This window comes from Bubalus kerabau, chromosome 9 (genome assembly GCF_029407905.1).
Source record: "Bubalus kerabau isolate K-KA32 ecotype Philippines breed swamp buffalo chromosome 9, PCC_UOA_SB_1v2, whole genome shotgun sequence".
NCBI lineage: Eukaryota > Metazoa > Chordata > Mammalia > Artiodactyla > Bovidae > Bubalus > Bubalus kerabau.
Genome location: NC_073632.1, coordinates 91,147,709 through 91,219,797, shown reverse-complemented (window position 1 = coordinate 91,219,797; position 72,089 = coordinate 91,147,709). Strand labels below are relative to the sequence as shown.

General features: G+C 39.4%; 1 protein-coding gene and 1 long non-coding RNA gene across 5 annotated transcripts; one reads left to right on the top strand and one right to left on the bottom strand.

The window, feature by feature from the left end:
- Positions 1-28,000: 28,000 nt before the first annotated feature.
- LOC129620111 (uncharacterized) lies at positions 28,001-44,018 on the bottom strand. 2 transcript variants are annotated; one of them, XR_008698385.1, is made up of 3 exons: positions 43,935-44,018; positions 29,165-29,216; positions 28,001-28,216 (listed from the first exon to the last, which is right to left on the bottom strand). It is a non-coding gene; the product is annotated as an uncharacterized LOC129620111 (long non-coding RNA). The 2 variants fall into 2 exon arrangements; XR_008698384.1 differs by lacking the exon at positions 43,935-44,018 and adding an exon at positions 33,673-33,800.
- Positions 44,019-44,170: 152 nt separating this feature from the next.
- Positions 44,171-62,658, top strand: FBXO30 (F-box protein 30). Of its 3 annotated transcripts, XM_055535879.1 has the most exons (4): positions 45,693-45,796; positions 46,184-46,266; positions 54,350-56,399; positions 59,773-62,658. In XM_055535879.1, the coding sequence occupies exons 3-4, from the start codon at positions 54,366-54,368 to the stop codon at positions 59,974-59,976; spliced, it is 2,238 nt and encodes a 745-aa protein (XP_055391854.1). In that variant the 5' UTR covers positions 45,693-45,796; positions 46,184-46,266; positions 54,350-54,365; the 3' UTR covers positions 59,977-62,658. The 3 variants fall into 3 exon arrangements, with proteins under 3 accessions (XP_055391856.1, XP_055391855.1, XP_055391854.1); XM_055535881.1 differs by lacking the exons at positions 45,693-45,796; positions 46,184-46,266 and adding an exon at positions 44,171-44,310; XM_055535880.1 differs by lacking the exon at positions 46,184-46,266 and having other exon boundaries at positions 45,664-45,796.
- Positions 62,659-72,089: the final 9,431 nt, after the last annotated feature.

Below are 72,089 nucleotides of genomic sequence, written 5' to 3'. Positions count from 1 at the left end.
CCCAGGGACAGCAGAGCCTGGTGGGCTGCCGTCGATGGGGTCGCACAGAGTCGGATACGACTGAAGCGACTTAGCAGCAGCAGCAGCAGGCTATACGTTCTTCTTCAGCTTCAGACTGAACTTACTGAACCAGACACTAGAGAGGTGAGATGTAAAAACAAGACTCTTCTAAGACAACTACATTATCTCCCTTTGAATCTTTACTTTTGTTGTTGTTGTTTTTAAGAACTGAGTAATGGAGAGCAAGTAATCCAAGCTCCTGGATTCCTCAGCTGTGTGATATTAAAGTTCTGGACTTTAACATTTCCTGAAAAATAGAAATAAAGATAATGATGTTACTTGATTTTATGCTCAGAATTGTGTCCGCATCAAAATTCATATGTTGAGAGTCCTAAGCCCCAGTATCTCAGAATGTGACTCTATTTAAAGACAGGATCCTTAGAGAGGTAATTTCGGTATAATGTCGCAAATAGTCAGACACCACTGAGCGATTGAACTGAAACTGAACTAAACTGAGGTCATATGCATTGGTCATAATTCGATATGCTCAGCATCCTTAAAAGAAGAGGGATTGGGACACAGACACAAGCTTGGCACAGAAGGAAGGCGAGGAGAAGACATGGGGGAGACGTATCTGTAAGCTAAGGAGAAAGGCCTCAGAAGAAGTCAGCCTCGCAGACATGTTTATCTTGAACTTCTAGTCTCCAAAACAGTGAGAAATAAAATCACATTGTTTAATTTACCAGTCTGACCACAAATTCGGAGGGTTAAAATGATAGAAACAGGTTCTTTCCAGGCCTGGAAGCCAGAAGTTTGAAATCTGTCTCACTGGAGTAGAATCAAGACGGTGGTGGGGCTGCAACCCCTCGGGAAGCTCTTTGGGGATGTCCCTTCCTTGTCTCTTCCAGCTTCTGGGGCTCTGACATTCCTTGGCTTATGGCTGCGTCTCTCCAAGCTCTGCCTCCATGATCATGTCCTTTTACCTCCCTCTTCTGTCTGTATCTTTCCTCTGCCTCTCATTTAAATTGACACTTGTGATTGCATTCAGGGCCCACCAGGTTAATCCAGATAATCTTCCTCGTTGAGACCCTTCAGTTCAGTTCAGTTCAGTCGCTCAGTCGTGTCCGACTCTGCAACCCCATGAATCACAGCACGCCAGGCCTCCCTGTCCATCACCATCTCCAGGAGTTCACTCAAACTCAAGTCTGTCGAGTCGGTAATGCTATCCAGCCATCTCATCCTCTGTCGTCCCCTTTTCCTCCTGCCCCCAGTCCCTCCCAGCATCAGAGTCTTTTCCAATGAGTCAACTCTTCACACGAGGTGCCCAAAGTACTGGAGTTTCAGCTTCAGCATCAGTCCTTCCAGTGAATATTCAGAACTGATTTCCTTTAGGATGGACTGATTGGATCTCCTTGCAGTCCAAGGGACTCTCAAGAGTCTTCTCCAACACCACAGTTCAAAAGCATCAAAAACTAATACAATTATGTAAAGTTTAAAAATAAAATAAAATTAAAAAAAAAAAGCATCAATTCTTCGGCGCTCAGCCTTCTTCACAGTCCAAACCTCACATCCATACATGACCACAGGAAAAACCATAGCCTTGACTAGACAGACATTTGTTGGCAAAGTATTGTCTATGCTTTTGAATATGCTATCTAGGTTGGTCATAACTCTCCTTTCAAGGAGTAAGTGTCTTTTAATTTCATGGCTGCAGTCACCATCTGCAGTGATTTTGGAGCCCAAAACAATAAAGTCTGACCCTGTTTCCACTGTTTCCCCATCTATTACCCATGAAGTGATGGGGCCAGATGCCATGATCTTCATTTTCTGAATGTTGAGCTTTAAGCCAACTTTTTCACTCTCCTCTTTCACTTTCATCAAGAGGCTTTTTAGTTCCTCTTCACTTTCTGCCATAAGGGTGATGTCATCTGCATACCTGAGGTTATTGATATTTGTCCCGGCAATCTTGATTCCAGCTTGTGCTTCTTCCAGCCCACTTAGTCAATTTTATAAAGACCCTTTCCATATAAGCTACCAGTTACGGGTTCCAGGGATTAGCACCAGACATTGTCGGAAGCTGTGATTCAGCATGATTGGGGGATGCATTCAGATCCACACTGAGAGAACACAAGCTACCTTCCTGTGATGCTGGTGTTAGCAATGCTGAATGAACAAGACGTTCAGTGTACCTGCTCATGTTGAGATCAGGGAGAGAAGAGGAGTGAAAAAGACAAGACTGAGACTGAAAATCCATCACAGAACATTTCTATAGGGACTTCCATTTTGAGCTTTAGCATCCTATTTTAAAGTTTTAGGGTTTATATTCTGGAGCGGAAATAAGTAATTTGGATGTAAAAGAAGGATATGGATCCAGCCAGTAAGTCTTGGCAATCTTTAAGTGTTGTGCCCAATTTTGCCATTCAGTATAGAACTTCACGTGCCAGAATCCTGCTTTCTGCCCTCTGTGCATCCTTCCACCTGACAGAAATGACAGATGACTGTGTGGTATAGTAGCTGATGTTTGTGTGGGAAAAGCACTTTTGACGTCTGAATCCCTGGTGGCCAAGGGCTAAGATAAGAAATGGCAACTCAGGGTCTCCTTTAACCCTTTTATGCCACTGGCGGCCTCTTCCTTTCATGGAAAATAAAAGGTGCATCTGTGTCCCCATTTTCCCAGCACATGAGCACTGCAACTTTGGCTCCTCGAATGCTACCTAAGATGAACCCTCTGCCACTTTCAAAATGAGGTCAGAAGTTGCTAACTCCTGGGGATGCTGCCAATAACGTCTGATAATAACGATGCCTCCTGGCTTCCCTGGTTGGCTCAGTGGTAAAGAATCGCCTGCTAATGCAGAAGACACAGGAGATAAGGGTTCAATCCGTAGGTCAGGAAGATCCCTGGAGAAGGGAATGGTAATCGCCTCCAGTATGCTTGTCTGGAGAACCCCATGGACAGAGGAGTCTGGTGGGCTACAGTCCATGGGGCCGCAAAGAGTCGGACATGACTGAGGGACAGCACACATGTAGACAGTACACAGGGTTTCCCAAATGGGGCCTGCAGGTGAGTCTTAAACTCCCTGGAACCAAATTTAGAGAGCCCCCTGCTCTATACAGACCTCCCTGGTGGCTCACATGGTAAAGCGTCTGTCTACAATGTGGGAGACCCAGGTTCAATCCCTGGGTCAGGAAGATCCCCCGGAGAAGGAAATAGCAATCCACTCCAGGACTATTGCCTGGAAAATCCCATGGACAGAGGAGCCTGGTAGGCTACAGTCCATGGGGTCTCAAAGAGTCGGACACAACTGAGCGACTTCACTTTCACTTTCTGCTCTATACAATCGCTCCTACTTTGTGTTGAAAAGCTCGCTGAAGCAGATGAAGCAAGATGCAGCTGAACCCAACTCTTGGAGAGACTGCCCAGACTCTCCTCCTTCAGGACGCAGCTCCCTGAGAGAAGCCAGTTCTGGAATTTACTCTGACACCCATCGCTTCTCAATGTGATTGGGATGGCAGGTTGAACTGGAATGAAAAGTAACCACTTATTTCCTTCCAAATGCATATGGGGAGAGCATTAGAGGGTCAAAGGTGCTAAAATGTGAACTCCAAAAGGGGCTGAAGTCAGGGATGATCACAACTATAGGGAAGAAAATAGTCCAGAATAATGAAACTATAGCAGTTTATGAAAATGTGCAGTTTATGGTTCTGAACATCCCATGCTAGAAATAAACAGAAAAGCACCACGTCTCAAGTTATCTGTTTCTGTTTTGTATTTGATTTATTTCATGCTTTAGATTTACTGGACTTAAAAAGAAAAAAAGGACATTAACAGAAAAAGATAGTGCCAGTAACAACTTTGCCTACTGCTAAAGACCTAGATATGTGGCAACTGAAAAAGAAACAAATAATCATTTCAGCGTAAACTGTCTCAGAAATCTGGGACATCATCAAGCCTTGGTCCCTTTGGGCTTTTCACTTGGAAAGAATGATGTGCCTTTTCTTAAAGTTGTCTTTATCCTCCAAGCCTTTTAAAATCTCATTCATAAGCTAAATGACTTTTAAAATGACTTTATCTTTGAACCAGATACCAAAGTGTTGCCTTGTTACAAGAGGCTTTATTATTTGTTCTGTTTTTTGTTTTGTTTTTACTGTAATTGCTATTTTTACTTTTCAAAAAATGTTCCATTTCTTTTTCAAGCTCTTTCTCAAATAAATATATTTGGGGTAAATAAAAATAGTGAGGGTTATTCAGTACTAAATGTCTTTAAGGAATAAATGTGAAAATCCCCGAATTAAAGGTCCAAAGCAAGAAAAGGTAAAAAGATGAAGAATAATGAAGCAAGAAGATGATGCTACAGGCTACAGCCCTGAGGGTTTTGCCTTAAATTAGAGTCACAGACAAGAGGAGAAGAGGTGAACTAATTTGTCAACAAGATATGAGAATAAACCACTCATACTGAGAAATGCTTTGTGGCTTCATGAAACCACTGCCACCCTTATGATTCAAATTACTCATGTGGATAAATAATAAGTAAAAAAGATTATCGGGTAAGATTTTAACACAATCTACTTAGCAACAATATCCCAATAATCCCCTGGAGGAGGAAATGGCAACCCACTCCAGTATTCTTGCCTGGAAAATTCCATGGACAGAGGAGCCTGGCAGGCTACAATCCATGGGGTCAGAAAGTCAGACATGACTGAGCAGCTGAGCACAACAAAACAACAACCTCAACAATACATCACGAGAAAGTCTTCAACCCCCTGTATCCTACGGAGCATAGGTCCTGCTGCCTGACAACTAGCCAAGTAATGAGTCACTAAAAGCAGCAGCCAGAAGATGCTGCTTATCAAAGTTACCTTTCTAAAAATACTTAGAGCACGTCATTTCCCTACTTAATACCTATTCCAGCTCCTTGTTGACAATGAAAATGTCCCAAACTCCTGAGTAGGGCACAACTGTCCTTTATTAGCTGGCCCAGCACTACATGTTTGTTCCCATCTCAGCCACTGCTATGAACTGTATTGTTCCCCACTTCCCAGATTCATATGATGAACCCCCTTTGTTCATATGATGAACTCCATGTGATGGAGTATTCCCTGTTGGCTCAGTTGTTAAAGAACCTACCTGCAATGCAGGAGACCACCAGCAATGCAGGACACACAGGTTCAATCCCTGGGTAGGGAAGGTCCCCTGGAAGAGGTCATGGCAATCCCCTCCAGTATTCTTGCCTGGAAAATGCCATGGACAAAGGAGCCTGGCAGGCTACGGTCCACAGGGTTGCAAAGAATCAGACGCAACTGAAGCAGCTTCCCGTACATGCATGTTGCAAAATGGCAGCTCATCAATGTAATTTTCATCCAGATGACTTAAAATATTTGTTGCTTATTGAAGGGGCTATACCACTTAAACTTGGGCAATATATTACAACATATGAGCATTTATCCATGCATTTCTTTGGAAACCTGATCTTATATATGTCCACTTTTTATGGCTAGTCTCAGTTATAGTAAGCGTGTTGTTCTGAAAATTTCTCCTTTGGTTAACCTTTAACCAAAACCTTTAACCATTCATTTTTCTTATTTTCAAGCCCCAACATAAGTCGTGCTTCATCTAAAAAGCCTTCACCCCTTCACCTGTGCTTCCTTGGGTTTTCTTTTGCGCATTGATGATGGCACAGGGTATTAGTGAGCACTGTGGTATTTGATCGGCTTACACAGCCGCCTCCTTCAGGCTGGGTGGCTGTTCCAGGTATACCTTTATATCCTATTCATTATTACAGAGTCCGACTCAGTTGTTGTTCAACGCCTGATATCCTTAGAGCCAAGCTCCAGTCTAGTGAGATTTAACACTAGGCAGAGTTTGATCTTCCTCACTCATTCATGCATCCAACCAAAATTAACTGAGCACTTACCACAGGCCAGTTACCTATTTGTGCCAGAAGCTGAAAATACTGAGACTAAGACTTCGTCCCTTCTAGCTCTAGAATCCGGGAAACTTTGGTGGCATGTGAGAGAGGGTTTTCTAAGACACTCATGGAAATAGTTTGATGGAAAACAAAGACAAAATTTTCTGTACTTCTTCAGTACTCGTATACAGGTATAAAATCTCTGTTTCAGGGAGAAATGCCACATCTCATACATTCGGAACATAGAGTTTGACACTCAAAACATGAAAGTAGTTATTTAACACTGTCTATGCGACTGGTAAACTGTACTTTAGATATTGTGAGTACAAACATCAGACACAAGACCTGTCTTTAAGTACACATTGCACTCATCGATGATAAATACCTGTGTTGAAAATAATTTTAGCAGTGTAGAGGTTTCTATTAGTATATGATTTAAATTTAAGTTGCAAAAGGCTAAATGGTGTTTAGAGATTAACAATGGTTCAACAAAAATCTACTTTCAATAACACTAATGAGACTGCAAAATATGTTTTATCATTCAGAAGGAACAGAGGTTTCAACTTAAGGTTCAAAAGCAGTTTATACTCTTCCTGGCATTCCAACACATGCTGCTTGTCTTTCTTTTTTTCTGTTCTTCTAATTATGGTGTTCACAGTCTGCAAAGCTGACTGGCCATTGTCAGCAAAACTTCCACAGTTTTTCATATTAGTTTGAAATCAGAAACATCAATTAGAAAGCAATTCTCTAATGTCCACGAACATGTCCTCGTTCTAACTGGCATCTTATTACTGCTTAGTTGGTGACCCTGACTATACTGACTTTTCATTTCTTTGTTTTTGTACTTGTATTACAAATGTCTTTCATTTGTCATTTGAAAAGGCGCTCCCATATTGCTTTTTGGAACACAGACAATTTTGTACCCAAATTGGTATTATTATCTCCAGGCATTGATTTGACCAGATGGGTATTATTCTGAATAATAATGATGTATACTTTATAGTACAAGTAAATACTATGTTCATAGAAAGAACAGCACTGAAAAGAGTACATTAAGTTGACATGTTAAATATTTATTTTGATTTTCCCATAGAAACAATGTTACAATAGAGTTCCTAACCAGAAGCCCCATGCCCAAATTCTATAAATTATGTCAAATGTCATACTAAATAAAAATAAGTAGTATATCATTTGAACAGTGTAATTTTTCTAAAGTTAATATGGATCAATTAGAAAAATGCAAAAACTAACCATCAAGAGAAAATTGCATTTCATATGACAGGCTAATTAGGTGAGATGAATTTGTTGGTCTTTTGCTGAATTCCAAGTCAGGATTCACTTCTTTAAAAGCAATTGGACCTACATTTCGCTTACGTCTGCTCTTATCTAAAAGTACATGCATGCATGCTAAGTGTCTTCAATCGTGTCCGATTCTTTGCCTCCCCATGGACTGTAGCCTGCCAGGCTCCTCTTTCCATGAAATTCTCCAGGTAAGAATACTGCACTGGGTAGTCACTCCCTTCTCCAGGGGATCTTCCTGACCCAGGGATCAAACCCGCATCTCTTACATCTCCTACATTGGCAGATGGGTTCTTTACCACTAGCACCACCTGGGAAGCCCATCTATAAGTACATGCACATACAAAAGCCGCCTGAGCAGAAATTTTGGCTTGCATTTCATGTTTCTGAAGATGCCCATGCTGTATATTTTATACCACCAAAATATAAGATCCATAACAATCACAAACACAATGGTTGATATTAGATTTGCTTGCTATTCTGCTATGAATTATATAATTGGTTAGTGAGCCACCAAGTGATGTCCGACTCTTTATGACCCCATAGACTATAGCCTCCCAGGCTTCTCTGTCCATGGGATTTCCCAGGCAAGAATACTGGAGTAGGTTGCCAATTCCTTCTCCCCAGGAATTTCCTGGATCAGGGACTGAACTCGTGTCTCCTACATTGGCAGGCAGATTCTTTACCACTGAGCCACCAGAATCATAGCTGTGAATTATATAGACCTACAGGCAAATGACTCATTTGAAAAGACCCTGATGCTGGGAATGATTGAAGGCGGGAGAAGGGGACAACAGAGGATGAGATGGTTGGATGGTATCACTGACTCGATGGACGTGAGTTTGGGTAAACTCCGGGAGTTGGTGATGGACAGGGAGGCCTGGCGTGCTGCAGTCCATGGTCGCAAAGAGTCAGACACGACTAAGCGACTGAACTGAACTGACAGGCAAATGAGAAGAGCAAAGTCAGCGTAGACCACAAGTAAATTCATGTTTGTCAGCCCCGTCATGAGGAGCCGTGAAATCCAAACCACAGAACGCTGCAGGTCTCAGTGCCAGTAGTAGATGGGCAGGATGCTCTGTCTTCTAGCCTTAGTGTTTCAAGCCTTTAGATTTTCTGTATTTCTGTGATGCATTTGTTGAATATTGTAGAGGGAGGAAAGAACAGAAGAGAATTGCTCTGTTCTCTAACAGTTTTTTTATTGAGGTGTACATTCACATAATAAACAGCGCACAACTAAATTTTCAGCTTTATAAATTTTAACATCAAAATACCCTCATGAAACCATCACTACAGTCAAAACCATGAGCATCTCCGTCATAACAAAAAGTTTTTCATTTATTTTTGTCATCGATCCCACCCCCACCAAATCCCCTCAGTAGATCTGCTTTCTGTCACTAGAGATTCATCACATTTTCTAGACTTCTGAATGAATGAAATCAAACAGAGTACACATTTTTTTGCCAGGCTTCTTCCCCTAAGCATAATTTTTTGAAGATTTATCCATATTGTTACATGTATCAGTGACAGAGACAATCATAGTTCTCACCCTATCCATTTTTGTCTCAAAAGGATCTCTCTCCTGCATTGCCTGAGGTCTAGAAAACCATTGTTTTATATATTTAATTTTATCAAGGGCAGGATTTACGCTCCTGTTATGAAACAAACAAACAATAAAATTGAATCTGCAACAGCCAATGGACTAGCTACCTGCCACATGTGGCTATTGAATGCTTGAAATGTGGCTAATGTGACTTGGGAACAATATTTTTCATTTATTTTAGTATGGGTTAATTTAAATTTCAAATAAACCTCCACATGCGGCTAGAAGTTGCTGTATTGAGCAGCGCAGATCTGTCTCAAAGAAGTTTCCATTTCTCACCCATGAAAGTGAAGTCGTTCAGTCGTGTCTGACTCTTTGCAATCCCATGGACTGTAGTCTACCAGGCTTCTCTGTCCATGGGATTTTCCAGGCAAGAGTACTGGAGTGCCATTAGCATTTGTAAGATATTAATTCAAATCTATGAGAACCAAATAAAGGCTCCAGCTTCTCTCTAGGATTTCATTTTAGTTACTCTTTTTCCCCTTCCCCTCCAGACAGTACAACACACACTGTCTCTCTCTCTCTCTCTCTCTCTCTCTCTCTCGCTATTGCACTAGATGAATAGCTATTTCCTGAGTATATCTTGGACTTCCATGTTGCCCAGACTTTATAGCTGTGGTTTTACCTGCCTGGCATGCCCCTCCCCCTTTGCCTTGCAAATGTCTCTTTCATTCTCAAAAAGTCATCTTCTCTTTCTTGCTCCCCTGGTTCCCGTGGACAGGGTCCCTTGTTCCAGTGTTGCTAGGTATGATATAAAATGGAGTATCTATCAAGTCATACACAGCGAACGGATGGAGTAGCAGGGAAAGAGACAGGAGGCAAAAAAAAATATCCAAATCCAGATCAATACCACAGAACTGCAGAGGGCATGAAGTGTCCCTAGTACCACATCATACATCATACATGAAGTGCGATAAACTTCAGCTCTGCCTCAGTTATCTGTAAGATGGTTTAGGGCATATTGCTGTTTTGAACAGGGTTGCTATAGTTCCTTCAGTTGAGAAATACAAGTTTGTGTCATAAATGTACCCCATCATCTCACGTGGAGCATAGAATTGCCAGTTTGGGACTTCCCAGTAGAACATGATGGCCCCCCAGGACACTTGGATACGACTCTCCTGAAGGGTAGAGTTCAGGAGTCTTTACTCTGTTACTATTCAGTATGTTCACAGTGTCCCTAGAGTTGGTAAGAATAGGGCAGGCTACAAAAGAAATCTTTCAGGGCACTTTGGAAAGAGTCCTCTAAGTTACTTCTCATTACTAAAGGACAGCTGAGATGTGCCACTCAGATACAAAGAACTTGCCCATCAAGTGGATGCAGTGAGATGACATCCTGCAGCTTCGGTACCTTCAGGAACCTAGACAGCTCTCAGGCACTGCTTGGGCATGGCTTACAGGAGCCCTGCCATCTCTCTCCAATGCAGAGCTCCTCTTCAGTCAATCTTCCCACCACAGCTCCCTTTTAGGTTGGCCCAAAATAAAATGAAAACAGACTGATAGATGAGGGGAAAAAACAGAGGGGAGGGGAAGGTGGGAGAGGGCAAAATAGATGCAAGGGATTAAGAGGCACAAACTTTCAGTTAGAAAATGAATAAGCCACCAGGATGGAATATATAGCATAAGGAATATGGTCGATAATATTTGAATAACTTCGTATGAGGACAGATGGTTACTAGAATTGCTGTGGTGATCATTTCATAATGGATGCAAATGTCAAATCACCACACAGTACACCTGAAAAACAAACCTCATCAGTTTTTTTCATAACCACCCAGAAGGTTGATTTAGAGAAAATTAACAGTCAAGTTGCAACCAAAAAGGCATAAAATCTGAATGTGCAGTTAACTGTTGGATCCTGTGGAAGCAAAAGCCAAAAAAAAAAAAAAAAAAAAGGATCCTTTGGGTTTTTGTCAGTTTTTGATCTATTCTTTAGCATGCTGGGTACAGAGCCTCCCCGACAGGGGTCATTAAAGCCCTTACAGATTAAAAAAGAAATCTTCTTGGCTTCCCCCACCCAAGCACACTTTTATGAACGTGTTGATCAAATAAATTTAGTTTATTTGACTAGAAGCAACTGTTATCTTCTCAGACATTGTTTCAAAAAGATAAGGTGGAAATTTTTGAGTTTTCAAGGCCATATGCAATAACATTTCCTTTTAATCGGAAACGAGATCTCAGCCAAAAGGCTGAGAAGTGATTCCCTTTCCAATCAGGAAGGAACATTACTAATGGGGTAGTTGTGACTTCTACTCAGTTATGTTCCTTGTTTTCAAGTTCAATTCTTCAGCTGTTTTCAGAGTGTTATATAAGAAAAAGTTGAGGATGTGGATCATTATTTATGAAGAATTCAACATCAAACTTTTCATATCGTATTCATTTACTTCTTTTAGTCAGATTTTAGGCCTGTAATTATCCAGTTTGAAAACTGCTGAGTTATCCTTCACACAATGCCAGGTTTGATAGGCAAAACCCTACTAGTAACAAGAACAAATAAGAAAACAGACAAGTGCCACATCATATAGGAAGCTCTGAAATATAAGAAAGAGTTAAATCCAGTTTGGTGAGAGTAAGAAAGTAAGACAAAAACTGGAACCTGAAAAATGAGCAAGGATTGGCAAGATTTCAGCAAGGTTTGGGGAAAAGGGAAAATGCTAAGTTAGAAAAAGTAGCATTTGCAAATTTCCCTGAAGCATAAGAGACTGGATAGTGTTTAAGGTTAAGTATAGAGTTTGGAGGGCTTCTCTGGTTGCTCAGATGGTAAAGAATCTGTCTGCAATGCAGGAGACCCTTGTTTGATCCCTGGGTCAGGAAGATCCCCTAGAGAAGGGAACAGCTACACACCCCAGTATTCTTGCCTGGAGAATCCCATGGACAGAGGAGCCCTGTGGGCTACAATCCATGGAATCACAGAGTTAGACATGACTAAGTAGCTAACATTACACTTTTCATAGCGTTTGGAAGAATGAGGGCAGGTGATGCTGAAAGGTAAGATTGGAGATGCAAATGGGACCAGATCCACAAGGAAGGATACATTCATGGAGCCTTCACCTTTAAACTTAATTGCTAAATCACATGTATGCTGACTCCTCATTTATTCCCCATGATAAACATGCTTAGAAAGTGTATTGTCATTTTTATAAAAGAAATTAAATTGGCTCAGTGAAAAGTGATTTGCTACATTTATTTCATAAGAAATACTCTGTATTCTGGGCATGAGACAATCCCCTCGATATGAAAGTGACAGGTGGTCGAGGAAGGAATGCTGAGAGCCAGAAGGAATGTTGCCTTTCTTTCTGCAGCTCACAAGCTGTTCCCAAGCCACAGATTTCCACACCCTTCTGCACACCCCATTAGGAAATTCATCCATGACTCTTGTAGGATTAGACCTTAGACTGATTCCCAAGGGGGGTCTTTGGCCAAAATAAAAAGTGACTCATTCGACAGAATTAGGACCCTGAGATTCTTGCTTCTATTTTTAAAGGTATTAGATCCAGAGAATCCAAGTTATAATGACAAACTTCATGGGTAAGTTAACTGAGTAAGAATGACAAACCAAAACTTCCCTGGAGTGTAAATTGCATAGTCACAACTACTTGGCAAGGCTAAGAACAAAGCTTGTACAGCAGTTGAGTAATGTGGTGACCTGTCTGTCCTCTCCATAAAAGTGACTGGTCACCAGGCTGACAGATGATAAGCTAAATCAAGATAAAAGAGGGTTTTAAGTAATATAAATTAGCATTATTTTATATTGCACTTATTGCTCATTTTTCAAGGGTCCTTGCTAAGGTCCTTATAAAACAATGCCTAAAACATTGTATTAATAAATTAATATGTATTACTACATAATATGTAATAAATTAATATGTGGCAACAGCAGGATTTCTATTCTTTGAGCAAGTATAATCTTTGACTTTAGGTCTTCTCGATACCTTCAAGTTGGGAGGAATAAAACTGTTAAAAATAATGAATAAAATTATCTAGGAAACAAGTCCAGATATTTAGGTCTGTTGAGGTTTCTTATAGTTATCTGTACTCCACAGATATCACAGTTCAACTATATCACAGTTCTGCTCTTAGCAAACTGGCAAGCTTCCCATTGGGGTTAGGGATGCAAAAAGAAATAAAAAGTATGTTCTCTCTTAAAACAAATATGACTGTGTGACTTTGCATTCCAATTAAAAATTAATGGGTATCCTGGAACTTTCTCAAAATTAGGTTGGAAATCTATTGTAAACCACTTTAAGCTTTGGGGTGGAGGGGGCAGGATTTATTGCCTTAAGTAACCAGACAGGCCATTATGGGTCGGCTGTGAACAGGTTCAGGAGAACATGCACAGTCATCAGGTTCTTTTCTCCACCTCAGCTGTGTTGCCCTCATTCCCAGGCTCTTTCAAAGAGCTGGCAAAGATGGCACCAAGCCACTCTAGACTCCATTATCTTTATGGCTGTAGGTCCCAGTGAAAGAGAGCACCTCTCCTCTTGACAATTAGAATTCCTTCCCCACCCTTGAACTGTTTGCTGTGTGCAAGGGAGTAAAGGAGTCTTGACTAATCTGGCCTAGGTAGCTGCTACCTTGACCTTGGATGAATGAGAGGAGTGGGTAATGGGTTCGGTCTCCAAAAAAAAAAAAAGGTACAGAGTGAACAACAAAAAGAAAACAAAAAGAAAAAAATAGGCTGCAGATATCTTCTAGTTCAGTTCAGTTCAGTTCAGTCACTCAGTCGTGTCTGACTCTTTGCGACCCCATAGACTGTAGTACGCTAGGCTTCCCTGTCCATCACCTTCTAGACAGGCAATCAAATAAAAAGTTTCTTTATCAAGAGCTAAAATATATAAGCATCTTTAGAAAATAATTTTCCACAGTTCTGTCCACACTTCACAAGAATATGTTATAATACTGTTTAGAAGGAAAAATTATTTGTCTGTTCTACCAAAAAGGATTATTTCAGATCACAAAAAATTTCCCAGGACACTATATTAAAACATATTTTAAAATAGTGTATTTAAAGTCAAATGACTATCAATAGACATATTATTTGCAGTGGAAACAAAAACACTTTGCTCAAAACATGTCTTAATGGAAGTTAATTGGCTCACATATCAGGCAAAGAAAAAGAATCAGAATGACATTTTGGGAACTGACTAAAAGGTTGATCTATGTCTGAAACTTATTCATTGTGCTATACAACCAAAACCCACTAGCTTCTTGATGAAAATTCTTCAGTTCAGTTCAGTTCAGTAGCTCAGTCGTGTCCAACTCCTTGTGACCCCATGAATCGCGGCACACCAGGCATCCCTCTCCATCACCAACTCCCAGAGTTCACCTAGACTCACGTCCATCGAGTCAGTGATGCCATCCAGCCATCTCATCCTCTGTCGTCCCCTTTTCCTCCTGCCCCCAATCCCTCCCAGCATCAGAATCTTTTCCAATGAGTCAACTCTTCGCATGAGGTGGCCAAAGTACCGGAGTTTCAGCTTTAGCATCATTCCTTCCAAAGAACACCCAGGACTGGTTTCCTTCAGAATGGACTGGTTGGATCTCCTTGCAGTCCAAGGGATTCTGTAAATTCTTAGGGTCCTTCAAAACTTTCTTTGTATAAGATACTTTAAATAAAATATTGACAAACATATCTTTATACATAACTTAGAGGGAGTGATCTTTATTCCATTACTGTTAAATAAAAGGATGCTTTGTTGCTGTTTAGTCACTGTTATGTCTGACATTTTTGCGACCCCATGGACTGTAGCTCACCAGGCTCCTCTGCCCATGGGATTCTCCCAGCAAGTACACTGGAGTGGGTTGCCATTGCCATTTTCCTGACCCAGGGATTGAACCTCTGCCTCCCGCATTGGCAGGTGGATTATTCTTCACCTCTGAGCCACTAGAGTGGGTTGCCATTGCCATCTTCCTGACCCAGGGATTGAACCTGTGCCTTCCTCATTGGCAGGAAGATTATTCTTCACCACTGAGCCACCAGGGAAGCCCTAAATAGATGCTTGCAAACATGCTAAGTCACTTCATTCATGTCCGACTCTGCAACCCTATGGACTGTAGCCTACCAAGTTCCTCTGTCCATGGGATTCTCTAGGTTAAGAATACTGGAGTGGATAGCCTTTCCCTTCTCCAGGGGATTTTCCCAACCCAGGAATTGAACCGGGGTCTCCTACATTGCAGGCAGACTCTTTACCAACTGAGCTATGAGGGAAGCCCTGGAGTGGGTTGCCATTTCCTCCTCCCAGGGATCTTCTCAACCCAGGGATCGAACATGTGTCTCTTACCTCTCCTGCATTGGCAGACAGGTTCTTTACCACTAGTGCCACCTGAGAAGCCCAAAATAGATGCCTACTCTTAATCTATTGCTATTGAAGCCAATTTTGAGAGTGAAGACAGGAGAGAAGAGGGGTGGAGTAGGGAGAGAGAAAAGGTTACAGAGAGAAAACAACCAGTGTTTTATGTTAGACAGACAGAAAGAAAGACACAGAGAGAAAGAAAAGAAGAGAAGAAAAAACAAACCAAGAAAAAAATAAAAGAAAGATTGACTTGTGAAAAAGCTGGTACAGTATCAGACCATAAACAGAGCAAATTATACAAAAGGCATTTCACAAGTTAAACAATCCCCTAACCATCAAGGTTGTGAAAGACCAGAAAAAAAGGAAGCAGTCTTTCCTCTCTCTGTATTGGTTAAGACAGAAATTCCTAGTGTCTTTGAGGCTGAATCTCAATCTCATCTTGAGTTTGATTCCCTGACATGCTCTCCAACCCCTCATTTCTTCTAGAAGTGTGATATACTATCTATTCCTCATGAACTTAAAGCTAATTTTATTTTAAACACATTTTATTCCACCTTTTAATTTGCTTGGGCTACACTGTGAGCTCTTCCCAAACAGAAAGTGAGACCGTAGAGTTAGCAGATGAGAGCTGCCTGGGAAGCAGCTGACCTTTACAGGCATGGTACGTGGTGGGCTTTTCCATCCACCCTCCCTTTCTCCACTGGGCACCTAACTATATTTAAGTATAATTTCACCCTGCATGAGCTTTTTCTAGGTAAAGACTGGTTTCTGGGTCAGAAGTCTGCTCTGTGAATACTACTAAGGTCCATGTTTTGCACATACAGTCTTTGAAAATCACAATTTATCTTTTATTTGAGCAGTTCTGAGCACAAGATATAAAAGAACCACAGCACCTCCTTCTCGGGCTTCCCTGCTAGCTCAGACAGTAAAGAGTCCACCTGCAATGCAGGAGGTTTGGGTTTGATCCCTGGGTCAGGAAGATCCCCTGGAGAAGGGAACGGCTACCCATTCCAGTGTTCTGACCTGGAGAATTCCATGGACAGAGGAGCCTGGCAGGCTACAGTCCATGGGGTCTCAAAGAGTCGGACATGACTGAGGACCTAACACACACACCTATACACCTCCTTCTCGCAGAGCAGCTTATGGTATTATTAAGAGCAATTTGCCCAGTGGTGGAGAAAGCAAGATAATTTAGTGCCTGGTAACCAGATGTCTGCACAAGCTGGTTTGTCTCGAATAATTATTACTAATGCCTTCTTTTACTCTCGAAAAAGTTCTGGTGTGGATGAAAAATATAAGATCACTCTACAAACAACCCTCGAGATATTTTTAAAGATACCCTTGCAGTCTGTGGACATGGATATATACTATGACACACACAAGAGTTCCTTGACAATAAGTGATTAGGGTAATTGCAATAATCAGAAGTCTGAAAACATATGACAGGCATTCACTTTATTGTCCTTTTACAGATACTGCATTTTTTTACAAACTGAAACTTTGTGGTGATGCAGTCCAAAGAAATAATGAGCGTGCTGCTCTGCATGCAAAGTGGACTCTTGAGGAGAAAACTGCTCCTGGTGAAGATGCTGAGAAGATTGTTGAAATGACAACAAAGGATTTAAAATATTACATGAAATCAGTTGATAAAGGAGCATGGGGTTTGAGTGTGTGTGTGCTAAGTTGCTTCAGTTGTGTCTGATTCTTTGTGACCCTATGGACTGTAGCCCCACCAGGCTCCTCTGTCCATGGGATTCTCCAGGCAACAATACTGGAGAGAGTAGCCATTCCCTTCTCCAGGGGATCTTCCCAATCAAGGGATCGAAGATGCATCTTTTATGTCTCCTGCATTAGCAGGCAGGTTCTTGGAGAGGATTGAGTAATTATGAAAGAAACTCCACTATGGGAAAATGGTATCAAAGAACATTACCTGCTACAAAGACATCGTTCATGAAAGCAGAAGTCACTCAATGTAACCAACTTCATTTTTTTTCTTATTTTAAGAAATTGACATAGTCACTCCAAGCTTCAGCAACCACCGCCTTGATCAGAAGCCATCAACACGGAGGTAAGATTCTTCAACAGTGAAAAGAATACAACCCACCAAAGGCAAAGATGATGGTTAGCAATAAAATATTTTTAAGTTAAAGTATGTAAATTGTATCTTTAGACATAATGCTATTGCACATGTAACAGTATAGTGTAAACATGACTTTTGTATACACTGGGAAACCAAAACATTCTTGTGACTCACTTCATTGCATATTCAATTAATGGTCTGGAACCAAACCTGCAATATCTTTCGGGTGTGCCTGGAAGTAATTAGTGATCCATTATCTTGTTCAGTTCTAGATTTTCCACTGAACCTGCCTGTCAGTCCTGCTGAGCCCTGAACAATAGACAGTGAGCACATAGGCATGCAAAGAAGACAGGGCTGTCCGGGAAGCAGGGGAAAGGCTTGTACCAACCAGGAGAATGGGAGAATGTGTGTTTAAGCATGGAAGTCATTACAAAATGATGAGGCCGGAGGGGAGGGAAGGGGTGATAGGAAATCATATGTTGCCTTTGCCTGGTTCTGCTCCTGCCTATTTTATCTCACCTTGTGGCAAGGGGTGAGGAAGTTTTAAAAAAGCACTTATATTAAGTTAAAAGTGCTTGTATTGCCTCCGTCAAGCTTAGAATATACTCTGTCCAACATCACACCAACTGTCCAGGATGAACTGCCCCTCATGGCTGCCCCCCACCCTCCCTGCATGTGTTTACTTCCAATTGTAAAAGGGAAGTTACGGTGCAAGCATGAAGGTGACAACCGCTTGGGAAACAAGTTCCTGACAGAAGGATGGCATCGTCAGTGGTCTGTTCTGTTATCTAAACTGCAGTGGAGACACTCATAGTCGCAACTCAAACTGCGAGAACGTTTACAACCATAATCATCGCTGGAACGCAGGAAGGAAAGAAAACCATGCGGTGAATAAACACTAGTCAGCTTAAAGAAAAGAATATTGGTCAGTATACACGCAAGTACTTTCTCCACAGCAGAAATGCCTAATTTTTAAATAAATAAATTGAAATTTATTCTTGGTTTTAAACAAACGGTTTCCTCTGGTGTTTGATATATTGTAACACATTATGAAAGCAGATCAGCAAAGCAAGGATGTCTGCTTGGCATTACTCCTTGAGACTCTTCAGTTTTCACTGATGAAATAAGAGAAAAAGTCACTTGTATTAGGACTCTCCAGAGAAATGAAACCATAAAAGATATATTAAAATTTTTGTATAAAAATATATTAAAAGTTTATCTAATATAGATCATTATATATATAATTTACCATACAAATTAGATCTACATATATATAGATATTTACATTATATATATTACCTCTTCTGTTTTTTATCTCTTCTGATATATATAAGAGAACAAGAGAGAGAGATTCATTTTAAGGAATTGCCTTATGCTGTTGTGGAGGCTGGCAAGTCCAAAATCTGCAAAGTAGGCTCGGAAGTGCAGACCTAGGCAGGAATTGCAGTTCAAGGCCCCCAGCTCTCTGCTGGCTGAATTGCCTTTCTTCCTAAGAGGTCAGCCTTTTTCGATTAAAGCCTTCAACTTATTGGATGAGGCCTACTTACATTAAAGAGAGTAATCTGCTTTACCAAAGTCTACTGATTTAAATGTTATTCTCACTTAAAAAATACATTCACAGAAATGTCTAGAATAATGTTTAACCAAGTGTCAGGATAGCGTATCCTCACCAAATGGACACATGAAATTAACCATCACAATCAGTGACCCGAGTGTGATGCTACCTTAGTCTTGGTCACACCTTCAAAGTCCACTTAATAGTCAAAGGGACTATATTTGCAACATAAATAAACATAAGACACCTAATAGAAAATTAATTGCAAGTAGTAACATGGAGCAGAGTTCTTTCCTAATTTAGTACAAAATAAAATAAAGAAATTAATTCCCTTGATTTTGTCCAGGTTTCCTGAACTATATTGTGAAGGAAACCACCTCTAGGCAAATGATCATCCTGATTCAGTCTTTGCAACTGAGAAACATAATCATAAGATGTAGATAAATACAGAAGGCTACACTGACTCATTCAGACTTGCTGCTTCTGACCTGAATAAAAGAATATGCAGTGGATTTATCTCAGAATGTTGTCAGGAAATCGTGTTTTTAACTTGGAAATGCAAAAGGTTTTTTTTAATAAAGCGTACTTGATATGGAAATGCGTTTCACCACCAGCACAGCCCTTCTATTTTTAATCAGGGGTAGTTTCCTAGTGTGCAGTAGTTACCCCGCACAGCCCCTAGGACAATCTTGGAGAGCAGTGGTGACCCATCAGTGACTGTCCCAAGAGGTTCTCCTGATGCCGGAAAACCTGAACCCCAAACAGGGGCCCCTGGGCTGACATGTGGGGCTGTCAATAGCACAGATACTTTAAATAGAAACTTGAAACTTACTGTCCCAGAAAACCATCCCAGTGTTTATTTTTCTTTCAGAGAAAAGTAGGCTGTCAAAGAGATTTTTCAAAAACAGACTAAGACACTTACATAGTGAACTTAATATAGGTTATCTCCCTATAAATGTAAGACATCACCCCGAGATAAACTGTTCTTTATAAAAGAAGTAACATTGATTCCTGGAAATGAGAACAAAATATTGTTTGTGGTGAATGATTTCTATTTGCATTTTATCCCTGGTAGTAAATAATTATTTTTACCACTTAAGATTTAGATCAATGAAAAGTGTGAAATATTCGATGATCTTTTCTTCCTGTTATACTCTCTTGTTATAGAGAATATTTTCTATAAAGATGATAGTTCATTCATTTTGCTCCTTCAACATATTTTGAAAGCTGTGTGCTGGCATTGTGAGATATGCCAGAGATCGGTCAAAGTGTAAGACTCAGCTCGTAACCTCAAAGAACTCCAGTGCTAGCAGGCTAGGGGAGCAGGCAGGTGAGCACCACGGGTATGTGTCATGAAAATAGAGGAACAAAGACACAGAGCAGGAGGGATGAGCCTTATTCAGAGAGAAGAGGTTAATGACAGTGTCAGCCAATAAGAAATACGTAAATTCTCTAAATGTGTACTATGTGCCCAGCTCTAGATGTCGTCATCTTTTGCCTGCTGTTAATCCCTCAGCAATGGAGACCCTGAATCAAGTTGAAGCTGTGTTGACCTCATGGCTCTTCAAGTGGGCTTCATGGAACATGGAATCTGAAAGAGGGCCCTTCTCACAAAGCTTGATTACAAGTCAGAACAGAAGCTCCAATGAGAGGCTGCTGACTGAAGCATGATCTTTAGGAAACTCAGAGCACATCTTCCAACATCTGTCAAACATGAGGGCTATTACCCCCATTCTCCTGTCTCGACCATCCTCCATTTGAGAGGTGTGAAATAGTCTGTGTGTATTTACTTATCAACATTTATTGTTCATACCCTGCTGCCTACTTCCAGAAAGAATTTGGGAACACTTCCTCTTCGTAAAGATATCCATATGACATGGCCATTGAAAAAATAAAACAATACATGGGAAGTAATTGAGGAGGTAGTGAGTATTTTAACCTAGCTTGCTGCAAGTGAGCATTAAATTTACCTCTATTCGTACACTGATAGTCAAGGGGGGAAAAGGAAAGAAAGAAAGAAGGTGGGGAAGGGTGAACAAGATGGCACTCACGTAACTTTTATCATTAGATAGAAAAGAAAATTAGCAATTCAGAAAAGTTTTTACTCTTCCTCTAGGGCAAAATCCCTAAGAGAGGAATAGTGTAAAAATATCTCTACAAAGGGAATTATGTAAGCAATATTTAGGCAAAGGATGCGGATACATGCTCTGTGTGTGTATGTGTATGTGTGGTGTGTGTATGTGTGGGGTGTGTGTGTGTGTTTGTGTGTGTGGCATATGTGTGTATAGCTGAAAGCAAATTGTTAAAGCTTCCAAAAGGTCCTTCTACAGGGAGCCAACATAATGATAATAGCTCCCATTTATTATATGTTGACACTGTACTAGGGCTTTATGTGTATTTTCTCTGATAATGTTGTAAGATAGATGCTGTTTCTCTGATAATGATGTAAGATTGATGTTCTTCCACAAGCTACTTAGAAAGGAACTTAGAGAGACCAAGGAATTTGGCTAAGTTGTAAAGCTAAGATATGGATCTGTGTCTGCCTGATCTAAAGTCTATGTTCTTTCCACTCTACCCACCAAAGCATGTAGAATTCTGTTGATTTGACGTGGAGACAGAAGTAGAACAACCTGGAAAGTGCTAATCATCATGTCCTTCTATCTCCAATAACTATTGTCTAAATCCACTTTTGACACAGTCAGAAGACCAAACCATCTGAGTTTAAGATTGCTGACAAAAATCTGCAATGCTGGTATTTTGCAAAAGAAAATTTAAATGTTTTATACACCGGGTCTCTAAGAAGCATAGCAGAGTTTCTTTTAAATGAAGGTCTAGCCAGGTATACACTTTTTTTTTTTTTTTCAGGTATACACTTTTCAAGGTGAGGACTAAATCCGATCTTCCTGCAAGGCTAGGCTGTGGGGCTGATAATGGTTAGGGCCAAAGCTTTTCTTCCTAGCCAGGTTAGCACGCTGGATTCTACACAATAAAGCTTAAAATAACATACATCAGAAAAGACTCTCACTTGAAAGTGACAGAAATCCAATTTGAATCAATATGGAAAAAGGATTAGTGATCTTACAAAATCAAAGGAGGGGTGAACATCCAACCACCTGAAAGGTAGAGATTGTGCCCATGAGTCAAAAGAATTTCCCACCAGGTCTCTTTTCTCTCTCTCATTTGCCGTCTCTTTCTCTGTGCCAAGTTCTTGCACTGAGTTAGGCTTTCTCCATGTGGCAGGAAATATGATCACTCATAGTACCCGGGTTTTACATCTCAGTTCCATCATAGGGTAGGGCTGTCTCATTCAAACTACTTCTCCCTCCCCAAGAAACAAATAAACAACCCGAGAAGAACATCTTGGTTTGGTTGCCCAACTGTGGAGTACTCAACACTTTCAAGGGAACAGAGTTGATCAGAGAACTGCATGATTATAGTAGAAAGAAGAGCAATTTCCAGAAGAGTTGTTTTTCCAGAAGTCAGGAGGTGATTGGTAAAACAAACAGTAAGTACACTCCATAAGAGTGTCTTGTGTCAGTGACTTTTAAAAACAGATATTAGCAACAGTCAAGTATTTCTGTATAATAAAATAATATTTTTTTAACTGATGGATTAAATTTTCATTTGTTAATAATCTTATTGCAAAAGACATTCATGATTACTTAAAGGGATATATAAAATAAACCAGTTACCAATAATATATGACAGTAAGTCATAAGCTACAAATTATATGACAGTCAAAAAGTTAAAACAAACATGGAGGCAAAAGTAGAAGTAGAAATTAATTAGCTGAAAAGTGCAATCATACTGTTTATTTTGAGCTACAAATTTTGCTCTATAAAAGGGAATGATAAGACAATTCATGGTACCCATAAAATAAAAACAAATCTATTTCTCAAAATGACCAGGACTAGTCCTTATAGTAGGTCCAAAAAAGAAATGTTACTGAGCTGCTTCATAAAGTAGAGAAAATGTATTCCAATAACACAAGATCCATAGGAGAGTTAATAGAAAAATTCTCAATACAAACCCAGGGCTGCATACCCAGTACAATTCAAGAACAACAATTCTGCAGGGGATGTAACAGTCTGTTCTGGAAATACCTCCTGGCCCTTAAGAGATTTAATCCAGTGATAGATTTCATACATTTACTCAGTAAACAAGCATTGTGGTGTACCTACTAATTGCCAAACATGGATGTTGGAGATATAATGGGAACAAAATATGACAGAAAAAATGGAATGTGCATCTTTCCTAAATCATTCTTGGACATTGCTTCTCTTAGTTGAGCTTTTAATAACAACAACAAAAAATAACCTAAATAACAAAAAATTAAAAAATGTACTCTCAGACTTCCTGGGTGGCACGGTGGATGAGAATCCGTCTGCCAGCACAGGGGACATGGGTTCAATTCCTGGTCCAGGAAGATTTCACATTCTAGGGAGCAACTAAGCCCGTGCACAGCAACTACTGAAGCCTGAGTGCCTAGAGCCTGCAATAAGAGGAGACACCGCAGTGAGAGGAGCCCGTCCACCACAACTAGAGGGCAGGTCTCACTTGCAGCAGCTAGAGAAAGCAGGCGCGTAGCAACAAAGATCACTGCAATCAAAAATTAATAAATAAATAAAAAATTTTTAAATGTACTCTCTGGCAAGTGGCTGCTGCTGCTGCTGCTGCTAAGTCACTTCAGTCATGTCTGACTCCAAGTGGCTAGCAACATTCTATTTTGCCAATTAAGGACACAATCATATGGCTCCTGCAGGGAAGAGTTAGGGTTAGAATAGATAACTTGTGAAGAACAAAGAACTTAACAAAGACATTTTCCCTGAAACAATTCCACTTCCTCCTAGAGGTGAAGGAATTTTTGTAGGCAGAGCCAAGATCTTTCTTAGAAAATGATGACTGTCAAAAGGCTCCAACTTTCTCCACCAGATAATTTGACAATTATTTTAGTTGACCAAAAAAAAAATCATAAGGCAGTATAAGTATATTTGAATGCCAATCTCAACATACTAAGATCCCTATAAAACACTCAAGAGCACCAAGTTTTTAACTACTCTCTGATACAGCCTCCAAGAGGGAATATTTGTCAAATATACATCCAGGTAAACAGACAATACATCATACTACATTGAATATTAATAATAAAGACTGAAAGTTAGCCACCAAAGAATAACTTTGAAGTTCTATTTTGGGGGGCTCCCCTGGTAACTCAGCTGGTAAGGAATCCATCTGTAATGCAGGAGATCCCGATTCACTTCCTGCATTGGGAATATCCACTGGAGAAGGGAATGGCTACCCATTCCAATATTCAGGCCTGGGTCCCAAAAAGTTGGAAACGACTGAGCGACTTTCACTTTCATTTTTTTTTTTTTTTTGGAAGGGAGGCAATAATTAAGTCAATTGCCTGTTAAAGGTCCTACATTATGTTTCCAAAATTGTACCAGATATGTCTATAAAAGTACTTTCCAGAAATCTGTAGTACAGACCTGTGGACTAGCTCTCCCTTTTTAAAACTCAAGTATAGTTGATAAACAATATTGTGTTAGTTTCAGGTGTACAGCATAATGATTCAATTAACAGATACAAATTACTATCCATAGGATAGATGTGCAACAAGGATTTACTGGACTAGTTTTTTTTTGAGCAGACTGTATCCAGATAGACCTGCCTGGTATCCACAAAACAGGTATCCCAGATAACTATATTGCTAATGTTAAATCATTCCTCAGAACAGAGTTACATAGCACTGACTGTATATTATTATTACAATTTTAGCACCACCAGTCAATAGGTTAAGCTGATTTATGAAAGTACTTGTAATTCTATAAGGGTATAACTCTTATTACTTGACTTGTCGAGAGAGCATGCATCTAATTAATACAAGCCGATTTATTGGCTCTGTTTATGAATGAAATTAACCTACCAGTTCTTATCTACTCTTATTTTTACAGGTAGTCTTGTGGTAAAGTGTCTAAGTCTACATTGAAAGCTGGCTATTTATATTGAAATGATCAAGCTTGGCCCATGGATCTCTGTTAAATCAAAAGAAGACAATAAATGATGCACAGGTCTGATTTTTCAAAAGACACAGTCAAAGACATTTAAATAATAAGGAGGTTACATTTTCTGATACAAAGGACTTCATTTCCTGGCTACATACAATTTCTGAAGCATTTAGTCACTTAATATCTCAGAATGCCAGTTACCTCATGTAAAAAACAGAGATAAGAATAAGGCCTTCCAAATAAGCTGTCAGGAGAGTCAATCTAAAGGCTCTACTGAAAGTGTTCCTTGAACAGTAGGGCATTGTGATAATTTTTCATGGTCAAGTTAGTAACACATGAATAAAATTCTCAAGAACAAACTTGATATTTGATTGCAACTTCTGTTGCTTGATAAAAATATTAATAGCCACAATTCTCAGGGGTTGGTAATATTCTCCAAAGGCAGATTGCAGATATTATGTGCCTTCTGGCTGCAGTATACTTATTCTTGGCAAGTATTCTTGCCAAAAAATAGAACTTGACTCTCATCAAGTTTCTAGATATAGTGACTGATGTACAGGAAATCTTTACAAAGCTGGAGGGCCATCAGTAAATTCTAGACTAAGGGAAACCCTCTAGGACAAATGACCTGGTTTCTTTAATAAAGAAACTTCAAGGAATAAAATAAAGAGAGGAAAAAAAGATGGAGGAGGAAACTGGAGGTTTAAAGTGATTTAAGAGGTACACATATCAATTGCAAATGTATGGCATAGCACCCAGTTTATTCAATAAATCCTTTTTAGGAGTTAAAAAGAGACAGGGAGAGCCCAGCATTTAAGGTAGACTTCATCAAAATCTGAAAATATTTGTTACTCAAAAGACATCTTAAGGGAAGGAAAAGACATCAGCAAAACACATGTAATAAAGGACTTTTATCTAGAATATAAAATGAATTCTCAACACTTAAGAAAAGAAATTAATTTGAAAGTGTCAGTTTAAAAAATGAACAAAGGAACAGATACTTCATCAAAACGACATGGGTGGCAAATAAGCAGATGAAAGATGCTCAATATCATTACTCACTAGGGAAATGTGAATTAAGACCATAATGAGATCCCACCATGTATCTATTAGAATGGCTAAAACTAAAAGAAAAAAAAACCTGACAATATCAAATACTGGGGCAGATGCAAAGCAATTGAAACGCTTATACACAGCTGCTGAGCCTGCAAAATGGTTATCCTAGAAAATAGTTTGGCAGTTTCTTACAAAGTTAAACTACACTTGTGAGTCAGCAGTCATACTCTTAGGTATTTAGCTAAATTTACTTAGAAATGTGTGTTCACACAAAAATCTATATGTGAATGCTTATAGAGGCTTTAATCATAATATATCAAAGCTGAAAAAACCCACATATGGATGGTTAAACAAACTGTAGTGTGTCCATACAATGGAATGCTGCTGCTGCTGCTGCTGCTAAGTCGCTTCAGTCGTGTCCAACTCTGTGCAACCCCATAGACAGCAGCCCACAAGGCTCCTCTGTCCCAGGGATTCTCCAGGCAAGAATACTGGACTGGGTTGCCATTTCCTTCTCCCATACAATGGAATAGTAATCAGCAAAGAAAGGGAGAAATTACTAATTACGTAATGAATATAAATGAATCTCTCTACTTTAAATGTGTTTGAAATTTTCTCTAATACAGCATTTATTTTTTATCTTTTTTATCATGAAGCTTGTTTTATTATAGCAACTAACCTAATAGTAAGTCTTAAAAATGCATCATACTGTATATGTTTAACATAAGTAAACATGTTTATTTAAACAAACTTTGGCCACCTGATGTGAAGAACTGACTCATTGGAAAAGACCCTGATGCTGGGAAAGATTGAAGGCTGGAGAAGAAGGGGACAACAGAGGTGGCTGGATGGCATCGCTTACGCGATGGACCTGAGTTTGAATAGGCTCCAGAGTTGGAGATGGACAGGGAACCCTGGCGTGCTGCAGTCCCTGGTGTCGCAGAGTCAGACACGACTGAGCGACTGGACTGAACTGAACTGAAGTTGCACTACTTTTTGTAATGAAAGATTTTTACTAAATATTGAGTAACAATTTAATCCACCATCTTTATAGTTCTTACTATGGTCTTTTGGCCCGAACTCTGAGTACTGCTCCCTATAGTGAGAAGATTTAAAAAATAAAAATTGTGGACTCTTTTGCATGGAAACTTAGAGTTTGTTTTTTCTTATAATAAGAACACTTGACAAGGGATCTACCCTTTAACAAATTTGTAAGTGCATGATACAATACTGTTAACCGTAGGCACAATATTGTAGAGCAGATTTCTGGAATTTATTCCTCTGGTATAACGGAAGCTTTATACGTGGTGAATAGCGATTCCCACTTCCCCCTCCCCCAGACCCTGGCAACCATTTCTGGGCTTACATATTATACATCCAAAATAGTTAGAATCAGGATATTAAAGAGATATCAACATTCCCATGTTCATTATTACATTATTCATAATAGCCAAGATCTGGAAACAACCTAATGTCCATTGTCAGGTGATTAGATTAAAAAATGTGGTAGATACATACAATGGGATATTTTTCAGCTTTAAAAAGAAGGAATTATTGCCCTGTGCAGCAACATGGATGAACCCAGAGGACATTATGTTAAGTGAAATGAGCCAGTTCCAGGGCAAGTACACAATTCCACTTATATGAGATATCGAGTGACACTTTTAAAAGAATTGACAATAATTAAAAAAATAGAACTCTTTACTCTATAAATTAAAATATATATATATATATATATATAAATCTCTGCCAGGGAAGTCAAGGCAAATATGGAAATTTAAAGTGTGAGTTGCTTTTTAAATTCCCAGATGGTACCAATCTTCACTGGAAATCCATCATGCCTGGCATCAGTTCTTATTTCCAGACACTTACTCCACCTTAAGCTAGTTGTAGTTTGATCCTAAGGTATGAAGTCCTGAGCCTCTGAGACATTATTATCACAGATTTGCCTCATAGTCTCACATTAACCTAAAATATTTTAGTGTTCAGTACAAACCATAGGCCTCTGTATATTTCTCTCATTGTTGCTGTCTGTTCTTAGAAATGTTCTCTGCTTTCTGGTTTTAGAGTGCTTTCTCTTCTAGTTAGAATGACTATAAGAGACAGGAAAGGCTACCCACTCTGGTGTTCTGGCGTAGAAAATTCCATGGACAGTCGCAAAGAGTCGGATACAACTGAGCAACTTTCACTTTCACTTTTCATACCAATGGTACAAATTTTACTTCATGGAACCCTGCTTCAGACTCTGGAAAATGCAAATGTATTCATAGGGGAAGATAACAGACAGATATATAGGGTCTTATTACAGAGTACTCAATAGTTGGAGGAGGTCCTCTTATGATGGAGTCACTTCTGTTTTTAAAAAGTCCTCCCGTTGTATATAGTCTTCAAGTCTTCAGTACGCCTCTGTTCTTCATTCCTAATGAAGTCACAGAGGACAAGAGTCAAAGTAGGAGAGTCACGGCCACAGGCAGAGGAACACCATCAAACCCGTGGACCGAGGCCAGCCTGGCTCAGGCCAGAGCAGGAAGCAGCCAGCAGCAGCCAGGCCAGCAAGAACTTGGCATGGGTGTCCGGGTCATGCAGCCAGAGGTAAACAGGTTGGGGGAGGTCAGAGCCGAGCAGGGCCTCTCGGAGCTCACGGGACAGAAGGCTTGGCCCGGCCCTGCCTTTCCCCGTGACCAGGCATTTTTGAAGTGGTTGTATTTCAGGTACTGACTCGAGCTGCCTTGCTGTTCTCGCCTGTCTCCTGCACTTCTGAATGACAGTAAATTCCTTAGTTTTTGCCCCTTCAGCAGCTCATTCTGAATCTAAAGTTGCAGTAAATATTAATCAAATATTTAACTAATATTAATCAGTTTGCAGATTTGATTTGCAGTCTGCAAATCAAATTGCAGAAACTATCAGTAAGCAGTTTGGACTGTCAGACTTCTATGAGATATGTGGGTTATTTTTTTAAGTTTAAATGCCTCATTTCCAAACATGATATTTTTCTTGTATTAAAACATAGTATTTTTTTTCCTATGTGGTTTATAGTAGAACATTTTATGAAATACTTTATTTAAATGGAATTATGAATGAAATGAGATACTTAAATCTATGGTTCTCTAAATCATAAATATAACAAAACACTATTATGATATAGATGACTTTTTGAGGTGTCTTTTAGTCTAAAATTAGAAACTAAACTATCTTTTTTTTTTTTAACTTAACCATATTGTATTGGTTTTGCCATATATCGAAATGAATCCACCACAGGTATACATGTGTTCCCCATCCTGAACCCTCCTCCCTCCTCCCTCCCCATACCATCCCTCTGGGTCGTCCCAGTGCACCAGCCCCAGGCATCCAGTATCATGCATCGAACCTGGACTGGTGACTCGTTTCATATACGATAACTGACTTCAATCTGGGCATCACTGAAAAAAAAAATATGAAGAAAGTGGTTTGTTTCCCTTCAGGAGCTACTGATCCCCACAATCATAGGTATCTTTCTTGTTCCACTGAATTCCCTGGTCATTAACCCACAAATCCTTAATGCCTATAGAATGGATTCAGGACCTAGTTCCTAATCTTCTCACCACCAAAGCTTCCCAAATAGATAATTCCTTTTCTTCTTCTCTCCATGTATGCAGAAATAACACTATAAATGATAATTTCATTGGCACCCTGAGAAGGAATAATATCACTTACAAGTAAAGAAGCTCAATCTTTCCTTAGCCTCTGCAGTATATAATGTGTAGTGGCTATACCTAGATAGAGCATACCGGTGGCCTCAGTAGGAATTGCTGGTTGTGAGGTGTACAACTACAGAAAGAAACCCTTATAAACACTCTGAAAAAGAAGGCATCAGTATGTTGCTCTTTTTAAGTGCGGCCTCAAAGTGGTACAGGTGAACTTGTTTACAAAACAGAAACAGAGTCACAGATGGAGAAAACAAACATGGTTACCAGAGGGGAAAGGGAGGAAGGATAAATTGGGAGATTGGGCTTGACATATACACACTGCAATATATAGAATAGATAATTAATAAGCTCTATATAGCATAGGTCCCATCACTTCAAGGGAAATAGATGGGGAAACAGTGGAAACAGTGTCAGACTTTATTTTTCTGGGCTCCAAAATCACTGCAGATGGTGATTGCAGCCATGAAATTAAAAGACGCTTACTCCTTGGAAGGAAAGTTATGACCAACCTAGATAGCATATTCAAAAGCAGAGACATTACTTTGCCAACAAAGGTCTGTCTAGTCAAGGCTATAGTTTTTCCTGTGGTCATGTATGGATGTGAGAGTTGGACTGTGAAGAGCGCCAAAGAATTAATGCTTTTGAACTGTGGTGTTGGAGAAGACTCTTGAGAGTCCCTTGGACTACAAGGAGATCCAACCAACCCATTCTGAAGGAGATCAGCCCTGGGATTTCTTTGGAAGGAATGATACTAAAGCTGAAACTCCAGTACTTTGGCCACCTCATGCAAAGAGCTGACTCATTGGAAAAGACTCTGATGCTGGGAGGGATTGGGGGCAAGAGGAGAAGGGGACGACAGAGGATGAGATGGCTGGATGGCATCACTGACTCCATGGACGTGAGTCTGAGTGAACTCTGGGAGTTGGTGATGGACAGGGAGGCCTGGCATGCTGCGATTCATGGGGTCGCAAAGAGTTGGACACGACTGAGCGACTGATCTGATCTGATCTGATATAGCATAGAGCTCTAATGGCCTATATGGGAAAAAAAATCTAAAAAGAGCAGGTATATGTAGATGCATAACTGGCTCACTTTGCTGTATACCTGAAACTAACAAGACATTGTAAATCAACAATACTCCAATAAATTTTTTTTAAGTTTGTCAGACAATTAGTTTGCTGAGTTTCAGCTGTTCTGATTCTGCAGTTAACACCATGACCTTGTACAAGTATTCAGTGTCTGCATTTAGTGTCTTTATTTATAAAATGATGGGTTAATCATCTCTAAGGTCCAACTTATTTGCTCATCTTATTCCTGAAAAAAGGAAAATACAAAACCAGCAGACCCCCGCTCTGCTTTCTGTTCTGTGGTTCTGTGTTGTGAGACCTGGAGGTCAAACTCACTTGCACGCTGCTTGCCCCTCTTTCCTCAAGTGCTAAGTAGGGATAGTTTGACTAACTCATGAGATCGATAGTGAAGTTACAATAATTGGTTATATAAATAGCTTGAAATAATTTATTATACTATAATGTATTATACAAATGTAAGGGACCCTCCACTTAAAATTGTGCTCAGTTGCTCAGTTGCTCAATTGTGGCTGACTCTTTGCGACCCTATGGACTGTAGCCCGCCAGGCTCCTCTGTCCATGGAATTCTTTAAGCAAGAATACTGGATGGAGCATGCACAGGGACCCATAGGGAATAAAGAGGACTTCTTTACCACTTCCCGCCTCAGTCAATTTTTTTTTACAATCCACCCCCTCCAATTCCTGATCCTGAGGTCCTTATCTTTTCAGGCATCTAGGTCAAACTCAAGGGTGCTTTAATGTTGCCGTTTATATCATCCCAAGTCAGGGGCCTCGTAAACCATAAGTTTGTACAACAGTTAGATTAGGTGCATTTACTTTGATGTACTTTGCATCAAGGCCAGTCCTGAAAAGTACTCGAGTAGTCCCTTGGTATCGGTGGGGCGTTGGTTCCAGGACTCTCTGTGGATACTGAAAATTCGAGGATGCTCAAATTCTAGAGTCAGCATGCCATATCTGGTAGCTCTCCATCTGCTCTAGATTAAACCAACCGACCCCATACTACTGCATTTGTTGAAAGAAAAACCTGCACACCAGTGGATCCATGCAATTTAAACCCATGTTGTTCAACAGTCAACTGTATTTTTCTCTTCTTTCCAAAGTCTGCTTTCCTCTATTTTACAAATGCATATGTTCTTTAACAAACATGAAAAGCATTTAACCAAATGTGGGAAGCAATTGAAAGTTATTCTAGTGCTGAGGCATCAGTCAGTTCTACTTCTATAATGTCAAGGAACATTATTGTGTGACCTCACTAGGAAGGGAAGAGATAATGTTGTTTATAATGTTTCTCTGCATAAAATATGCTGAGCAGTGAGTGAGCAGAATCAGGGTGTGGCTGGCTGCTTTAACTCTGGACACAGATTAGGCCCCCAAAAAAGATGACGAGGCATTTGAATTGTGGTGACATAGGCTTTAATGAATGACCTAAGTGGGCTCGCTCTAGACTTCTCCATTTCTGGTTGGAAATGAAATTAAGCTTCTGATAAGTAAACTGCAAGTCCATTTACAGTTAATTTAATTTTTTTATATGTGTTTGTTTTCAATATCTTGTTAATTAAATCACAGTGTATGGTACTCAGGTCCTCGACTCAAATCCTGGATCACAAATTGATTTTGCTGTCCCTTCTACTCACAAATATGGATGATATGAAAATCCGTAATGCCTTGGGTAACATAAAATGACAGTGAAGTTAGTTCCAGGATTTCCACGAAAAGGATATTAAGGAGAATGCACGTTGGCCTTCCTTTGTGTCCAAAAACTTGGTAAAATTTCTACATGGATCAAAACTTGCCCAGCACTATCAAGGAAAATTGAAGAAGAGGATGTCAGAATTGTAACCCTTTGCAATTCTGATTATACTACACCTTAGTGTACAAATTGGGGCTTCCCAGGTGGCTCAAACTGTAAAGAATCTGCCTGCCAATGCAGGAGACCTGGGTCCAACCCTTAGGTTGGGAAGATCCCCTGGAGAAGAAAATGGCAACCTACTCCAGTATTCTTGCCTGAGAAATCTCAGGGACAGAGGAGCCTGGTGAGCTACAGTTCAGGGGGTTGCAAGCTTAGGACATGACTTAGCAACTAAACCACCATCACTGTGCAGATTGTATGAAAACAAACAAACAGATGCAGACCTAGACCTGGGATCACTGAGACTCTCTCCAGAGTCCATAGGTGAAACAAAAAGGATATGGATATAAACTTCCAGAGCTAAATTTGGAAGCTTCCATTTCTCCTTTTAATCTTCTCACCATCCTGAGCCCCACATTTCAGATCTTCTTCAGACTTTCAATTGTCCATAATCCTTCTAAATAAAGTACTGCCTAGTCAACGGTTATCTGTCTTTTAATAGGTGATCCTAGAAGACCTCATAGTCATCAAAGAAACGCATTGATAAACTGGTGTCCCACCCAGAGGACTTGTCTTTCACATAGCTGTGTAGACCTCAGATTTCCCGACCTTGAAGAAGACAAGACACATTCTCTGCTAGAATCTTGTTTTCTTCAAAGGAAAGTCGGTCCAGAGAGAAACCAGGAGGCCATTCCCCAGACAGTAGCTTCAGCTTAGTAAAGAACGGAGAAAGCTCTCACTCTTGAATCCTCTGAATTCTGGAGGAGAGAATTAGAAAGGCCCACTCTAATCTACACTCTGAAAGACACCTAATTTTTCTTTTACTGGGAAAATGCCCCTAAGTTCTCATTTTGGCTTTCAGTACTGATGTGACAGACCCTTTCCTATTACAAGCCTTTCCTACATTCCTGCGGACCTGCTAGAATGATCGCTAGTATCAGCTAAGGCTTATTGGACCTCCCTAGTGGTCCAGTGGTTAAGACTTTGTGCTTCCACTGCAGGGGGGTTGGGTTCCACCCCTGGTTGGGGAAATAGGATCCCACATGCTGCATGGCCAGCCAAAAAAACACAAACAAACAAACTTCTTTCTTCCAGCCCCATCATCTATATTTTCCCTCCAGGCCCATCTTCTAAATTCTGAACACATACTGAACCGTTTGTCTACCTAGAGAGAAATGAAAGTGTGTGTGTAGGCATGCTAAGTTTCTTTGGTCGTGTCTGACTCTTTACAACCCTATGGACTGTAGCCCACCAGGTTTTTCTGTCCACGGGATTCTCCAGGCAAGAATACTGCAGTGGGTTGCTGTGCCGTCCTCCAGGGGATCTTCCCGATCCAGGGATCAAACCCACCATCTCTTGTGCCTCCTGCTTTGGCGGGAGGGTTCTTTACCACTAGTGTCACCTGGGAAGCCCAAAAGAGACATGAAAGTAATGCTAGTTAATTTATTTATTCAGAAAACGCTCTGTCTAAGCAAGACAAACTAACCAGGCTTGTCACTTCAGATATTTCACTGGAGTGGGAAATAATCCATTGATCCTGAAGATCAGCTTGCCTCTGCTCCTATAAATATGCCAAGGTAACTGTGGGCAGGTGAAGGGCTAGCCTAATGTTATTATGCACTCTCTTTCTTTTATTCTCAACGTGTAAGGTCTTGCAAGAGAAAAGTCTGTGAAAACTTGCTGCCATCTCAAAGTACAAAATAATAATAATTTACTACTACTGGGGCAACACAGATGTCTTTTCAAAAACATTTGTTTAACATCATCTATATCATAATCCCCTGTGTTCTGGGGAAATAAGCAAAACAGACAATAAACCTTGACTCTAGGTAATTTGGGCTTAGTAGATCGGTACTCCAAGGCTTAATAGAAGCATTAAGTTATAAATCTTGATGGTAGGACTCACCGCCTTTCACAGGCTCATCTCACAGGCTGGCTCAGTTGTTTTTGGGTTTTCCCAGGGATTCGACACATGTGCTCAAGAATAAACCCACTAATGATCTTCTGCACTGGCTCTTCTTCAAGGCCCAGTGCCTTCCGTGAGGACATACTCTTACCCCTGGTTTCCATAGGTACCCCTGTCATTCTGTCAGGCTCTTCAGCAGTTTCTCCATGGTTGTACACAAGTGGGAACAAATTTTCCTCTACTCAACACAATATCACAACTTGGCTTGAAGCAGCACAGAAATAGCTCTTCCAGCTTCTACTACTACATCTTCCTGGCTAAGATGCCTGACTTCACTTCTAGAATCTGCCTGAGTATAAGATGCCCAACATTACTGAGTGCTCATATGTGCCAGGCATTGTTCTAAGCACTTTATGTGGATGAACTCATTTAAATCTCACATTAGCCTATGTTAGGCATAGGTGTGGGCTGTGCTATTATCTTTTCCACCTTAAAGATGGGGAAAATAAGGTATAGTATGTTAGTTATCTACTGGTACACAACAATTGACCACAAAGTTAGTGGTTTAAAACAACAGATACTTATGTCACATTTTCTATGGGTCAGTGCATAACTTAACTGGTGCCTCTGCTTCAGGGTCTCTCATTTGGCTGCAATCAGAGTGTTGGCTAAGGTTCAGGTCTCATCTGAAGTCTTGACTGGGAAAGATCTATTTCTGATCTCATGTATATAGCTATTGGCAAGAGTCACTTCCTCTGGGACGTTGAATTGAGGGCCTTAGTTCTTAGCTGGCTGTTGTCCTGTGGACACCCTCAGATCCCTGCCATGTAGGCCTTCCCAACCAGGTGAATTACTTCATCAAAGCAAGCAAGGGAAATAGTCTGGCAAGAAGATAAAAGTCACAGTATTTGTAGCCGAATTGTGGAAATGATACCCCAACTCCTTTGACATATTCCATTGGTTACAAACAAGTCACAGCTCCTCCCCACACTCATAAGAAGATTATGTAAGTGTCCATACATACAAGGAGACATGAGTCATTGAGGGCCATTTGGGGGTCTGTATGCCACATGCAGAGAGGTTAAGTAACTTACTCTCTTATCCCTTTGGGACAGCTATAACAAAATATCAGAGATTAAAGTGACTTACAAATAACAGGCATTTATTTCTTCCAGTTGTGGAGACTGGAAAGTGCAAGACCATGGCACCAGCAGATTCAGTGCCTGGTAAGAGCCCTTCACTGTACCCTCACTTGGTGGAAGGAGCACAAAGACTGCTGTAGGGACTATTTTGTAAGAACACTAATTTTATTTATGGGAGCTCTGCCCCCATGACTTAATCACATCTTACAGGCCCTACCACCTAATACCATCACCTTGGGGATTGGGTTTCAGGATATGAATTTGGGTAAGAACAACAGACATTCCATCTACTGCACTTACCCAAGAATTAACAACTAATAGACAATTAAGTCAGCATTTGAGTACAGGAAAACTAGCTCCAAAGGACAGTGAAGTTCAAATGGACTGTAAATTAGGCTACACTCAGAACAAGGATGTTCTCTTTTATCATCCTTGGAATGAGTCACTAAAATAAAAGTTGCTGAAGATGGAGGCTTTTTTGTGGTTATTGATTTTTTCCCCCACACAGGTTTTCAAAAACATGAAAACAACACTATGTGACTTAAACACAATTATCTAGATTGCCCTGGGTTCATGGGTGCTCAGGAGTGTCCGACTCTGAGTGTCCACTAGACTCCTCCCTGGAATTTTCCAGGCAAGAATACTGGAGTGGGTTGCTATTTCCTCCTCCAGGGGATCTTCCTGACCCAGGGATCAAACCCATATATCCTGTACTGCAGGTAGACTCTTTACCACTGTGCTACCTTGAAAACCTACTTAGGCTGCCAGGAGCTTTAAAAAAAATAATCAGAAGATGTGGTAAGCCTGTTTCCTTCATTTTCAGGTTGCAACAACTATTGTCTACAGCTAAGTAACAACTTAGTAACAATATGCTTGTCTGATTCCAACAACTCCCTCTGAGCCCATTTCCTGTTACTAGCATGCCCTTTGACTGTAGGCATTTTATTTTTCTACCATTAAAATTGAAAAGAGGGCATAGTAGGCCTGAACACAGAATCAGTTCAGTTCAGTCGCTCAATCATGTCCAACTCTTTGCGACCCCATGAATCGCAGCACGCCAGGCCTCCCTGTCCATCACCAACTCCCGGAGTTCATTCAGACTCACGTCCATCGAGTCAGTGATGCCATCCAGCCATCTCATCCTCTGTTGTCCCCTTCTCCTCCTGCCCCCAATCCCTCCCAGCATCAGAGTCTTTTCCAAAGAGTCAACTCTTCGCATGAGGTACCCAAAGTACTGGAGTTTCAGCTTTAGTATCATTCCTTCCAAAAAAATCCCAGGGCTGATCTCCTTCAGAATGGACTGGTTGGATCTCCTTGCAGTCCAAGGGATTCTCAAGAGTCTTCTCCAACACCACACTTCAAAAGCATCAATTCTTTGGCACTCAGCCTTCTTCACAGTCCAACTCTCACATCCATACATGACTACTGCAAAAACCATAGCCTTGACTAGATGGACCTTCGTTGGCAAAGTAATGTCTCTGCTTTTGAATATGCTATCTAGGTTGGTCATAACTTTCCTTCCAAGGAGTAAGAGTCTTTTAATTTCATGGCTGCAGTCACCATCTGCAGTGATTTTGGAGCCCAAAACAATAAAGTCTGATACTGTTTCCACTGTTTCCCCATCTATTTCCCATGTAGTGATGGGACCGGATGCCATGATCTTCATTTTCTGAATGTTGAGCTTTAAGCCAACTTTTTCACTCTCCTCTTTCACTTTCATCAAGAGGCTTTTTAGTTCCTCTTCACTTTCTGCCGTAGGGTGGTGTCATCTGCATATCTGAGGTTATTGATATTTCTCCCGGCAATCTTGATTCCAGCTTGTGCTTCTTCCAGTCCAGCGTTTCTCATGATGTACTCTGCATATAAGTTAAACAAGCAGGGTGACAATATACAGCCTTGACATACTCCTTTACCTATTTGGAACCAGTCTGTTCCATGTCCAGTTCTAACTGTTGCTTCCTGACCTGCATACAGGTTTCTCAAGAGGCAGGTCAGGTGGTCTGGTATTCCCATCTCTTTCAGAATTTTCCACAGTTTGTTGTGATCTATACAGTCAAAGGCTTTGTCATAGTCAGTAAAGCAGAAATAGATGTTTTTTTGGAACTCTCTTGCTTTTTCCATGATCCAGCAGATGTTGGCAATTTGATCTCTGGTTCCTCTGCCTTTTCTAAAACCAGCTTGAACATCAGGAAGTTCACGGTTTATGTATTGCCGAAGCCTTGCTTGGAGAATTTTGAGCATTACTTTACTAGCATGTGAGATGAGTGCAACTGTGTGGTAGTTTGAGCATTCTTTGGCATTGCCTTTCTTTGGGATTGGAATGAAAACTGACCTTTTCCAGTCCTGTGGCCACTGCTGAGTTTTCCAAATTTGCTGGCATATTGAGTGCAGCACTTTCACAGCATCATCTTTTAGGATTTGAAATAGCTCCACTGGAATTCCATCACCTCCACTAGCTTTGTTCGTAGTGATGCTTTCTAAGGCCCACTTGACTTCACATTCCAGGATGTCTGGCTCTAGGTCAGTGATCACACCATCGTGATTATCTGGGTCATGAAGATCTTTTTTGTACAGTTCTTCTGTGTATTCTTGCCACCTCTTCTTAGTATCTTCTGCTTCTGTTAGGTCCATACCATTTCTGTCCTTTATCGAGCCCATCTTTGCATGAAATATTCCCTTGGTATCTCTAATTTTCTTGAAGAGATCTCTAGTCTTTCCCATCCTGTTGTTTTCCTCTATTTCTTTGCATTGATCGCTGAGGAAGGCTTTCTTATCTCTTCTTGCTATTCTTCGGAACTCTGCATTCAGATGCTTATATCTTTCCTTTTCTTCTTTGCTTTTAGCTTCTCTTCTTTTCACAGCTATTAGTAAGGCCTCCCCAGACAGCCACTTTGCTTTTTTGCATTTCTTTTCCATGGGGATGGTCTTGATCCCTGTCTCCTGTACAATGTCACGAACCTCATTCCATAGTTCATCAGGCACTCTATCTATCAGATCTAGGCCCTTAAATCTATTTCTCACTTCCACTGTATAATCATAAGGGATTTGATTTAGGTCATACCTGAATGGTCTACTGGTTTTCCCTATTTTCTTCAATTTAAGTCTGAATTTGGTAATAAGGTAATAAGGAACACTGAATAGAGAGCCTGTTTATGGGGTAACTTAAAATTGGTTTCTCCCTTATATCTAACCTATATCAAGTTTCTTTGAATAAGGCAGTGTTTATACACATAAATTAAATATCACCCTCAAGATGTGCTGTCAGCTTAACAAAGTTACACATATTTATTTGTAGACCATTGATATAAGACAATGTCATTATTACCCCCACCTGCGAGAAGGCTACCTGCTTATCTGCTCATGCACAAACTAGTCTATCTAGTGGTAGCTACCTGAAATATAAATGCAACACCTTAGAGGAACTCAAAAATCTTTTGGGAAATAGGATTATTCATTTGTTCCTTTATTTGATCAGTAGACATATATTCTGTACGCTAGGGCATGCTAAGTCACTTCAGTCATGTCCAACTCTTTGTTACCCTATGGTCTGTATGCTAGTAACTGTACTAATAGGTCTAATTATAATAACTAAAATTGTGAAACACTGAAATGCAGATGATTGATAATATCAACAGTGTCCTATACCAAGTTTGTGGTATACAGGAACAATACCTGGGTCCTTGTTGTTCAGTTGCTCAGTCGTGTCTGACTCCTTGCGACCCCATGGACTGCAACACACCAGGCTTCCCTGTCCTTCACCATCTCCCAGAGCTTGCTCAAATTCATGTCCATCAAGTCAGTGGTGCCATCAAACCATCTCGTCCTCTGTTGTCCCCTTTTCCTCATGCCCTCAATTTTTCTCAGCATCAGGTAGCCAAAGTATTGGAGCTTCAGCTTCAACTTCAGCACCTAGGTCTTCTACTTTTTGCAAAATTCCAAGCTGCCTTGGTTCAAATTCCCTCAGTGGTAGTGGTTTAGCTGCCCAGTGGCGTCCAACTCTTGGGACCCCATGGACCATAGCCCACCAGGCTCCTCTGTCCATGGGATTTCCCAGGCAAGAGTACTGGAGTGGGTTGCCATTTCTCTCTCCAGGGGATCTTTCTGACTCAGGGATTGAACCCATGTGAAAAAGTGTCTCCCGCATTGCAGGCAGATTCTTTACCACTGTGTCACCTGGGAAGACTCAAATTCCCTTGATTATTTAAATAAAATTGCAAGGTTGATTTGGGGTTATGAACATTATCCTTGGCAAGCTGTTTCTAAATTACCATATAACTGTAGGTTATTTGTCACATTATCCATACTTCAAATAAACTATATAAGAAATATAATTACAGCTATTAGGTTCTAAATTCTGGCAATTAGGTGATTCAAACTGGCTCTTTCTTATAATTCCTTAGGCACATATCATAAAAGAGGAATGGTATCCCCCACCGCAGCCCCAGCTGGCAATTCTGATTGTCCTGTGATTTCACAGCTGCAAATAGGCCCCCACCCTTTCACACTTGTCTCAGGCCAGGGATGCTTTCTTTAATTAGTACATGACAAACTTGAGTCCTGATTTGTCTGTTGCTTTGGTCCCTGGGTTACCTGAGTGCAGGCTCGTCTAATTGGGAAAGAAAACCTACTTTAACAGTGATGCTATTTGCCTGACACTGAAAAAAGGGGAGAGTAATTTTTCTGGTTGTTGAATTTGCTTTCTTTATCTACTGCATTTGCATTCACTGGGAACTTCTCTCTCTTACAATTTAGTATCATGTCTAAGCTTTGTACCTACATTTTTGCTGTTATTTTCATTCTTATGGTTCTTAAACCTTCTCCAACTTGAAAATGGCCTCTTAAAAAAGCCACTAAGAGCTAAGCCTGTGAGAGACAGCCTGCAGAGTATGATTTGAGGAGATGCAAGGCCCTCCTTTTTGAGGGCAGAGGTGAAGCAAACCAAATACTGCCCTTTCTTCCTTTTTTATTTTAAATTGTCAGGGTTGCTTAACCACTTCTCTTAGTGGTTAAGTCACATAGATGATAGCTTTGTTCTAGAAGTCCAAGTTGCACACAGGTAGAGAAGAGAGCTTACGTAAGGAAATCTGTGATTCCTGGCATTCTGTCTGCTTGAAACAAAAGTTTAAGACCTATTTTCTTAAAAAGTTACCAAGAGGTTTCCTGAGGAATGAGACCATAGGACAGAAAGTGAAAATGGGGATAGGATAAAATGAGAGAAACATATGTTTTATTTGTTTTGGAAGTGACAAACAAACATTAAGCATCTACGTTATACAGGAGGTAGTCAAGGCTATGGTTTTCCAGTAGTCATGAATGGATGTGAGAGTTGGACTATAAAGAAAGCTGAGTGCCAAAGAATCGATGCTTTTGAACTGTGGTGTTGGAGAAGATTCTTGAGAGTCCCTTGGACTGCAAGGAGATCCAACCAGTTCATCCTAAAGGAGATCAGTCCTGGGTGTTCATTGGAAGGCCTGCTGTTGTAGCTGAAACTCCAATACTTGGGCCACCTGATGTGAAGAGCTGACTTATTGGAAAAGACCTTGATGCTGGAAAAGATTGGGGGCAGGAGAAGAAGGGGACAACAGAGGATGAGATGATTGGATGGCATCACCAACTCATTGGACATGAGTTTGGGTAGACTCCAGGAGTTGGTGATGGACAGAGAAGCCTGGTGTGCTGCGGTTCGTGGGGTTGCAAAGAGTTAGACACGACTGAGCGACTGAACTGAATATTAGATACTGAGGGGAGATATGAAAACAATGCAAAACATGCTTCCGTGGGGCTGGAGATACTGCAGGCTGATATACACTGGTGAAGCAGGTGACAGTGGCGTGAGACAGAGGTCAAAGTGCTGCACACAGGCAGGCTGTACTACAGAACTGCCTCACAGAGGACATGGGGTCAGAGCTTCACAGCTAAGAGGGAAGAAGTTCAGACACTGTTATTACATGAGCACAGATGACTTGGAATTGGACTGTGTATAGTGTCTGATGGAGACAAGAAGGAAACTGATCAGGCTAGAATGAAAGATTTACCTCGGGCAGTTGAAGACAGGAACTGAGACTTACCCCATGAGCATTAGATAGTCATCATAGATATCTGAATACAGAAATGACAAAATGAAATGAATGTCATAGGAAGAATGAAGTTGGTGGTGGTTTTGAGGTGGGAAGCACTGGAGGAGGAAAGACAGGTCAGGAAATAGCAGAAGTCCAAATGTGCTTAGGATGGTAACAGGAAGAAATGAACAGGATGGGAAGAAAGGATTTTTTTGTTTTTTTAATGCCTGCACATAGGATATTATTGAGATGGAGGGCGAAAAGCAGACTGTGAGGTCTACCCCCTAAATGACTCAGCTTGAGAGGGGTTGAGAGTGACTCAGTGTCAGCTAGGTGACTTAGTAAAGGGGAAAACCCCAGATTTCAATAAGTATAAACATGGAATCAAGAGATTTTAAAGCTACAAAGGGCTTCAGAGATCCTCTATTCTAGCCCCTTCATTTGATAGGAGGTCAGCTGAGGCACAGGGCAGATGTGCCACTCAACCCAGGGCAGTGAGCAAATGTAGGGAGACCGAGGAGCAAAGGAGGGCCATTGTAGCAGCCCATGCAGACGGCTGCCCACATCTTTTCCCACTGGGCCATCCTGCATGCTTCACCATTCATTCTGTCTAGTTCTCACGACAGTAGCTCTGAAACTCAGGATTGAGGACCAGGGCCCATCTACTACCAAATTATTAATAGACAAAATAAAAATAGACTAACTTTTTCAAAAAGCTAAGTTCATTTATTTAAAGAACTAACCTTTATTAAGGGAGTATGTCCTTGTTTAATAGTTGCTGTTACAACCCCCTTTCATTTAGGAAATGAGGCACTGATATGCATGGTACAATTTTTCCTGTCTTTTGTAACACTAGCTTTTATATACTGTTAGTCATCATTTCTTTATCCTTCTCTTGCCTTGGGCAGGAGCCCTCAGGATGGACACTGGGGTAGAGGTAAGGGGATGTGAAAGTGAAAGTTGCTCGGTCGTGTCGGACTCTTTGCAACTCTATGACTATACAGTCCATGGAATTCTCCAGGCCAGAATACTGGAGTGGGTAGCCTTTCCCTTCTCCAGGTTTCTTCCCAAACCAAGGATTGAACCCAGGTTTCCTGTATTGCAGGTGGATTCTTTACCAGCTAGGCCACAAGAGAAGGCCCATGAGGGGATATAAGGGATAACTACTACCGGGCACTTTTACTCCCTGTCCCTTGGCCTTGGACCAAGGCATGGCAGTAGTAGTGGGAAATGGACCCCAGTTCTTTGATATGGCTCTGTGATATTTCTTCAACCCTTAGTCATTTGCAAAGTAACCTGCAAAAGCAGTTTCTAGCTGCCTTTCCATTAGATCGCACTGTCTTTCCCACAAAGTCAACCTCACTGCTATGGTCTGTGTGGAGGATCATAGTCCCTCACAGAAGCAGACTTCAGTGGGCTGCTCCATCAGGGCTTCGCGACAGCTGCCTGAATCCTGCTGGGCTGAGCCTGGTCCCAGGGGAAGCAGAAGTTACAAGAATCTGGACACCCCAAGAAAAAGAAATGCAAAAAGTCAAAATGGTTGTCTGAGGAGGCCTTGCAAATGACTGAGAAAAGAAGAGAAGTGAAAGGCAAAGCAGAAAAGGAAAGATAAACCCATTTGAATGCAGAGTTCCAAAGAATAGCAAGGAGAGATAAGAAAGACTTCCTAAGTGATCAATACAAAGAAATAGAGGAAAACAATAGAATGGGAAAGACTAGAGATCTCTTCAAGAAAATTAGAGATACCAAGGGGACATTTCATGCAAAGATGGGCACAATAAAGGACAGAAATGGTATGGACCTAACAGAAGCAGAAGATATTAAAAAGAAGTAGTAAGAATACACAGAAGAACTGTACAAAAAAGATCTTCATGACCCAGATAACCATGATGGTGTGATCACGCATCTGGAGCCAAAGTCAAGTGAGCCTTAGGAAGCTTCACTACAAACAAAGCTAGTGGAGGTGATGGAATTCCAGCTGAGCTACTTCAAGTCCTAAAAGATGATGCTGTTAAAGTGCTGCACTCAATATGCTGGCTAATTAGGAAAACTCAGCAGTGGTCACAGGACTAGAAAAGGTCAGTTTTCATTCCAAACCCAAGAAAGGCAATGCCAGAGAATGTTCAAATTATTGCACAACTGCACTCATCTCACATGCTAGCAAAGTAATCCTCAAAATTCTCCAAGCTAAGTTTCAACAGTATGTGAACCGAGAACTTTCAGATGTTCTAAATTAACAACATTTCAGAGATCAAATTGCCAACATCTGCTGGATCATCAAAAAAGCAAGAGAGTTCCAGAAAGACATCTATTTCTGCTTTATTGACTACACCAAAGCCTTTGACTGTGTGGATTACAACAAACTGTGGAAAATTCTTTAAGAAATGGGAGTACCAGACCACCTTACCTGTCTCCTGAGAAATCTGTATGCAGGTCAAGAGGCAACAAACAGAACCTGACATGGAACAACAGACTGGTTCTAAATTGGGAAAGGCTGTATATTGTAATCCTTCTTATTTAACCTATATGAGCCACCAGGGAAGCCCTAATATGCAGATTGCTGCTGCTGCTGCTGCTAAGTCACTTCAGTCGTGTCCGACTCTGTGCGACCCCCTAGATGGCAGCCCACCAGGCTTCCCCATCCCTGGGATTCTCCAGGCAAGAACACTGGAGTGGGGTGCCATTGCCTTCTCCAAATACACAGATTACATCATGTGAAATGCTGGGTTGGATGAAGCACAAGCCGGAATCAAGATTGCCAGGTGAAATATCAACAATCTCAGGTATGCAGATGACACCACCCTTATGGCAGAAAACAAAGAGGAACTAAAGAGCCTACCAATGAAAGTGAAACAGGAGAATGAAAAAGCTGGTTTAAAACTCAACATTTAAAGAATTAAGATCATAGCATCTGGTCCTATCACTTTATGGCAAATAGATGGGGAAACAATGGAAAAAGTGAGAGACCGTTTTCTTGGGCTCCAAAATCATTGCAGATGGTGACTGCAGCCATGAAATTAAAAGACGTTTGCTCCTCGGAAGAAAAGCTATGACCAACCTAGACAGCATATTAAAAAGCAAAGACATTACTTTGTCAACAAAGGTCTGTAGAGTCAAAGTTATGGCTTTTCCAGTAGTCATATATAGATGTGAGAATCACACTACATAGAAAGCAAAGTGCCAAAGAATTCATGCTTTTGAACTGTGGTGTTGGAAAAGACTCTTGAGAGTCCCTTGGACTGCAAGGAGATCCAACCAGTCCATCCTAAAGGAAATCAGTCCTGAATATTCACTGGAAGGACTGATGCTGAAGCTGAAGTTCCAATACTTTGACCACCCGATGCAAAGAACTGACATTTGAAAAGACCTTGATGCTAGGAAAGATTGAAGGCAGAAGGTGCCGACAGGGGATGAGATGGTTGGATGGCCTCACCAACTCAATGGACATGAGTTTGAGTAAACTCCGGGAGTTAGTCATGGACAGGGAAGCCTTGCGTGCTGCAGTCCACGAGGTCACAGAGTCGGGACACGACTGGGTGACTGAACTGAACTGGGCCCTATATCACACAAGACTAGGGCACATTGGGTCAGCCGGCAGAAAGGCCTGCTCATCAAAGATTCAGAGACAGCTGCCCCATTTTCTAAATATGACGTAAGGGGAAGACTGCTGCACCCAGAATTAAGGGATTTGGGTTGCTTATCCTACAATTAAAAGTAGTCACTTTCAATTGGGCCTGTTTCCTGAATTCCAAAACTGCGTGCCTAGAATTCCCTTCAGGAATACAAGCTTCTAAAATCGAACAGGATTTGGTAGACTTGCGGGGCAGAAGTCACGTGGAGTCCAGCGGAACCCTCCGCAAGCTGAACGCGCGGAACCCAGCGAGTTCTGACTCCAGACCACACCCTCCTGCCACGTCCCTTCCGGGGAGGAGGGCGAGTGACGGTGGGAGCTCAGCGTGCGCGCCCCCGGCAGGCTCGGCGCTCGCGTCTCCGCCCGACTTGCCACAGATCCCGTCTGGGCCGGGTGGGCGGGGCACAGCGGAGAGGAGCGGAGCAGGGCGGGGCGCGCAGAGAGGACCGGCACCCGGATAGGAGGCCGAGGAGGAGGAGAAGGAGAGAAAAGCCGGCGGCCCGGTGGGGCAGAGGGGCGAGCAGGAGGCGGGTTGCACGGGTGTGTGGGGCGCGGAGCGGCGCTGGGACAGCGGGGAGCAGCTGGGCACGGCGGCCGCGGCGGCTGGGATTTGGGCCGCGGTTCGGCCGGGCCGGCCGGTGAGTGTCGGGGGCAGCCTGCCCGGGAGGCTGGCGCGGCCCGGGCTGTGCCCGGGGGCAGAGGCGGCGGCCGAGCCGGAGGCGGCGTTGCGGCGGGCGGGCCCGGCCGGGCCTGGGGCGGAGTAAACACGGCCTCACGGGGATTCCGCGAGTCCCAGGCCGGGTCCTGGCGGTGAGAGGGCGGCGGCGGCTTGGCCTCTGCGCCCAGCCCGCTGCCCGGCCGGCCCTGAAGGCCGCCGGCAAATGGCGCCTCAGACCCCGCGGGCCGACCCCTCGGTGCCACCCGGGCTCGCGGGTCTGTGGGTGAGGGTAGGTGGGGGAGAAGCCAGAGTTAAACTTAGGAAGCCCTAAGATCCTCGAAAACCCGGCTTCTCTTCCCTTTTGCAGATTAGAAACTTGCTTTGTTTGGGAACAGACGGGTTAAAGTAATGCTGAGAGGCATCGCCGACTGTCTCCACGGGATGAGTGAAGTTGGTAACTTTTCCATTCATGGAAGTGAGAGGATCTTAGTCTTAGCCTCAGTCCTCGTTCAAGAGAAATATCCTGATTTTATAGGTCTGAGGGATATGACCATTTCCAAGTTGTTTGTGTCCTGTCTCGTGGAAGTGCATTGCTGGGAAGGGAGCATAGCGTGCACGTTGAATTCAAAGTAATCTCCTTTGAGCGCGTTTTTTTACGCGTGTATGTAGAGAATAGAGCCAGAACAGCGTGTTGTTTATCATGGTTCTAGTATTCCATTCCCCGCTCTCCCTGTGTCTTGTTTTTCTTTCTGAGCCATGTCGTAAGTCTTGGATAAAAGATGCTTGGGAAGGAATTGACCTTTTATTCCATAATTACTTTGTTGACTCGGATCCAAGATGAAGTTATTTATGGGCATTCTGGTATCAGTGTAGATTAACTTAAAACTTTACATACAAAACCCCAAGCTTTCTAAGCTTTTAATTTCTGTTTGCTACATTTCAATCCATTTTTGTGTCCTTTAGAGTCCTAGAAATTCTATTAACAGATTTTGCATTTCCTCATATTTTTTAAGCTTTTCCAGAGTTGTTGACGGCCAAGAGGGAAGAGAGTAGCATAAAATGAAAGATGAGGGTTTTCCTAAGGGTTCAGGTTTTCAGTTTACAGTTTTCGCTGAATCATGTCCTTTATGCTTAGTCACTGTTTCTTACTACAGAAGTTTAATTGGGGATAACATGATGTTTTGCTAACTTTTTAAGTTGCTAATTTGTTTTTATTTGGTATTTTAATGCGGTGACATAGCTCTTTTGTGTATGTGTGATTCTGAAATTGTTAGTGGGTGGAGTTTTGAGAGTGTTATCAGAGAACTGAAGTTTCCGATATAGGCAAACTTTTATGCATTCCAAGTGTACTAGGTATTTAATTTCAATCCAGTACTTTTGTATGGCTAGCATTGGAGACTTTTTTTTTTAATAAACAAAGTGTCCTAATATGCTATTAAAGAAAAATAGTACATATTTTGAGATACTGTATATAGTTAGAGAGGTGCTTTAAGGTCACCAAAATAGGTCTTGTTTCATGTGTGTTTACTATTTGATAGGCTGTGTTACTAAAATGTGGCTTTTAATGGCATAAGCCTTATGCTATTTGGGGTGGTTTTGGTAACTCTTGTAACTAAGTTACCATGACTGCTTGTTTCATTAAAAGACGTTAGCACATGCTGTGGAATGACATGGTATTTGTAGAATTTATTAATATTCAAGTCTTCAGTCAAAAGGCTATAAAATATTAATTTCAAATTTATTTTTGATGAAATAAGTGAGATTGGCTTTGGACTAGTGGTTTTTACACTATAGGTAGCTCAATAGTTAAATACAGGATAAGCATGCCTCAATTACAACCCAGTCTTTGAAAATCTTTTTCCAAAAAGGTTTGTCTTTTTTTTTTTTAAAAGTGGGTAATGTTAGCATTAGATCCTCATATGATTATTTTTAATAAACTTTATAAGTATAAATGACCTGATATAGAAATATATATATATATAGATAAAGTTTTGTGCATGTGTGTGTGTCTGTTGCGTAAAGTGATCTGTCTTCTGAGCAATACTTGTTTGTGTCGTACTGGACACGCTAATAATTATAACCAACCTTTGTAGAGTACTAGGTGGTTTTCCCAGTAGAGTGATTACATCACGGTCACAAAGCTGAGTTCTTGGAAGCCCATTCCCCTGTGCCATGCTGCCCGTTGTAATAAGTTGAGTTCCACCATTCTGGTGGATTATTTTTATCTGAGTATCAACTCAAATAGGTTCTGGTATGAATATTAAATATTAATATTTGTTATTTTAATTTCTGATGTAACTCTATAGTAATTTCTTTTGTTTATTTAGTGGAGAACAATTTCAAGTAGGATTTTCACTTTGAGATAAGTTACCTATGACCATATTTAGAAATGCAAGATTTATGTTTTGATTATATCATAACTGGAAGGGTAAAAACTTGAAAACAAAATTCCACATAATTAGGTCATCATTCTATTAAAAAAAAAAAGTCAGAACCAAAATTTAATAAAAGAATGTATACAGTGTAACCAGTTTAGCCATTTTGAACTCATCAGTAGGCCAGGTAGTTTAAGATGGGAGTTTAATGATCTTGGATTTTTCAGTCTTGGCTAGTCATCCCAGCCCCCCATTTTATACCAATAAAATAAAACATCCAATTGAGGTTATATTTTTATTATGGCCTTTAAGACTGAATGCACCTATCAGTAAATCAGCAGCAGTGTTTGTATTTATTGTGCAGTAGCACCTCTGACTATGCAGTAAGCATGGGACTTGCTCTTGAGGAGTTAAAACTGATTGCTAAATATGAAATTGCAGTCATAGACTTACTGGTTAACTAATGAGCAAGTCTGTCTGTAGTTCCATTTCAGCCGTTCAGTGAAGCAACATTTTATTGTCTCAGTGGAATTTTTTTTAACCTAATATCATTCAGTTTAGTCGCTCAGTCATGTCCGACTCTTTGCAATCCCATGGACTGCAGCACGCCAGGCTTCCCTGCCCATCACCAGCTCCCAGAGATTGCTCAAACTCATGTCCATCGAGTTGGTGATGCCATCCAACCGTCTCATCCTCTGTCATTCCCTTCTCCTCCTGCCTTCAGTCTTTGCCAGCATCAGAGTCTTTTCCAGTGAGTCAGTTCTTCACATCAGGTAGCCAAAGTATTGGAACTTCAGCATCAGACCTTCCAATGAATATTCAGGACTGCTTTCCTTTAGGATGGACTGGACTGATTTCCTTGCAGTCCAAGGGACTCTCAAGAGTCTTCTCCAACACCACAGTTCAAAAACATGCATTCTTTGGTACTCAGCTTTCTTTACGGTCCAACTGTCGCATCCATACATGACTACTGGGAAAACCATAGCTTTAACTATACGGACCTATGTCAGTAAAGGTCTAATATCATATTGTAATATTAAGGAAGTAGACTTATGACACTTCCTTTCCTCACCCTCTGCGTACTCAGTCACCTGCACACATGTGGAGACCTCGATTTCTGCTTTTCTTTTTGAATTGCATCCCTCTGTAGTCAGTAAACTAACTAGACTGCAGGATTCATTAAAAAGTTAAAGAAAATATACAGTTAAACATTTCCTTCTGTGCCTTTTGTTATTATTTTTTTAAACAATGGAAGATTGAAATTAATTTTCTTTATTTTCCCCTTTGATTTGCTTTTTTTGATGGACAGTTTAGCTTATTCCACATATAATGCCTGGAACATATGCCCTAGATGCTTAGTAAATGTTTGAATACTTTTGACTTTTTGTAGAAGGTACAATGAAGTAATTTTTAATTTTGACTCAATCTGGTTGACTAATAATAGATTTATAAAGTATGTTTTTATGATGTATGTAGCTTTCCATGGATCAAGAATTGTTTTGGAATCCATTTGGTTATTTCTTGTACTATAATAATTTCACTCATATTAATAAACAAGGCTCTAATTAAGGCACAATCTTGAATACAAGGAACACTGGAGATCCCCTGGAGAAGGAAATGGAAACTCACTCTAGAATTCTTGCCCTCCAGAATTCTTGCCTGGGAAATCCCATGGACAGAGGAGCGTGGCAGACTACAGTCCATGGGGTCACGAAAGAGTCAGGCATGACTTAGTGACTAAACAGCAAGAGCAACATGACTAGTATTACCAAGGAAAAATGCTGTGTGTTAATGAACACATGAATATATGGAATCCGTGTCATACCTTGCCTTTGCATATGTGGAAAAGTACCATTTAAGCTGATAAAGATTTGAGACAACAGGAAAGGGGGGAGGAGAGAGACAGAGTATGTGTGTGTGTGTGTGTCCGTATCTGTGTCTTTCTGTCTTTGAGTCAGAGGCAGACCTTAAGATCAGCCTGAGGCAGCAAGTTGTGTTGAATATTTGGATGACTTGATTTAGCATATTTTAAAATCAAGTTAATTTGCAGTTCTTTATTTATGTATTGTAATGAATTTGGAAAAATAATTCTTTTTTGAAGGCAATATCTTTATGTCTAGAAATAGCCTTAAATAACAAGATCTCATTTCACTGTATGGGCAAATGCCATGTCTTAAAATTGTTTTTATGGATTACTTGTTAGCCGCAGATTATGAGTTGGCCTAGAATTTCTGTTGGAGAAAATTGAAACTATCGTAAAGCATTTAATCATTTACAATATTTTGCAGTCTAATGAAACTTTTTCCAGTCATTCAACTTTAAGTGTAAATAGATATGTTATTTGGAAGATTAAGATTCTGTTTTAGAGTTTTTTAAAAAACTTAATATTGGGGAGTTTTAAATTAAGCTCATCTTGAGCTTGAAGCTCAGTTGTAACAATATGTTTTCTGCCGGACCTGCTGTGTCACTGTTCAACTGATAAATCAGGGATCGACATTTTAAACTTGTTTCATAGAATTCCTGAGCAATTGTGAAATACTTTTTGGAGGCATGTTTAATTTGATAATAGCGATTTTGAAAGAGGATGGATCTGAAAGTTTTAAATTTTGAAAGAATACCTGAGAATACTCTTTGGGTATTGTCTAGTGCATTCTTAAAAATCTTATTTCTTAATATATTTAATTGTAAAATGGACTTAAACTTGATTGCTTCTTTGTACAACTGTTTTGAGTAAACAGCTCAGTTTACAAACAGTAAATTTGTACTGTTTTGTACATTTATATTGAGCATTACATATGTAAGTTTTTTAAAAAATAATTTAGTAAAACACTAATGTTCAAAGCAAAGTAATGTGCTATTATAATTAGAAAGGACCAAAAAGACTTTCTTGACCACAAGAGTGATTTAAGTGCTGGGATAAACTACAAGCAAAGCAAAGTTGTGTAACCTCCATTCCTCAAATAACATCTTAAAATTGCATCACTGGTTACTGAAGTGCTGTCTTATTTTCTTAAACTTTTGTAAGTAAGCTTATCTGTTTTTGTCCATATATATTGATCAGATATAGATTGCAGTCCTAGCTCTGCCACTTACTAGGTAGATGACCTTGGGTAAGTCACTTAGCCTTTCTATAACCTCAGTTTTCTCTGGGCTGTTACAAGGATTAAGTGACATTAACATGGTATATATTAATACCAAGAAGGATAGAGTATCTAGTTAATGTTCCTTTTTCCTTTAAGCCTACTTCAATAAATAATAAATGTTATGGACTTACCTCTGTGGATACTTGTATTTATTATTTTTTTAAGCATTTGTCCAAAGGAGGAATAGTGTGGAGGAGTCTATTTATTTTGAACCTTGAGAGCCTTCTACTTCAGCCTTTTAAAGTTGTTGCTGTTATGCATTAACTCAGTTATTTGTAACAGTTGCTATTTTAAACACATCTGAATTAAGGCATGTTTTGAGATGTGTTCTGTCTGGTGCGGTCATGTGATGTGCATGTAACATAAAGTGTTCCTATTAGTTCTGAGAGCATTGGTCACTTCTGTTGGAACTGCTTGTATTTTTAGGTTTCTCTCTTAGTAACAGTCAAGTTTATAACCTTCAGCATGTGAGATGACTCGGTCTAGTTGCAAAATAAGAAAGCTGCAGCTGTTTTCACAATCTAATCATTCAGTAAAATTTGTCTTCTTATTAAAGTTTCTCTGCATAAGTTACAAATGTCATCATTAGCCTGTCGTTTGTTCTATTTTGACCCGTTTAGCAGTATATCTTTAATTTATAGGTCATTTCCTTGGCTTTAAATTTCATAGGGATAAACATTCAGAAGTATTCATAATTTGTAACTTTTAAAAACATTTTAAAATGTAGTTTTGTGGATAAATGTGTGCCTTGTTTTCTTCTGTCCCTGGCATCAGTACATACCATAATATCAACTCAGAACTTTGCTGCTTAATCAACAAAAACTCTGTCAAATAGCAAAAACAAACAAACAAACAAACAAAAAAAACTTTTGCTATTTGAGTTTGAGGAAAATTAAGTCTGTCCTAGAGACAAAGAAATAGCTATCTGGGGAATAATTATTTTACATTAGCCACCTAGATGCAAGATTTGAATTTATGGAAAAAAATATTGAAAGAGCTAGCAATCTCTTATGCACTGAAGTGAAGAAAATAGGCTAAAAATTGGCTTCTTATCCAGGAAATTATTAATTTGGGGAATTTTGAGGTGAGTTACCTGTGCCATATGCAAGTGGAGGTATATAGTAAGTAGCTGTAGAGATCTGAAGTTTGGACGAGGGATCTGGGCAGGAGGTACAGATAAGTTTTCAGCATATAAGTGGCAATTGAAGCTTTTGAGAAATTGAGAGCACCCTGGGAGAATGTATAGATTGAACCAGAAAGAACATGGATCCTTGAAGAAGAGAAATATTTTAGAAGAAAAAATTAAGGAATAACCAGAAATAGGGGGAAAAGCAGGGAAATGTGAGATCATAGAAACTAAAGAAAGATAGTAGTTCGGAAAGGAGGAGGAATTAGTCAACAAAGTGATGTAATGGCTAAAAAGATGAGGTCTGGAAAAAATGCCCTTTGAATTTAGCACTGGGAATCTTGATGCAGCTGTTTTAATGAGTGGTTGTAAAAAAAAAAAGCCATGTTAGAGGGCTGAAGAGTACATGGGACGTTAACAGGGTTTGTTTATTTGTTGTTTTTCTTTTGAAAGCTTGAGTGAATAGGAACAAAGTAGTAGCAAAAGCAAGATACTGCTTTATTACTTAGGGTTTAAAGAAGAAATAGTCTTCTGAGTTTTTGCTGCTAATAGGAACAAGCCATTAAAGAAGTTGAAGATTTATAGAAAAGAAGACATTGAATAGGCTTAGTAATTATAATTTAAATCGGTGCATTGTGGCAGTGCTTTCTCTGTGTATAAAACTTTTCTTGATAAAAGCAGGGAAAACCATTAGTTATCTGTAATCCTTTCATGTTATTTTATGGATGCTATTTCTTTGCTTAAAATCCTCAGTGATTTCTAACTACTGGAAGTCTGAACTCCTTAGAATAACATGCAGCACACTTTCCATGATCTGTCTTCTCTCACAGGTACTTTGCATGTCACCTGTGAGCCAACAACACTGGGAGACTTGAGGGTCCCTCAGCATGTTTTGCCAGGTTTTGCATTCTGTATTTGCATATGCTGTTACTTCAGCATTGAATACCCTTCTTCCTTTCTAACCCTACCCTCCTATGCTTAAGACTTCTCATCTTTCAAGACTGCTGTGAATTCTTCTCTACTCTCTTCTCATATTGATTATTTTCTCTGTCGTGTTAATCATATTAAAAAGTGGCATGACTTTAGTTTCATCTCTGATCTTGTGCTGTAGCTCTTTGAGAAGCGGCACTGTGTCTCCTAATCTTTATATTGCCATACCAAACACATGGTACATGGCAGTTAAGCAATAAATAAGTGTTGAATAAATGAATGGAAACCATGGCCTTCAGAAGTAAGTGATTTGCCCACTGTCACAGAACTGGAGCTAGAACTTATATTTTTTGGTTAAGTGCCCTCTATGTTTTATTAATAATAAGACTTACTCTCTTGATTTGTTATAGAATTTCTTAAGGCATATGTAGAAGGAGAGGTCAATAGCTGAAATCTGAATTTATGTATTTAGAAAGAATATAAAGAAAACTTCTAATCAGATTCTAGTTAAGTATTTTCATGAAATTTAGATTATTTTAGGAATATGATGAGGTCTGTGCAATGTGGGGTACATTATAATCAGTTTAATTAAAATGTAAAAAGATACAAGTGTTCTCTGAAATCTCGAAGTTAAATATGTATTAACTTGTTTTTGATGTTAATTTATATACTACACAATATACTAGAATTTAAGTATTATATTTTGAAACATTTGGCCTTTTGAGCAGATTGTTACTTGTTATGTAAAAATGAATTTTTGACTTCTTGAGTTGATTTCTCAAGTTGGTTCAAGATAGATCAATTATATGTAAAATAAACTCATTAAATGTTTATTTTATATATTTCATTCCGTATAAGCCAGTATACCTTCATGATTTGATTTTTATTCTTAAAACATTGTTTTAAAAACCAACTGCTTTTTGCCTAACATCTTATTTCTTTTCCATCTCAATAACCAGAGCTGGACTGGCCATCATGGAGGAGGAGCTGCAGCATTCGCACTGTGTTAATTGTGTCAGTAGACGATGTATGACAAGACCAGAGCCTGGGATTTCCTGTGACTTGATTGGTTGTCCATTGGTTTGTGGAGCAGTTTTCCATGCATGTAAGGCTGATGAGCATCGACTTTTATGTCCATTTGAACGAGTGCCTTGCTTAAATAGTGACTTTGGATGTCCATTTACAATGGCTCGAAATAAAGTTGCTGAACATCTAGAAATGTGTCCTGCAAGTGTGGTGTGCTGTACCATGGAATGGAACCGATGGCCAGTTAGTTATGCAGACCGGAAATCATATGAAAATCTAAGCAGAGATGTTGATGAAGTGGCACAATTAGATATGGCCTTGGCCCTTCAAGACCAACGGATGCTCTTAGAATCTCTCAAAGTAGCCACCATGATGTCAAAAGCAACTGATAAAGTGTCAGAACCTAGAGAACAGATCTCAGTTAAACCAAGTGTCTCAGAAATACCACATACTAATGGTTTGGTGTCAGTTGATGAAGAATCTTATGGTGCACTTTATCAAGCTACTGTTGAAACAACCCGAAGTTTGGCTGCTGCTTTAGATATTCTGAATACTGCTACAAGAGACATTGGCATGCTAAGTACGAGTCTTTGTGCTTCCCTAAATGAAATGAATGAAGAGCAAAAAGCCAGAGAAAGCTTACAGAATAGAAACCAGAAAGACCAGGACCATCTTTATGAGGATGAGATGGGAGCAGTAGGTGGGATTGACCATAAGGACATGAGTCAGAATGCCCAGTTGGAACAAAATGGTTCAAGTGATTTATTATGTGACTTTAATGCCAGTTCTTATGGCACTTCTGCTCTTTGTAATGGCTTTCCTTTGGAAGATATATGTGCACAGGTCATTGAGCAGAACCAGGATTTACATACTGACTCAAAACAAAGTAACTTAACAAATGGAGAATGTGTAGCGTCAGGTGGCTCTTCAGAACCTTCTAGTCCACTTTTAGTAGCAGCACAAGTTCGGGAAGTAATACCGCCTAATGCTTTGCCTAATGGCACGGTTCAGCATATCCTTATGCCAGATGATGATGAAGACTTGTGTTGGAAAAAAGTAGACTTAGGGGACCTACGGAATGTGGATGTCTTATCTTTCAGTCACCCTCCTTCATTCAAATTTCTTTCGAATTCATGTTGGTCTAAACCAAAGGAAGATAAAGCAGTAGATACATCAGATTTGGAAGTTGCGGAAGATCCAATGGGTCTCCAAGGAATAGATCTAATCACAGCAGCATTACTGTTTTGTCTAGGAGATTCTCCAGGTGGGAGGGGTATATCTGATAGTCGCATGGCTGATGTTTATCATGTTGACTTTGGGACTCAGACTTTTTCACTTCCATCTGCCATTTTAGCTACAAATACAATGGTTGGGGAAATAGCTTCAGCTTCAGCTTGTGATCATGCCAACCCACAGCTTTCAAATCCAAGCCCTTTTCAGACACTGGGGCTGGACTTAGTATTGGAATGTGTCGCTAGGTACCAGCCCAAGCAGCGTCCAATGTTTACATTTGTTTGTGGACAATTATTTAGAAGAAAAGAATTTTCATCACATTTTAAGAACGTGCATGGTGACATTCATGCTGGACTCAACGGCTGGATGGAACAGAGGTGTCCTCTAGCATATTATGGTTGTACCTATTCACAGCGTAGATTTTGTCCATCAACACAAGGAGCAAAGATTATACATGACCACCATTTGCGGTCATTTGGAGTTCAGCCGTCTGTATCTACAGTGTTAGTAGAGCCTGCTAGAAACTGTGTGCTGGGTTTACATAGTGACCATCTAAGTAGTCTTCCTTTTGAAGTCCTGCAACATATTGCAGGGTTTCTCGATGGCTTCAGCTTATGCCAGCTCTCATGTGTATCCAAGTTAATGAGGGATGTTTGTGGCAGTCTTCTCCAGTCTCGTGGAATGGTCATACTTCAGTGGGGGAAAAAGAAGTATCCAGAAGGAAATTCGTCATGGCAGATAAAAGAAAAGGTTGGTGTCATTTAATTGTATCAACCCCATATTTGACATATCATAGGCACTTAATAATGTTGTTGCTGTGAAATTGATCATCCTTGTTGTGAAATTGCATGCATGCATGCTAAGTTGCTTTAGTCATGTCCATCTCTTTGTTGACCCTATGGACTAGCCCGCCAAGCTCCTCTGTCCATGGGATTCTTCAGGCAAGAATACTGGAGTGGGTTGCTGTGCCCTCCTCCAGGGGATCTTCCGACCCAGGGATCAAACCTGTGTCTCTTAATATTTCCTGCACTGACATGCAGATTCTTTACCACTAATGCCACGTGGGAAGCCCATTGTGAAATTGACCATCCTTAAAAATAATTCAGTATGATGACCAACTTTTTTATAAAGATAATTAATAAAAATGTGAATACATTGTTAGAATTGTTAGTCATAATCACATATTTATTGCAGACATCCTAGAACTAGATTCTAATGTCATATGACAGAGGCCACTTGTAGTTCTTCAGTTGAGGGGTTCTGTTCCTACTTCTTCTGAAACAACTCCCTTTGCTTGAGTCCATATTAACCACCTTCTTTCTAATTTGGGCTCCATCTGAAACATTTGCACTGTAGAATGATGGAGGAATCAAGGAGGAGGTTTCTTTTTAATTGCTTGCAGTTGGCAGCTTCTGTACATTCTTAGCCCTTTCTTTCTTAGAACTTGGTTGTTACAAGTAAAACTTAAACAAGGAGACATGAAAAAAAAGTCTCCTACTAGCAGGTGACCAGTGGAGTATTTGGGGTATGTTGTTCAGTCCCTAAGTTGCATCTGACACATTGCAGCCCCATAGACTGCAGCAGGCCAGGCTTCCCTGTCCTTCACTGTCTCCCAGAGTTTGCCCAAATTCATGTCCATTGAGTCTGTGATGCCATCCAACCATCTCATCCTCTGCTGCCCACTTCTCCTTTTGCCTTCAGTCTTTCCCAGCATCAGCATCTTTTCCAGTGAGTTGTCTCTTCACATCAAGTGGCCAAAGTATTGGGGCTTCGGCATCAGTCCTTCCAATGAGTATTCAGGGTTGATTCCCTTTAGGATTGACTAATTAGGTCTTCTTGCAGTCAAAGGGACTCTCAAGAATCTTCTTCTGTATCACCACAGTTTGACAGTGTCAATTTGGAATATAGAAAACAAAATGGATGGATGTGGAGATGGCTTGAAGTGAAATAAAGGCAGTAGGATTTGGTGGTGGTGGTGGGGACTGTGGGTTTAGCACGGAACAAGGGTGTGTTGCAGATTGGAAGCTTGACCAGGAGATTTAGGCAGGTCTGGGAACAAAGCCTAGCTCCACCATTTTCCTTGTGTGATATCTTATTTTTGCCAGCTTCTGTTTGAGGCACTATCCAGTAGAAACTAGAAGGCATTACAACTGTCTTTGATTGAAAGTGTTTTTTCATTTTAGAGCATTTTTAAAATGAAAGTTTGATTTCATAAAGTACAAAAAACTTTAATAACCTTCATATTGGTTGAACAGGGGTCATATTTCTGGGTACTTTGTTTTTACCACCCTTAGGTTTTCTCTTATTTTTACTCATTGCTCCAGCTTTTTTTTTTTTTTTTTTTCATTGCTCCAGTTTTTGAGAATTTTGAATCTACTTCTGTGCTCTTCTGAAACTTTGACCAGTAAATAAGCACGTTAATTATTTTATGTAGAAAATTTCATACTTGCTGTGTATATGTGAGTATGTGTTTGTCTTCATTTACTACATGATTTGGTGTATTTCTGCCATTGGGCTGGGACACTCAGAGCATGGTCCCTTTTTGTCCTTGCCCACTAGTATTGATCTATGAGGTGAAATATTTTCTGGGGATTCTATCACTACAGAAAATGTCATCTACTTGTGGAGTTTAAATTGCCATCATTTATACAAATAGCTTACATGTGTATATCCCTGGCCATTTTCTCCTCTGAATTCCAGGTCATTATATATAGGCACCTACTGGACATCTCCATTTGATTATCTTCAGTAAACTCAGCTTATCCAGCCTTCTCCATTTCTCTACCCCTCTTAATCTCAGAAAGTTGCATTAGCATCTCTTAAGTTGCCTAAACTAGGAATTTGGGAGTTAAGGTTAGCCCCTTTTCCCCCTTTATTTCCTTCTCCTGGTATTCACACAGTCCTGCCGTCCCCCTTCTTCACGCCTCTCAGGTTCACTTCCCTTTTCTACTGCTGTTTCCCTGGTTGGTCCTGCCTGCCGTTCTCTTCTGGGTTACTATAGCAGCCACTTCCTTACTGGGCTTCTGTTTCCAACTGAGTCCCTCTCCAACATATTGCCTGTAGAAGACGTAGAGTGGTAAATAATTCTTGAATACAGTTCTTACGCTGTAGTGCTTAAACACTTTTAAAATGTCTGTCCATTGCCCTGGGTTAGGGGCAGATTCCTTAATGAAACATTTAAGAGTTTTCATAATTTTGTCCTTACTTGCCTCTTCAGTTTCCATTCCAGCCATGGAATTTACTAGCAGTTGTTGAATGTTTTCTTCTTGCCTTAAGGTGTTTGAGTACACTGTCCCTGAGACGTCCATTTGAATGCTTGAAATGTGTAGACAGTGTGCACTTTTATTAGTTTATTTAATCTACTGTCCCTATTTATGGATTAAAAAAAACTGGTTAAATAACTTGTCCTCGGATTCAGACCTGGGAACCTGTTTCTGGAGCTTGTGATCATCATCTCCTTGGTATATCCTGCTTATTCTTCAGACCTTATCTTGTCAAGAAAGCCTTCTCCAGAAGTTCTTACGTGCATTTTTTCCCAGAAATGCATTCTATAATGATATGGAATTAAGAACTGTTCATTTTACAAAAAGTTCTATAAAAATTTCCAAAAACATTGAAGTACTTGTATTCGTCAGTATTACTAAATGCCTTTACTATTTATAAGTAGTGAAGAGAAAAGGTTCCTCTGCACAGTATCCTAGAGTGTTTTTTAGTATACTTCATATGGTGTAATGGACATTTTTTTGGAGAAAAAACACTTGTATTATCAATATCTCCTATATACATAGTCCTTTGGGTAGGATGAAAATCTAGTAGAGTGTATGTTATTTTAGGAAGTGACTCTAAATGTTCTATAGAAATTAAAAATTGCTTAATAAGCTAGGTTGGATATGATTTTTTAATGCTAAGTTTTTTTCTTTTTTGTTATTAGATTTCTTAAAGTCATAATGTCATAGAAGTTATCTTATAAATATTTAATAAAAAGATTTGTATCAAAACGAATTTTGTAGCAAGCCACTTGAAACTTATTTCTCATAACAGAAATGAACATAGTTCGAGCAAGAAATATGTTTTAATTCTTATAAATTGGCTGGTTTAAATCTGAAGTAGAATTTTGTTCTAGGTATGGCGATTTAGTACTGCATTTTGTTCTGTCGATGAATGGAAGTTTGCTGACATCCTGAGCATGGCTGACCACCTGAAGAAGTGCAGTTACAACATTGTAGAGAAGCGGGAGGAAGCGATCCCACTGCCGTGTATGTGCGTGACGCGAGAACTCACTAAAGAAGGACGTTCACTTCGCTCAGTTTTAAAACCTGTACTTTAAAAAGTCAAATTCCACTTGCACATACATGCAAGCTCCTAGTATAATTTCTCTGTAATATGTGACACCTTATTAATGTATTAAAGATTACAACTAGCTAAATTTATTGTCACTATGTATATAATGTTTTGAAGTGACATATATTTTTATAAAGTACTGATTAGTTGGGAAAAAGTTGCCTTAATATTTGAAATGTGTGAATTTTTTGGAACTTGCTGGACAGGGTGATTTAATTTTTGGCTACATAATTTTCAGAATTAGTATTTTTAATGGTGTGCATATTTTGGTTCTTACATTTTTTGCTTCTTAAACTAACAAGATCCCAACCAAACAATTTACTCCTCATTTTCTGTGGGTTACAACCCATGCATTCAAAAAGCAAAACTTTGATTCTGATTTTTACATCATAGGCTCTTCAGATTAAACATTCAGTTGCTTAAGCACTGCATAAAAACATTATAAAATTTTTATTTTCTAGTGTTCCCGTTACATAATTGTTAATATGGAAATGATCTGTAATGTAAACATAATATTTAAATCGTGAATGATGTTGATAATGCCATTTATCGTGTTTTAAAAATAGTCCACAAAAATGTCTCCTTTTGTATTTACACCTCTCATACAGAGAGTTACCATTTGCAGCTTTTTTTGATTAGATGCCACATCCAAAGACTCATGGCAGTATGTTACGACAGGTACCCCAAAAAAGCCTGTGAATTTAATTTGAAATTGTATATATTTGCTAGGAATTTGATATTTGGAGAGAAGAAAATATAGTCGACCCTTCATATCTGGATATCCATGGATTCAATCAAAGGATGGAAAATATTTGGAAAAAAAAAATTCCATGAAATTCCAAAAAACACAACTTGAATTTGCCACTCATCTTCAACTATTTACATAGCACTTCCACTATATTTGGGCTTTCCTGGTGGCTCAGACAGTAAAATATCTGCCTGCAATGCAGGAGACATGGTTTGATCCATGGATCAGGAAGATCTCCTGGAGAAGGAAATGGCCACCCACTCCAGTATTCTTGCCTGAAGAATTCCATGGACAGAGGAGCCTGGCAAGCTACAGTACATGGGGTCGCAAAGAGTCAGACATGACTGAACAACTAACATTACACTACTGCTACATTATATTTACAATTATTTACATGGTGTTTTCATTACATTCAGTTCAGTCGCTCAGTCTTGTCTGATTCTATGCAACCCTATAGACTGCAACGCGTGCCAGGCTTCCCTGTCCATCACCAACTCCTGGAGCTTGCTAAAACTCATGTCCATCGAGTCGGTGATGCCATCTAACCATCTCATGCTCTGTCATCCCCTTCTCCTGCCTTCAGTCTTTGCATTAGGTACTGTTAATAGTTTAGAGATGATATAAAGTGTATGGGAGGTGTGCATGGGTTATGTGCAGATACTGTGCCATTTTATATGAAGCAGTTGAACACCTGTGAATTTTGGTATTGCAGGGAGTCCTGGAACCAATCTTCTGCAGACACTGAGGGACAACTGACTGTATGCCCCATTTTAAGTTTGAGTTGGGCATGTTCTGTGAATAAATTTCAGATATTCACAGTGCAAAGGGCTTAACTTTTTTCAGAAGTGTTTAAAATTTTTGCCTTTTGGTGTTTATAAAAATCACAATTATGTTGTTTTAAGACATGTAAAAATGTGACATTTGCTGTCCTTTTAAGATGACAATCATGAACTGCAGAGAAGCCTGTCTTGGTTGACAATCTCTTTAAAACATTTCCAGGTTAATATTCCATACACTTCTCTACCAAAAAAGTAAGAATTGCACCTTTATGTAAAAATCAAAATTTAACAGAAATATCTTCAAAGACCTGTTCTTGAGGTATTTTATTATAGTTTTCAAATTGATTTATGCTATCATTAACCTGATATGGTCAGTTTAAAAAATGAATATATCAGTATTAAGATAAATGGCAAAGATGGGGACATGTACTTATATAATTTAGGTAACTTCTGGCATTTGGTAGTCTGAAATGGTTACACATTACTTTGTTATATATAAAATTTCAAAACTCTGTTTTGTCTTCTCTTCCTACTTTTGACCCTAAGAGTGCTCTATTGTTAACTAGATTCTTGATTCCCATATATGGCAATCGGGCTGGGAAGAGGCATTCTTTGGGCATTACAAAAGAATTCTGAATTGCTTAAAACCTGATTTGGTTGGATCAAGTCCTTATTACAGTTGAAAAATACAGCATTGAAGACTAATTAGTTGTTTTGCCTCACCTGTCATTTTAATTAGTAGAATACTTATTTCTCAGTGCTTAAACTATCATTTTGAACTATGAGATTTGAATTACATAAACAGTCTATTTCTGTGAAAAAGTCAGAAGTAAGATATCAAATACTGTAAAATATAATTCTGCCTCTTGAAGTTTTGCTGAAGAATATGTCTGGTTAGGATAGCACAAACATTAACTTTTTGTTTTATGGTTGTGCTTTTTAAAAATCCTTGTTCGTTTAAGTTTAGACTCCTTATTTTTCACACTAGATCCGGAGATATTTACCATTTTTCACCTTTTATTTTCTTTTACACATCTTTGGCTGTTTTCTTTTTGTTTGTTATGCCACCATATTATTTTGTTAAAATGTTTTCTTTGTGTAGTATTTGTTCAAGTTCTAATAAAATTAATATTTTCCTTTATATGGCTCAGTAACTTGAAAAAAACCTACATTTAAATAAAATATTCATCCTTGTTTGACAAAGTTGAGACACAGTCATACTGTTTCTATAGTGAGATTTTCTGCATGTTATAGGAGTTGCTTGATGATTATCATTGCTCACCCATGTTTTACTGGTGAACATTATTACTATTTTTATTTAATACGGAAAACTCAATAGTTAGCTTTCTCTGCCCCTTCAGTGTCTTCTTTAAAGTAGCCCCACCTGGGGCTGTTGAATGGCTGAAGAGTTTCTGGCAATAGTATTTTTTCTAAAACTTGTAGTGGGAACAATCTGTGTAGCCTTTTAAGCATGAAAAGGTTTGTGTGTTGGCCAAGTATGTTGTCATTTGAGGTCTTTATTGATTCCTTAGTCTTTGCTAGCCAGCAAGATAAAGGCAAGTATTAGGAAGGAAGGAAATACCTGAATTCACTTTTCTCCTCTGCCTTCGTCCCCAGAACTGCCTATTAGCTTAATCTCAACCTTTCTTTTCCCCCTTCTCCCTCCGTCCTTGCCTCTTTCTCTCTCTCCCTCTCTTTCCCCACTCTCTGTCCCTCTTTCTTTCTCTCTCCCTCACTGTAGCTTCTGAGGTTCACAGATCACTTAAGAGTAGTGTTTCCCAAAGTATGGCCCCTTGACCATCAGCATCACCTGGGAATTTGTTCAAAATGCAGATTTTTGGACCTCTTCACAGACTTACAGCATCTGAAACTCTGGGGTGGGAACCAGCAATCTTTTAACAAAGGCCTCCCCAGAAGATTCTGATGCATGGTAACGTGAGAATTTAGAGGAAAGCCTGGGACATGCCCAGTCTTCTCGTGAGTAATACATTGTTAGAATAGATACATGTGTATAGGTACCTACATGTATAGTCCCAAAATTAAGAGTAATAGTAATTTATTAGTATTACTTAAATGATTAAATTTAATGATATATGTTGTCTTGATCTTACAGCCATATGAAAAATATTAATACATTGGGTACCATGATTATTGGACATTTTTTTAAAAAGCTAGTATTTACTAGTATTTTAAATTTATTCTTATTACTAGTGTTTCATTAGTGTTTCTTCTGGTCGAAGTAACTTGCAGATTGTTTGTTAGCACTAACAGTTAGCTTATCGTCATTCATTCTCTAGTGGTTGTAGACTCGTGAACATATTAGATTTCTAGGATAAATGGGGTAGATATAAAAAGATACTGGATTAAATTTGAAAAGAATTCTGTAGTAATTCTTTCAGTGCTATCAATAAGCGGTGTTAAAGATTGGGTTTCTGATTTATCAGTAATACTGACTCTCTTTTGGTCTTTGACCCTGTGCTACATGTGCTACATGCCCAAGAATATTATTACTATTATTAACTATCCTTTAACATTGAAGATTGGGATCCTTGCAGATTTGGTGGTTTATTCAACAACACTGGTAATAGATTTTTAATTTCTGGCAATTTGTATGTAGGTGTTGGTGTTTAGAAGCAAAACATGATTTCATGTTTTGCATCCCAGTCTAAAAAGACAGTTTATTTTTTAAATTTTCTAAGGGATAGTTTTGGAAACATTAAAAAATATTTCATGCATGACACATCACACTGGAGAGTGATTAATTGGAACCTGTAGAGGTGAGTCTTAAGAATTACAGTAGAAAGAAATCCCTCATTCTTTCAAAAGGCTGGACAGAGCCTTCTGATGGAAATAATTTCTCTGATGTGTATTTAGCTGGTTAACTAAATGTAGCTCTTAGCAGTTTTGACAAGCCCGTGAGGCCTTGGAAGCAAGAATGTGTAAGTCATGCCTTTAATCAATTTATCAGTGACTCATCCATTGTGGTTAAAATAATTCAGTGATATTTTTAGGAATTTGATATAAATCTGATTTCCGAACAAAAAAGTATAAGGTGTACAAAGTAAAGGCCAACTTGTAAAGTCCTTTTTAAGTAAAATAAAGGAAGAGGAAGAACAGTTTCCTTTAAAGTCATCTTTTACACTGTTTTTCCTTGATTTAAAAGCACTAAGTAAGTTCAAAAGGTAAGACCTTTCTTTTAAGTTAGCATTGTATGGATGAAAAAACCTAGGTACTGATGTGTGTATTAGAGTGAGAGCAATGTGTTCTGACACAGTTGTTTACAAATGCATAAAGAGAAGGGACATTCAGATGTAGGGAAATTATTTTGGAAAATATTGTTGCATAGAATATTTGATTCCTAACAAGTGTTTTAGAATGAGTTATTGGGTAATACCAAAAGGAAACAGAGTATTAATAGAAATCAAGTACAGAATGCTGCTCTGAAAATCCTTTGCAAAAATAGTCTTTTGCTGAGTTTTCAGGAGTATTTTGCTGCATCTGTGATTTGTAAAATTCTGTAAATGTATTGTTTATACATATATTTATTTGTATATGAAATCTCCATAAATTGGCCAAGTATATTTTAATAAACAACATGTTGAGATATACTAATGGAGATACATCTTAAAGTGCTATTTTACCTTAGGACATTTCAAAACTGACATTTTGTATTCAGAATGTTCGACATTCCAATGTGTTATGTGGGGAGTGACTTTAATTTAATAAACTACATAGAAACGAGTTACATACAAGGATGATGCATGAACATGCTCTATAGAAATACAATAAAATTCATTGATGACTCTCCTATTTTATAATTTTTTATTTTTGACATGCTGTACTGAAGCATCTTATTTACTATGAAGAAAAGCATTTTCTGAAGCAAACTGACAGCAGAAGTAATTGAAATCTGTTTCTTTTTCACTAACACCAGTAGAATTTTAAGCATCCCCCAATCGTATTATTAACCTGTTTGCTTGTAAATATGATAGGAAATGATCCTCCAGTACCTGAGTTGTTGTAGTGGTGTTTAATTGTTTGTTTGAAAGAAAGAAAACTGCATTTCTGTTGAACTCTTTTAAGACGAACTGACTAACCAGGTCAAATTGTCCTTTCTCAGTAAAAGCAAATTTATCAGGTTTAATTTTTCCCTTTTTCTAATATAAATTATTAGAATTTTTTACTCAGATCTTCAAACAGGTAAATAGGTAGATATATGTGTTGTTTCATACTTGTCGGGGAGGAACTGACTAGAGTTAGATAGCTTTCTATACCCCTTCCAGTCAGAGAGTAACACTATTAAATTATTATTCAGTGGTCTAATACAAGAACAGGAGCAATAATTTGTTCTCCTTCAAAAGATTAAAGTTGAAAAAAGAAGATCCTGCCTTTTGTTGTCCTAGATTTTTTTTTTCCCATTGAAGTTTTCCTTTCCACATTAATTGCCATTGTTTCTTGTTTTATCCTATGACTTCAGTTTTCTAATCAGGTGATCAAAAAACCCAGATTAAGCACACAGAGTTTTCAGAAACTTTTGCTGATCAGATCAGCCTATGTTTTGTCACTTGGTCAAGAAAGTTCAGATTTGATAAAGTAACTTAGTTTTTTTTAAAGTCTTCTTTTAAAGCTCACAAGTTTGTAGGGTTGAAGAATTATCAGTATTCAAGTTTCATCACATTATTTGATTAAAAGAAGTCATAGAAATAGAAACAATAATGTGTTACTACATCTGTTCAAGAGTAAAATTACCCAGTGAATATTTAATTATGTCAACTGGATGTCTTTTATATCAACCAATAACTTTAAAAAGCTGTTAACCTATTAGAGATTTGAAATGAATAGTTTTGATTGCCTACAACATTCCAGTAGTCTATGATTAAAAACTCTGACATATGAAATAAGTTGCTTTAAATGATTAATAAATCAGTGGATATGAATTCTAAAGACTTTGATGCTGCATTTAAAGTGTTGAGGATGTATTGTTCGTCTGAGCAGTGTGTAAGCACCAATCAATCCTGAAAACTTGAGTTGTATTCTGAGAGGTAACTGCACTGCCTCATTAACTTACCTCAGATGTCATTTAGTTTCCAACGTATCTTTTTTTCTTCCTGATTTACATAGTTTTCTTTATTTTAATTGCAAAAGGATATGGTATTTCTTGAAAAACATGCTAAGCGAAAGAAGCTGTACACAAAAGGCCCCATGTTGTAGGATTCAATTCCATTTATAGGAAATAATCCAGAATAGGCAATTCCATTGAGAGAAATCAGATTAAGGGTTGTGCAGAGGGAATAGTAGGAAGTGACTGCCTAATTGGGTACTGGTTTCCTTTCAATAGTAAAAATATTCTAGGACAAAACATTGTGGATCACACAATGCTGTGAATGTACTGAATGCTACTAAATTGTTCATTTTTAAATGGTAAATTTATGTGTATTTTACCCCAGTGTTTTTAAAAAGAGGGAGTGTTTGCAAGTCATTACTAAAGCCAAAAAGTAAAGTGTTCTCAAGTGTGCATGCTCAAACTGTGGTTTAGAATCAAATAACAGTAATGTAACACATTTATTCAGTTTAAAGTCCTGGTGAAATTCATGAATTCCATCACAGAAGTACTGCTGACAGCAGCAGAAATAAAATTGTAATTCACCTTAATTCTTCTTATATTTAAAGAACTGTTAACAGGGAGTATTGGCGTCCATGTTCATTTTTCACCTTTTACATTTTCTATTGATTCTTTGCGGCACAAATCAATCACACTTTTTAATGATCCGTATATAAAATCATGCTTTGAAAAATGTATAATTTTCATGGTCATTTTTTATAGTTTTATATTTTGTGTTCCTTTTAAAGAGCAAATACACTGATGTATTAGATAAGACTAAATAAATTGAACTGATGTGTATACATTTTGTATTTTGAATTGTCTTGTGGGAAAATACCTGAATCTTGGGATTGGTAGGGATTTTAATGATTTAATTTCCCACTTTGTGTTTGGAGAAATCGAACTGTTTGTCTGTGTTTGTTCATTAAACAAGAATTTATTGAGTGCTGATACCAGGCACTGTGGCGGCTGAATTTTGGAAGGTTATGACATGCCTCATGAATTAGTACTACCTGCTTCCTCCTCCTTCTCCTCCTATGACTACTGTGTATCTGGTAACTAAGCCAGATACACAGACAGGTGGATAAGTTCCAGAAAAGGAAAGATTTCAGGCACTTCTGGGTGTTCTTCATATATATCTTCCTCAAATTCGAAAGACATATTCTTTAGTACAGTAAAATACACATGATTCCAAAGAGTCTACTACTTGACGAATGCATTTATTAACAGGTTTGTTTTCACGACTTTAGGAAGGAGGTATTTTTAGGTTACTTTAAGCCAGTTACTTTACATTGTGTTCTAAAGAGCTGACTCTGAAAAAGTGTTGATTAAAATGGATGTTAAAAAAGTTAAGTTACTTTGCAAATAACTGTGCATCTCATACGATTGGGGGTATATGTGCCAACTAAGGCGCAGGTGTGCTCCAACTTGAGCAATAAGTATAATTAAGTGAGCTGAATAGACTGAGGCTGCCAGTATGATCTAAACTGTTAAGATAAACGGGGTAGACAAAAGGAGACTTACACCACAATAGGTCCACTTACACCCTGCAGCGAGGTCCACAGTCAAAGACTAGGAGGAAGGGAAATAATTGTGATAATTCATACTCAATTTGTTGGGATTTTTTACTTTCATGATTTATCAGTTTTGCGATATTTCTACAATAGCTAGGACTTCTTATCAAAGAGGTTATTTGGCCCAGATTTCCTTAATCATCATAATCTGTCTTCTTGTAGGCTACATTTCTGCACCATTTCTCAAACACTTTATATCCTTTCACATCTCTGAGCCTTTACATATGCTTCTTTTGCCTACAATGAAAAGGGAAATTGTTAGTTGCTCAGTGTGTCGGGCTCTCTGACTCTTTGTGACCCCATGGACTCTATCCATAGAATTCTCCATTCCTTTCTCCAGAGGATCTTCCTGACCTAGGGATTGAACCCAGGTCTCCTGCACTGCAGGTAGATTTCTTTACTGTCTGAGACACCAAGGAAGTCTTGCCTAGGATGGCCTCCAAATTCTTTGGTAAACTTCAGATGCTTGGTAAGGATCCAGTTCTGATATCACCTGCTTTTTCATAGACCATCCCAAGCCAATGAATCGCCCTCATCTATGTCCTCATCCACTTTAAAAAAAAAAATCATACCTTTTTTTTTCAGTATTCATTACACTGCACTGTCATTTGCTGATATCTACCCTCTAGACAGAAACCATGTCTTAATTAGCTTTGAATCCCTGTCCCTAGCAGAAGGCCTTACACACAGAAGGCATTCAGTAGTTGTCTGCTGAACTAATCATGAAAAACAATTGAATATTTTTAATGCTATTTCAGTTAGCTGTTAGTGGTAAAGAATCTGCCTTCCAATGCAGGAGACTCAAGAGACACAGATTCAATCCCTGCTTTGGGAAGATCCCCTGGAGGAGGAAATGGCACCCTACTCCAGTATTCTTGCCTGGAAAATCCCATGGACAGAGGAGCCTGGCAGGGTTCATGAGGCCACAGAAGTGTCAGATATGACTGAGTACCTGCAGTTAGCTTTTGCTGCATAACATGCCGCCCCAAAACTTCATGGCTTGAAACTAGTTTAATTAACTCATGATTAGTTGACTGGGTTTGATCTGGCCTGACTTGGCTGATCTGTGTCTGGTTGGCTTATGCACCCACAGTCAGCTGATGGGTCAGCTAGAGGTTAGGTGATCTAAGACAACATTACAGACATATCTGGCAGTTGCCAGGTTGTTGGCTGGAGTGGTGGGGATCATTAGGCCATATGTCTCTCATCATCCCTCAGGCTAGCCCAGGCTTATTTATGTGGCAGCAGCAAGAACACAAGAGAGTAAGCCCCAGTGTGCAAGCTGCTGCTTGTCACCTCTGTGAATACCCCATTTCTCAAAGCAGCTACATGGCTAAGCCCGGATTCAAGGGATGGAGAAATAGATTCTGTATCTGGGTGGGAGAAGAAGCAAAGGCATGTTGCAAATGAGTGTGTGTATAGAAATGGAGAGAATCCAGCCATTTAAATCTACCACAAATGCCCAGGAAATTTCCAGTCTGGTAGTCCTGCCTTTCCTCTTTAGATTTTTCTAGCAAAATCCCCTAAATATCACACACTATTCAAAAATTAAGAGCCAGTTCCAAAATGGAGGAGAGCATCATGATTTCTAAGGGCAGTGGGAGGGGCTGCACAGGTCAGAGAAGCAGCAGCAGGAGGGGAGCATTGTGGTAGAAAAGGGACTCCTTTTTATACTTTTAATGTTTACAGGATCTGTAGTCATCACCTATCTCTCATTGCTAATATTAGTAACTTGTAAGTTCTTTTTTGTTTTTCTTAACCACTTTTGGTAGGGCTTTGTCTCTGAACTTTCTGTCCTGTTGCATTGGTCTATATGACCCCTGACTCCTAGGCATATACCTGGAGAAAACCATAATTCAAAAGATACATGCAGCCTAATGTTCATTGCAGCACTGTTTACAGTAGGCAGGGCATGGAAGCAATCTAAATGGAGATCAATAGAGGAATGGATAAAGATGATGTGGGACATATATACAATGGAATACTATTCAGTCATAAAAAAGAACAAGACAATGCCATTTGCAGCAATATGGATGGACCTAGAGATGGTCATACTGAGTGAACCAAAGAAAGACAAATATGATATCACATGAAATCTTAGAAAAGATGAGCTTGTTTACAAAACAAAAGTAGAGTCACTGATATAGAAAACAAATTTATGGTTACCAGGGAATAAGCGGTGGGAGGAGGAGAGATAAACTGGGAGACTGGGATTAACATATGTACTGCTGCTGCTGCTGCTGTCGCTTCAGTCGTGTCCGACTGTGCGACCCCATAGACGGCAGCCCACCAGGCTCCCCCGTCCCTGGGATTCTCCAGGCAAGAACACTGGAGTGGGTTGCCATTTCCTTCTCCAATGCATGAAAGTGAAAAGTGAAAGTGAAGTCGCTCAGTCGTGTCTGACTCTTCGCAACGCCATGGACTGCAGCCTACCAGGCTCCTCCGTCCATGGGATTTTTCAGGCAAGAGTACTGGACATATGTACTACTACATATAAAATAGATAACTAATAAGGACCTACTGTATAGTACAGGGAACTCTACTCAATACTTCGTAATGGCCTTCATGGGAAAAAGAGTGGATATATGTATATGTATAACTGATTCTCTTGCTATATACCTGAATCTAATGCAACATTATAAATCAACTATAGTCCAATAAAAATTTTAAATAAAAAAAATAATGCAAAAGATATATCCTGCAAGCAATAATCAGAAGAGAGTTGAGTGACTCTACTCATATCAGACAAAATAGACTTTAATAGAAATGTGTTACTAGATATGAAGAAAGATTTTATAATGATAAAATGAGCAACCCATCAAGAAGATATGACAACTATAAACTTACATGCATCTCATAAGGGAAACATAAGATATAAAGCAAAACCTGTCAGAATTAAAAGGAAAACTAGACATTGAACAATAATAGTTAAACCTTCAATAATTCACATTCAATAATGGATAGAACAAGCATCCCAGAAAATCATCAAGGATATGGAAAACTTGATTAAATACTATTAATCAATTAGACCTAACAGACATCTATGAAACATTCCATCTAACAATGGCAGAATACCTATTCTTCTTAAGTGCACATGGAGAATAATCCAATGCAGATCATATTTTAGACATGAAACAATATATTTAAAAGGATTAAAATCACACATAATCTCTGACCACAAGGAATAAAATTGGATGTCAATAATAGAAGGAAATTTGGGAAAATCACAAATATGTGGGAACTAAGCATCACACGCCTAAATAACCAATGGATCAAATAAGAAATCACAAGGAAAATTAGAAAATAATTTGAGATGAACGAAAATAAAAACACAAAATACTGAAATAGGTTGAAGTTAAAGCAGTGCTACAAACACCTTTATAAATGTCTACATCAAAAAAAGAAACATCTCAAATATCTCAATTAGCTAATCATCTACCTTAAGAACGTAAGAAAAAAAGAACAAACTAAACTCCAAGAACGTAAGAAAAAAAGAACAAACTAAACTCCAAGCAAACAGAGAGAGGAAATAATAAACTCTATAGAAGAAATAAAGGAAATGGAGAATAGAAAGTATCAACCAAACCATCAGTTAGTTTTTCAGAAAGATCAATAAAACTGACAAACCTTTCCCCAGATTGACCAAGCAAAAAAGAAAGAGGACCTAAGGAGGACCTAAGTTACCAGAACAAGAGATGAATGGGAGGACACTGCATCATTCCATTCATACGAAATGTCCAGAATAGGCCAACTCATAGAGAAGGGAGGTTGATTCCCGGTTTCTCAGGACTGAGACAAAAGGAATATATGGAGTTACTCTTTATAAGTTGGGGATTCTTCTTCAGGTAGTGAAAATATTTTGTAAAAATATACTTGAGGCTTCCCAGGTGGTTCAGT

What these genes read in the sequence shown, in the direction of transcription:
- FBXO30 (XM_055535881.1), top strand. Translation starts at nt 54,366, where the DNA reads ATGGAGGAGGAGCTGCAGCATTCGCACTGTGTTAATTGTGTCAGTAGA. An exon ending in CATGGCAGATAAAAGAAAAG is followed by an intron (nt 56,400 to 59,772) that starts GTTGGTGTCATT and finishes ATTTTGTTCTAG; the next exon opens with GTATGGCGATTTAGTACTGC.